The 72,089-nt window shown below is 42.4% G+C and overlaps 1 protein-coding gene across 16 annotated transcripts; it reads left to right on the top strand.

The window, feature by feature from the left end:
* Positions 1-26,154: 26,154 nt before the first annotated feature.
* Positions 26,155-63,846, top strand: cdc14b (cell division cycle 14B). Of its 16 annotated transcripts, none has more exons than XM_060931840.1 (17): positions 26,479-26,549; positions 26,625-27,567; positions 27,789-27,879; positions 28,045-28,120; positions 28,310-28,402; positions 28,878-28,954; positions 29,038-29,104; positions 29,186-29,248; positions 29,347-29,434; positions 29,521-29,751; positions 36,065-36,203; positions 36,443-36,605; positions 38,585-38,685; positions 61,427-61,543; positions 61,651-61,799; positions 62,908-62,973; positions 63,101-63,846. In XM_060931840.1, exons 2-17 carry the CDS (start codon positions 27,519-27,521, stop codon positions 63,313-63,315), a joined length of 1,785 nt encoding a protein of 594 aa, XP_060787823.1. In that variant the 5' UTR covers positions 26,479-26,549; positions 26,625-27,518; the 3' UTR covers positions 63,316-63,846. The 16 variants fall into 16 exon arrangements, with proteins under 16 accessions (XP_060787822.1, XP_060787821.1, XP_060787824.1 ...); XM_060931850.1 differs by having other exon boundaries at positions 26,480-26,549; positions 27,748-27,879; XM_060931848.1 differs by having other exon boundaries at positions 26,480-26,549; positions 27,671-27,879.
* The last annotated feature ends 8,243 nt before the right edge of the window (positions 63,847-72,089 follow it).

The following is a 72,089-nucleotide window of genomic DNA, read 5'->3' as shown; positions in this document are numbered from 1 at the left end:
GAACTGTATGGGCTACTGGGTATTAAGCTGATCCGCACCAGTGTTTATCACCCACAGACGGACGGTTTAGTTGAACGGTTCAACCGCACCCTCAAGAATATTATCAAAAAATTCGTAAGTGAGGACGCACGTAACTGGGATAAGTGGCTCGAACCCTTGTTGTTTGCAGTGCGAGAGGTCCCCCAAGCCTCCACAGGGTTCTCCCCGTTTGAATTATTATATGGGCGTAAGCCGCGCAGCATCTTAGATGTACTGCGGGAAAATTGGGAGGAGGGACCTTCACCGAGCAAAAACGAAATTCAGTACGTTATGGATCTGCGCGCAAAACTCCACACGCTCACCCACCTAACTCAGGAGAATTTGCGGCAGGCCCAGGAACGGCAAGCCCGCCTGTACAACAAGGGCACACGCCTTAGAGAGTTCACTCCGGGAGATAAGGTACTCATCCTGTTGCCCACGTCGAGCTCCAAATTAATCGCCAAGTGGCAAGGACCCTTTGAGGTCACACGGCGAGTCGGGGACGTCGACTATGAGGTTAGGCGAACGGACAGGGAGGGGGCGCTACAGATCTACCACCTCAATCTGCTGAAACTCTGGAACGAGGAGGTCCCCGTGGCGTTGGTGTCGGTAGTTCCGGAGAAGGCGGAGCTGGGGCCGGAGGTCCAAAAAGGGTCATTGGCATCACGTACCTCTCCGGTCCCCTGTGGAGACCACCTCTCCCCGACCCAACTCACGGAGGTCGCCCAGTTGCAGGCCGAGTTCTCGGATGTGTTCTCGCCCCTGCCCGGTCGCACTAACCTCATAGAACACCACATAGAGATGCCCCCGGGGGTGGTAGTGCGGAGCCGTCCTTATAGATTACCCAAACACAAAAAAAAGGTGGTTCGGGAAGAACTTCAGGCCATGCTCGAAATGGGCATCGTTGAGGAGTCCCACAGTGACTGGAGCAGCCCGGTGGTCTTGGTTCCCAAGGCCGACGGCTCGGTCCGGTTCTGTGTGGACTATAGGAAAGTCAATGCGGTGTCTAAATTTGACGCGTACCCAATGCCTCATATTGATGAGCTGCTCGATCGACTAGGCACGGCTCGCTTTTACTCGACGCTGGATTTGACGAAGGGATATTGACAGATCCCCTTGACTCCATTATCCCGGGAAAAAACGGCCTTTTCCACACCGTTCGGCTTACACCAGTTCATCACACTTCCTTTTGGGCTGTTTGGGGTGCCCGCTATGTTTCAGCGGCTGATGGACCGGGTCCTCCGGCCCCACGCCACCTATGCGGCCGCTTACCTAGATGATATCATAATTTATAGTAATGATTGGCAGCGGCACCTACAACACCTGAGGGCCATCCTTAGGTCGCTGAGGCGGGCGGGACTCACTGCCAACCCGAAGAAGTGTGCGATTGGGCGGGTGGAAGTACGGTATCTGGGCTTCCACTTGGGCAACGGGCAGGTGCGTCCCCAAATTAATAAGACAGCAGCGATTGCGGCCTGCCCGAGGCCAAAGACCAAAAAGGGGGTGAGGCAGTTCCTGGGGCTGGCTGGCTACTATCGTAGGTTTATACCTAATTATTCGGACGTCACCAGCCCGCTGACTGACCTCACTAAAAAGGGGGCGCCAGATCCGGTCCAGTGGACGGAGCAGTGCCAGCGGGCTTTCTCTGAGGTAAAGGCTGCACTGTGTGGGGGGCCACTTTTACACTCCCCTGACTTCTCTCTCCCTTTTGTGTTGCAGACCGATGCGTCGGACAGAGGGCTGGGGTCCGTTTTGTCCCAGCAGGTGGAGGGGGAGGACCACCCGGTCCTGTACATCAGCCGGAAGCTGTCAGTGCGTGAGGGGCGCTACAGCACAATTGAAAAAGAGTGCCTGGCGATTAAGTGGGCGGTCCTCGCCCTCCGTTACTACCTGCTGGGGCGCTCTTTCACTCTCTGTTCGGACCACGCGCCCCTCCAGTGGCTCCACCGCATGAAGGATGCCAACGCGCGGATCACCCGTTGGTATCTGGCACTCCAACCCTTCAACTTCAAGGTGGTCCACAGGCCGGGGGCGCAGATGGTCGTGGCGGATTTCCTCTCCCGTCAAGGGGGGGGGGAGTCAGCTGCGGGCCGGACGAGCGCCCGGCCTGAGTCGGGCGGTGGGGGTATGTGGCAGCGGGGGCGTGGTCAAGCGCCGGTCTGTGACAGGAGGGTGGAGCCGGGGAAGGTGAGTGGCAGAATCGCGACACCTGAGGATAATTAACCTGTTTGTGTGTGTGTTTTCCCAGTAACCGATCCCTATTTAAGGAGGCTGAGAGAGAGCAGAAAGAGCGCAACCCGGAATCGGATGCAGAGTGTGTTTATGTGTGTGTGTTTTGGCTTACGCTGTTGAGACTGAAAAGTTTGGGAAAATAAATAAGCCGTCTCTGCATCTAAACGTTGTCCTGCCGTCCTCTGTGCTCCACCCACACATTATCCGCACTACATAAACATTTAATGCTTAGCCGATGCTGAGCAACAATCAACTTAGCCGCTAGCTGCTTGTACATTTGAGACTAATTTAATGCCTTTTACCTCTTCTGCTTTCCAGTGCAACCAGAAACATTCTACATTGATCCCATTGATTCTACATTGATCGTGGTATTTTATTCACCACGGTGGTGAATAAAATATTTAGAAAGTAATTACTGATGATTCACTTCATGAATTGAAGAGATCTCATCCATTTGTATGGGTGTAAAGCAGACCGGAATTCAGACATTTATTCTCAGATATTATTATACTTGTCATCCCACTGACATCAGATGTTTATCAGTCTGCTTGTCTGACATAGAAATGTTCAAAGAAATTTCATCACTGACATTGACTGAACAGACAGGGGTGAAAGCTATACTGTCAGTCAGTGGAGTCTGCAGAATGCAGTGGCAGTGCAGTCAATCAGAGCCAAAGACAATGCGATAATACTGTATAAGAATGACCGATTAAAAGCTTCTGTGCTGCCGTAAAATACCATGGAACCAGTAACTAGACAAATAAAGACAGACAGACAGACAATCTAATAACATCACATTTCGGCTTACGTCCAATATTTGAACATAGAAAATAGTTTTATAGCCAGTATTTGGTTTTGTACTGTTATCAGCAACGTGAGCCGAGCCACCGGAAGTTCACAGCGCACAATGCATGCTGGGATTTGGTAAAGGGGCAAATATCAAAAATATGTTTTAAAAGTAGGAACTTTCAAAATGATTTTATTAGTCACTGAAAATGATATTGTCAGAGTTGCAGGCATATGCATAGAACGTAATTATAACTGATGGATGGTCATATTTATGAAAGTTGCATTGTCAGTGCATTACCACATGACACTACAGTGTAGTACAATCACCACAAAAAAACTTACATCAATAAATTATTACTATTTTAGCAACTGCAATCTGAGCTGCTGCTCAAGACATTCAATGTACTTGTGGTGCTTGAAAGTTCAAAGTGGTGCTTGAAAGTTTGTGAACCCTTTAGAATTTTTTATATTTCTGCATAAATATGACAAAACACATCATCAGATTTTCACACAAGTCCTAAAAGTAGATAAAGAGTACTCAGTTAAACAAATGAGACAAAAATATTATACTTGGTCATTTATTTATTGAGGAAAATGATCCAATATTACATTTCTGTGAGTGGCAAAAGTATGTGAACCTTTGCTTTCAGTATCTGGTGTGACCCCCTTGTGCAGCAATTACCGCAACTAAACGTTTCCGGTAACTGTTGATCAGTCCTGCACAAAGGCTTGAAGGAATTTTAGCCCATTCCTCCGTACAGAACAGCTTCAACTCTGGGATGTTGGTGGGTTTCCTCACATGAACTGCTCACTTCAGGTCCTTCCACAACATTTCGATTGGATTAAGGTCAGGACCTTGACTCGGCCATTTCAAAACATTAACTTTATTCTTCTTTAACCATTTTTTGGTAGAACAACTTGTGTGCTTAGGGTCGTTGTCTTGCTGCATGACCCACCTTCTCTTGAGATTCAGTTCATGGACAGATGTCCTGATATTTTCCTTTAAAATTCGCTGGTATAATTCAGAATTCATTGTTTCATCAATGATGACAAGCCGTCCTGGCCCAGATGTAGCAAAACAGGCCCAAACCATGATACTACTACCACCACCATGTTTCACAGATACTGGAATGCAGCGTTTTCCTTTCTCCAACCATAATGCTTCTCATTTAAACCAAAAAGTTCTATTTTGGTCTCATCCGTCCACAAAACATTTTTCCAATAGCCTTATGGCTTGTCCACGTAATCTTTAGCAAACTGCAGATGAGCAGCAATGCTCTTTTTGGAGAGTAGTGAAAGTTGCTGCTCCTTACAACCCTGCCATGCACACCACTGTTGTTCAGTGTTCTCCTGATGGTGGACTCATGAACATTAACATTAGCCAATGTGAGAGAGGCCTTCAGTCGCTTAGAAGTTACCCTGGGGTCCTTTGTGACCTCGCCGACTATTACACGCCTTGCTCTTGAAGTGATTTTTTTTTTGTAGTATGTTTATTGAGCATCAACAATACAGATCTACAGATTGAAAACAGGGGGAAAAATTCCTACATGAAACACAGAATGCTCATATTTTCAGTTTTGCATTTTTCAGAATCCCCCCAAAACAAGAAGAAAAAGAATCAAATCAAATCAAGTTTATTTGTATAGCGCTTTCAACAATAAACATTGTCGCAAAGCAGCTTTACAGAATTTGAACGACTTAAAACATGAGCTAATTTTATCCCTAATCTATCCCCAATGAGCAAGCCTGTGGCGACGGTGGCAAGGAAAAACTCCCTCAGACTACATGAGGAAGAAACCTCGAGAGGAACCAGACTCAAAAGGGAACCCATCCTCATTTGGGCAACAACAGACAGCCTGACTATAATATTAACAGTTTTAACAGGTATAACCCTCAACTGTCCTCATGGGGCCGTCCTTCACAGGAGCGGTGCGATAAAACTCCGACCAGACACAGGGCACCAGGATGGATCAAGCAGGTCCGAGGGGCAGAAGAGGCCAGCATCTCAATCCCAGGATCAACATGTAAAGAAAAAAGAAACAAACAAAAAAAACCCCACAGGACAAGAACACACAAACAGGGGAAATAAAAAAAAAGGTGCAATGCTCAAGGACTCAGATATCTGGCACCTCAGGTGTAATATTTAGTGAGTCTATAATGGACAGCAAGGGGTTCCAAGTTCTATCAAAGTTCCTCAGAGAGCCTCTGAGAGAAAAACCTCTCTAACTTTAAGCTGAACAGGACTTCCATAACCCACCGGCGATGGGATGGGGGTAAGGTGTGTTTCCAGTTAAGCAAAATTAAACACCTGGCCAGTAGAGTACAGAAAGCCATACTGTGTTGTGCTTCAGCTGATAAAGTATTGGTGTGTGGAATACCAAAAAGGGCAGGGAGGGGATGGGGGTCGGCCGCAACATTGTAGGCCATGTGAAGGGTATCAAATATTTTAGACCAAAAGTCTATCAGTTTTGGACATGACCAAAACATGTGCATGAGATCGGCAGGGGACTGGTTGCATCTATTACAAGTGTCTGCAACATTGGGATAGATTTTTGACAATCTATGATTCATGTAGTAGATCCTATGTATGAGTTTGCATTGGATTAGCCCATGTCGGGCACAGATAGAGGAATTGTGCACTAACTCAAGAATGTTATCCCATTGGTCTAGTCAGGCCCGTTTCAAGCTATTTGGGGGCCCTAGGCAAAGGGGGATCTGGGGCCCATAATTATTTTGTTTACACTGAGTCCCGATGATTTACCTGTGCAATATCAATTAGAGCTATGCCTCGTACGCCTTGTAATGTCTGTCATTCATTTGTTATACCAGACAGTTGACGTGGATTATTCAGGCTTATTCGCTGACGTTATGGTAAATCGTGAAATCATTACACAAACGTGGTTGACATGAAGATTTACAAACATGATCATAAGCATTTAAAATCCATGTCGCGGGTGTGGTTGCTTGCTGTCACCTTTCCTTGGCTCAGTTGAATATTCGAAAGGGCTCTGCATCTATGCATTACGTTCACGTTCCAGTTCAGTCATGATGCATGGAATTCTTGCAGAGGTTACTAGAATCAGAGAAAATGGCAAGGGCTGTCCTTCCTTCCCATGGAAGCAAAAACAATACAGAGACACAAGCGAAGCACACTTGCCATGTCGTAGCCATTAGCCGTGCTGATCGCAGCAGGGCTTCCTTGCAGAAAGTTCGGGTTTCTTAGCTGAATTACTGCATTAATATCCGACCAAGGTCACAAATGTAGCCTATTTACGTAAAAAAGAGCTTTCTTGTGAGCCATCCCCTGTACTACTCCATTCATGCTCACGACACACTAGCTACTTCTGATGAAAGCCATGCAGCTCGCTGAAACTAACTCTGACTATGACATTTTGATAAACACAATAAGTTAATCTGGGAGAAGTTGACAGTCTTTCACCTATTTGTGTGGCACATATTAGAATTTTTAGCCAGTCCTTGCAAGTTTGTAAGCCTGTTGTGCATGACGTTTACATCACTGTTATAAACACTGTCTACAAGATAACTACCATTAACGTAAGCTAGCTACCAAATTTGCTTGTCGACCCGCTTGGTATTAATGAGTGTGTACATTCTCACTTACCAGTGTCTTGTTTTTTTCTGTCTTCCTCTTCCCTTTTCTTCTTTCTCTTCTGGCTCCCTGAGGGGTAATTTCGCTTCATATTTGATTTTGTTTTTTGTTTTTTTGCCGCGGAGCTCTGCAACCACTTGACTGGACAGAGATGGGCATTGAGGGGTTGACAACAGACTGTCATTGCACTTTTCGGCCAAAGCATGTAGGGAGGCGCTGTTGTGCATTAGGGGGCCCCCCTTGGAACTAGGGTATTTCAACAAGTGTCATTAGGCGCTGCGCTGCCGCGCTCAAAAAGTTGTCATTGCTATTGAATACATAACCAGTCGTTCGGCAGCGGGGGCCCTTCGAGGGCTGGGGCCCTAGGCAATTGCCAAGTCTGCCTACCTTGTTGCAACAGGTCTGGTCAACACTTGTCAAATAGAACTTTGTGTAATTTTTATGACCTATTTAATATTAATACATTTTATTTGCAAAATTTACATCAATAATTCTGGTATTACAGATACAATGTATATTAAAAAATATTTAATATACATTGTATCTGTAATACCAGAATTATTGATGTAAAGTTTATAGTTCAGTCATTCTCTTCAGTAGATAATTATTTACTTGACTGTACATATAGTCCTTTTAAATTCAGTTGTTTTCTCTGGGATCTAAAATTTCTTTTTATTCAGTACATGCTTATTTGATCCCTTTAACTTGATGCAGTGTGATAAATATGCCTATTACAATAGGAGTGTATAATGTGGAATAAAACAAGCAGTGCTTTGGATTATATATTGGAATTTTTTCTTTGTATAAGGGCTCATGCGTGGATGTAAGGGAAAAGTACAGATTTTGTAAGGGCATGGGTAACTTAAGGTTGACATGTATGCAATTACTATACTATTACAGACTGCAGCTCGTCTGTTTCTATGCACTCCCCCCCCAGCCGTTTCCGTTTCCCATCAGTCTGATGCAGATTTTTTTTCACGGGGGGGCGCCCCCCCCATCCAAAAAAAAAAAAATAAATAAATAAAAATAAAAAATTAGTATTGCAGAAACTGAGATATGCTCGCCGTTTTATTTAATTAATAAGGTTTAAAAAAATAAACAAAATAAATCGTTATGTGGGATTGATCTGAAAAGGTTATGGTATAAATTTATATTTAATAGTAGGTTCCTAACTTAGGTTTTTTCACTCCTGACACGAATACAGTGAAAAGCAAGCTGTGCGAGTCCTATTGGATTTTAACAGGGCACGGGGACTTTGTGCATCGACATAAACTGTATCCCCGGACTGCACTGTAGACTACATGCAGCGGTCTCAAAAGTAGCCGGTCACCGGCGGCAAATCGCCGGCTATGGCTTGTTATGCCGCCGGCTATTGTCAGTCGAGTCACAAAATGTAATATTAAATATTTCTGACAGCAAAAAAAGTTGTGAACGTAAATTACATCCACTATGTCATGTATGTCCGTTGCCGCGTCAACTGTGTTTACATCCTCGACACGAATGCAGCCATTACTGCCCCTGTGTTGCCAGATTGTGTTTACATCCTCGACACGAGTGCAGCCATTACTGCCGCCTGTGTTGCCAGATTGTGTTTATATCCTCGACACGTGTGCAGCCATTACTGCCCCCGTGTTGCCAGATTGCGCGTTTTCCCGCCCAATTTGGGCGGTTTTAAGTGCATTTTGGCGGGTTTTGAACATATTTTGGGCTGTAAAACGTCAGCAGTATCTGGCAACATATTTTTTTTTACTTAATACAAGAAATTAATGGATGCCAACGTTTTTGCCAAAATGGTATTTTATTTTCCATTGTTTAGGCAGCTTCAGGATCATACTGTGAGATTCTGTTCAAATTGTTTTTTTTCTTCTATGAAGCCTGAGCCATTTATTTTATTAGTTTATAATTATTGTTTAATTTAGTCTTCAGGAGAGACTGCCTGCACACAGCACTAGTATTAATAGTTTTTTTTCTTACATGAAAGCTGAGGCATTTGTATTATAGTTTAAGGTAACTTCATGTTGTGCTGTGAGGTTCTATGCACTTTAACTTTTGAACCAACAGGAGCATTTGGATAAGTAAAGCCTATTTTTCTGCATTTTTGTAGTCCTGGTAATCTTTTATATTGGTAAAGTTGTTTATAGGACCATTTCTCAGTGTCTGTTTTTTTAATCAATAGTTTTTCAGTAATAACTTAATATTTAACATATCACTCAATTTTAAACATCCTCGTGCTGGCAGACATTTTACCATTTTGCACCCTGCTGTAAATTATTTGTACCCTGCTATTCTCCCAAACTTTGAAGCCCCTGTACATGTAAAGGGTATGCACCATCCTCTTATGTTTATGGTATCGTAAACACGCATGTTCACAAACCAAAATGATAAGATGCTGCAGCAGACTTACTGCGTACGTGTGTCAGCTGTCTGGCTACTGCTTGTATTCATTACTATACCTTGTGTATGTACATGGTACACGTGCTGTTTTGGGGCTGAGCCTCACTTTGATTTTTCCGACAGCGGCTGGATAGGTCTGTGAGAGATGTTGATTTTTGCAATGGCTCTGAAGAAAATCTGCTTGAAATCTCCTGAGTTTTGGGAACTAAGACTTATTATATGATTTGTTCACATTTAACTCACAAATCATTGTATCATTATCTCAGTCTGTTATGGCCCTTTTCCACTACCCTTTTTCAGCTCACTTCAGCTCGCTTCAGCTCACTTCAGCCCGACACGGCTCGCGTTTCGACTACCAAAAACCAGCACGACTCAGCTCGCTTCAGCCCTGCTTAGCCCCTAAAACTCGCACCGTTTTGGAGTGGGGCTGAAGCGAGCCAAACCGTGCCGAGTGAGGTTGGGGGCGTGAGCAGACACTCCCCTGTGCACTGATTGGTGAGGAGGAGTGTCCTCACATGCCCACACACGCCCCGCGAGCATGCTGGGATCTGTAAACACCGTAAACCCGGAAGAAGAAGAATTACGAATTACGAGAATTTCTGAAGCCTTATGTGCCTCGCCTCATCTATACGCTCTTGCCAGTATCTGTTGGCGTTGTCGGTGACAACAAGCCACAGCACCAAGACCAGCAACACTAACGACTCCATGTCCTCCATGTTTATTGTTTACTATTCGGGTCGTGAGACTACCGCTGAAAAGATCACTGAATCAGTGACATACAGAGCACCGTGGACGAGTTCGCGGAGCGCAAGGCTCGTCGTATGCCCTTCAAATAATGCGCGCAGTAGGTTATTGATGTTTTATTATGAGCCATGTACAGTATGTCGCCTAATGTTTTTTTTGTTTCTGAGTTACATGTTCGTTTGAAGGACTTAATGTACAAAATAACATAGTTGCACCCCGTAGTGTTGAAATTGGTAAACACAGTGCATTCAGTGAGGTTTGCACTTTTATTTCTGACTCTTCCTGTCACCGTTGCAACCTCTGAGCGCTCATTCGTATGCCCCTCAAATAATGTGCGCAGTATAGGCTATTGATGTTTTATTATGAGCCATGTACAGTATCCTAATGTTTTTTGTTTCTGAGTTACATGTTCGTTTGAAGGACTTGATGTACTAAATAACATAGTTGCACCCGGTAGTGTTGAAATTGGTAAACACCGCAGTTGCGGACATTTTGTAGCCTAAAATGATGTTATGATAAGCTTTAATAAAGGGCCCGGTCATTTGCCCCGCCCCCGGCCCGGCTCTGACTTGTTCTGCCACTGTCACTGATGTCACTGTTTGCGCTGCTTAACGACATCACATGACGTCCACCCACTTTCGCTAACTCCACCCAATGTGTCCACCCACTTCCAGCCAGCACGGTTCAGCGCGGTTGTAGTCGAAATGCAACTCCAACAGCCCCACTCAGCCCCACTCAGCTCGACTCAGCACGGCACGGCTCAGCCGCGTTTGTAGTGGAAAAGTGGCATTAGACTCAGGAGCTCAGGCTGCAGTCACTAACTTTGTATTATAGACATGTAACTCTTGCAGTCTTTGTTTATAGTTATCTCGGTATTAAGCTCTGTCTTAAGTGGCCACTTACATTATCTCAGTTTACCTGGGTATATTCACTGTCTTATACAGTGGTGCTTGAAAGTTTGTGAACCCTTTAGAATTTTCTATATTTCTGCATAAATATGACAAAACACATTTCACACAAGTCCTAAATGTAGATAAAGAGAACCCAGTAAAACAAATGAGACAAAAATATTATACTTGGTCATTTATTTATTGAGGAAAATGATCCAATATTACATATCTGTGAGTGGCAAAAGTATGTGAACCTCTAGGATTAGCAGTTAATTTGAAGGTGAAATTAGAGTCAGATGTTTTCAATCAATGGGATGACAATCAGGTGTGAGTGGGCACCCTGTTTTATTTAAAGAACAGGGATCTATCAAAGTCTGAACTTCACAACACATGTTTGTGGAAGTGTATCATGGCACGAACAAAGGAGATTTCTGAGAAGCTCAGAAAAAGCGTTGTTGATGCTCATCAGGCTTGAAAAGGTTACAAAACCATCTCAAAAGAGTTTGGACTCCACCAATCCACAGTCAGACAGATTGTGTACAAATGGAGGAAATTCAAGACCATTGTTACCCTCCCCAGGAGTGGTCGACCAACAAAGATCACTTCAAGAGGACTTCCGGTTGGTGAGCGGAATGGAGTAGTGGTGTTTTTCTAGGCTTCTGCCACACACTTTCTATTTTGACCACTATTCACTCAAAAATTATCGCAACTACTGACTGCAACATTCTAAATAGTGTCTTAAAGAGTTTTGCCAGCCAGCATGACTGGATGACTTTGCAAGCCAGGTAAACTGGATAAGAAAAGACAAGAACAAGCTGCTGCCGCTAACCCCACTATCAATAATGCTACCTTGGCTAGCATGCTAGCCGACCTAAGAGCGGACCTATTGACTAAACCTGACTCTCTTTCTGTCAGATTTGAAAATAAGCTTGCTGCCATTGATACAAAGTTAGACGCAATACAGTCTACGGTGAACAACCATGAGCAACGTATTTGTGATGTGCCAATTGCAGCTACTAGAAACACAGGTAACCTCAATGGCTGAAGATAATGCAAAGCTGAGAGCTAGGCTCACAGACCTAGAGGGGAGAAGTAGACAGTGCAATGTGCGTCTCATAGCAATAGAGGGTGCAGGGCCAACAATGTTTTTTTCTAAACTCTTGGTTGATGTACTGGGAAAAGACGTGCTACCTTCTCCTCCGGAACTCGAGAGAGCCCATCGTGCACTCAAACCCAAACCAGCTGAGGGAGAAAGGCCCAGAGCAGGGATCATCTGTTTTCATAAGTTTCAAACTAAGGACACTGTAATTCGTGCTGCCCGTCGGAAACGAGGCGAGTTAAAGTATGATGGATCGACATATACAAAGATTACTGCCCCGAAGTGCTGGACCAGCGTGCTGAGTACAAAGAGGTAATGCACCGGCTCTACACTCTCCAACTCAAGCCCTCACTGCTATACCCGGCACGGTTGTTTATCAAATCTGATGACGGGGGTAGACAGCGACTGTCATCAGTGAAAGCAGCTCAGCAGTTTTTGGCCACGTACCAGAAACCTACCTCACCGATAGATGACTGACTCAAGTTAAGACCGGCTGTCACAGGTTCATCTTTTCTTGCATGTTACTATTTTTTTCTTTTTATTTGATATTAATATGGACAAAAATGAATGCAGGGTAACAAACGGAATTAAAGCCGCAAGCGGCCTCGACGGGCCCTCGCGCCAGCGGCCAAGGGAGGCGGGGGCATGCGTCCCCGCGAAAGACCTTCCACAGCTTCCTCGGCAAGAGACATTACTCCCACAATGGCGACAAAGCACAGAATTGGACACATGGCAACAATAGGGTCTCGCACTGTACGGTGCTCGGGGCCTAATAATAAAAATAATAATAATAATCCTTCAAAAACAATAGGGTCTTGCACTGGACGGTGCTCAGGCCCTAATAATAATAATAATAACTAGAAACTATATGCCAAGCAGGCACCTTAATGCGAGAGGCAAAAATCACAACACGTTAGGGGGCGCTATAGAGGCCCTGAGGCCCGCCTGGATCTGGGCTTCTGGTTCTCAGTAGCGGTGGCAGTCTAAGAAAAAGGAGCCAAATCTCGTGCGTTGTCGACTATGGCAAGCGCCCCAATAAGGGTCTTGTAAAGAGTTTGCTTGCCAAGTTTGACAAATCAGAAGCTGCAATATCATTTTTGCCATAACCAGCACCCCCAGGGGCGAAAGTGCACAAAATTTGGCGTATATGTCAGGTGAGTTATGCAGAGTTTGCGTATGAAGTTTGATGACAAGTGAGTAAATAGAAGATGAGATATAGATTTTTCAAGAATAAATATTTTGGTTTTTCCCATGTCAGTAGGTGGCGCTATGCTGTACATGAGTGATTATGAGTTGGAAAAATAAGTGTCTACAACAGCAACGTACTATCACAAGGTAGTGGTGTGAAGGAAAAGAGGAAAGATTGGATTTTTTGCCCAAAAATAGCGCCCCCAGTGGCGAAATATCACAGAAATTGGGTAACATGTCAGAAGCCCAATGAGGGATTTGCGTGTGAAGTATGAGCAGTTTTGAGCAATCAGAAGATTTGTTATGAATTGTTAAGCATGTAAAATTTTGCATTGAAAATTGATTGACGTATAACTTCTGAACGGTTTATGCCACGTGAAACGTATTAAGTACCTTTTGGCAGCCATGTCTGTAGATGATGTGTATCAATTTTGGTGACATTCCTATGAACGGTCTAGGAGGAGTTGCGCCGTCTTCGTGGCCATGCATTTCGCACAAAAGTGAAATTACCTCACTTCCTGTTGGGCGTGGCTAATGCATTGGCATTACATTTTTGTCTGGCTTATTGAGATACATATGCGTACCAAATGGCATGCCACTACTACAAACTACATGGCAACCAGGCACCTTAATGCGGGAGGCCAAAATCACAACGAGTTAGGGGGCGCTATAGAGGCCCTGAGGCCCGCCTGGATCTGGGCTTCTGGTTCTCAGTAGCGGTGGCAGTCTAAGAAAAAGGAGCCAAATTTCGTGCGTTGTCGACCATGGCAAGCGCCCCAATAAGGGTCTTGTAAAGAGTTTGCTTGCCAAGTTTGACAAATCAGAAGCTGCAATATCATTTCTGCCATAACCAGCACCCCCAGGGGCGAAAGTGCACAAAATTTGGCGTACATGTCAGGTGAGCTATGAAGAGTTTGCGTATGAAGTTTGATGACAATTGAGTAAATAGAAGATGAGATATAGATTTTTGAAGAATAAATTTTTTGGTTTTTCCCATGTCAGAAGGTGGCGCTATGCTGTACATGAGCGATTATGAGTTGGAAAAATAAGCGTCTACAACAGCAACGTACTATCACAAGGTAGTGGTGTGAAGGAAAAGCATTATGGAATTATTTACCAAAAACCCGTTTTGGAGCAATTGCATCGGCCAAAAACAGCGCCCCCCATGGACGAAAATTCCCAAAATGTGGTATACATGACATGGGAGGTAGTAAGAGGGTGGCCGTGAAGTTTGACCAAATTTGAGGAAAGATTGGATTTTTTGCCCAAAAATAGCGCCCCCAGTGGCGAAATATCACAGATATTGGGTAACATGTCAGAAGCCCAATGAGTGATTTGCGTGTGAAGTATGAGCAGTTTTGAGCAATCAGAAGATTTGTTATGAATTTTTAAGCATGTAAAATTTTGCATCGAAAATTGATTGACGTATAACTTCTGAACGGTTTATCCTACGTGAAACGTATTTAGTAACTTTTGTCAGCCATGTCTGTAGATGATGTTTATCAATTTTGGTGACATTCCTTTGAACAGTCTAGGAGGAGTTGCGCCGTCTTCGTGGCCATGCATTTCGCACAAAAGTGAAATTACCTCACTTCCTGTTGGGCGTGGCTAATGCATTGGCATTACATTTTTGTCCGGTTTAGTGAGATACATATGCGTACCAAATGGCATGCCACTACTACTAACTACATGGCAACCAGGCACCTTAATGCGGGAGACCAAAATCACAACGAGTTAGGGGGCGCTATAGAGGCCCTGAGCCCCGGCCAAGTTTGGGCTTTTGGGTCTGAGTAGCGGTGGCAATTCTCGGAATTGGTGCCAAATTTCGTGCGTTTTCGCCCATGGCAAGCGCCCCGAAAATGGCCCAACAGCGGAGAAAAATAAAGAAGACGGAAGAATAATAATAGTGAACTCTTACAAGAACAATAGGGCCTTCGCCCATAGGGCTCGGGCCCTAATTATTGCTAATCTTGCCTATGGCCTGGAAGGACTGTGAGCTGTCGCCTACATCGGTATATTACGGTATATTACGTTGTGTGTTATTATCTTTTTCTTTTTGCTTTACTTTACTCACATGCCATTGAGTGGCGCAGCTGCTAAAAATGAGGCTGTTTTGTTAACTGAGCTTGTTAATTGTTCATTGGTGCTATAGGATACTTAAAGTTAGCCTCTGTGGCGTGGAAAGCTGGGCTCACTGATGTTTTTTTCTTCTCTTTCTTTCTGTGAGACTGCTCTGTTCAGTTTAGCTGTCATTTTAAGTTTTGCCTGTTGAGCCCCTCTAGGTTCGTCACGCATAGAATGATGGGTATTACTGTTCAGCAGTGTATTGATACAGATTGTGGTTGTTTTATTAATACTTAGACAGCGTGTGGCGGGGCAGAAGACGAGAGGATAGGAGCCCTGGGAGAATTTTGTTAAAGGAATATGGCACATTTGTGCAAGGGTTGTGGGTGCAGGGCTGGCAGGGGATGGTGGGACCATGTGGGGAGGGATGGGGATATGTTCTTACCTGTGGTTTTCTTTTGTGTGTGTGTGTGTGTGTGTGTGTGTGTGTGTGTGTGTGTGTGTGTGTGTGTGTGTTTGTTGTTGTTGTTTTTTGTTTTGGTTTTTTTCCTTCATTTTTCAATTCTCAGATATTGTGCTATATCATACTATGGCATCATACTTGCATACTATGCATACTTGTATCATACTTACATACTCATACATCATACTATGCATATTATACTACATAGATAATCCATCACTTGTATGGAAAGTAAAAAAACAGTGAATAATATCCGTTTCATATCATGGAATGCAAAGGGGGCAAACCAAGCTACTAAAATAAATAAGATTATATTTCACATTCAGGGGCTGAGAGGAGACGTGGTGTTTATGCAGGAGACACACCTGCGTAGTGATGAGATTTTGCGCATTAAAAGGGGCAGGTTTAGTCATTTGTATCATTCGAAGTTCAGTGCTAGAGCTAGGGGAGCTGCAATTTTGATTCAAAGCCACATTCCATTTGAGCCAGAAAAAGTTGTAGCTGACTCATCTGGTAGGTTTCTTATAGTGTCAGGGAGGCTGTGCAATACCCCAGTTAGCTAGCGTTTATGCACCAAATTGGGATGATGAACAGTTCATATCCAGGTTTTTCACCTCCATTCCCAATATTGAAACATACCACATAATTATAGGGGGGGGATTTCAATTTTGTTCAAGATGATGATTTAGACAGATCCTCTTGTAGACCGTATTCCCTTACAAACTCGGCCAAACTATTAACTTCCCCTGCAACAGAGCTGGGTTTGTTAGACCCATGGAGGTCTAAATTCCCAGATAAAAAACCCTTTTCTTTTTTTTCACATGTCCATCATTCCTGCTCTAGAATAGACTTTTTTCTTTAAGAGAACAGATTACTCTCTAATATACACACATGCGATTACCATAGCATTGTAATTTCAGACCATGCTCCCACATCATTAGACATACATTTTCCTACTTACAGACGTCCTCTAAAACCATGGAGATTCAACTCGCATCTACTAGCTAATGACCCCTTTGTTGATTCCTTAAGATCCATCATACAGTTATTTTTTGAAATTAATGACACCCCAGACGTGTCCAGAGGCACTTTATGGGAAACTTTCAAGGCATATCTAAGGGGTCACAATTTCCTACACAGCTCATCTTAGAAAATTTACTATGTCCAGACAGTTAGAACTAACATAACAGCTCCTGGAAGTTGATGACAATTACTCTAATAACCCAGACCCCACACTCTACAAAAGGCGCCTGCAGCTTCAATCGGAGTTAAATCTTTTAACTATAAATGAAGTAGAACTGCAATTGCTCAAATCTAGACAACGGATTTTTGAATCAGGGGACAAGGCTGGCAAACTCCTTGCCCAGAAAGCTAGAGCTACAGCTGCCTCTAGGCTTATTCCAAGTGTTAAGTCACCATCAGGCATCACTCTGACAGACCCAAAACAATGAAACATAAATGAAACATTTGCCAAATTTTATTCTGATCTATATGCATCAGATCATTCTCAGATTAATACGGTCAATATGCTCAACACTATTGAATTTCCCAGAATAGATGAGGAGTTAGTAGAAAATTTAGCCAGCCCAATTTCACCAATGGAGGTTACGAGCGCTATTAGGGCTTTACAAAGTGGCAAATCACCGGTGTCCTGATGGATTCACGGTAGAATTTTATAAGAAATTTGCCCCACTTCTCTCCATGGTCCTAAGTGATGTATATAATGAGGCACTGTCTGTTGGCCGACTCCCCCCAACCTTGACTAATGCTACTATTTCTCTTCTAAAAAAAGATAAAGATCCTTTATTATGCAGTTTTAGACCCATATCACTGTTAAATGTTGATTACAAAATTCTTGCCAAAATTTTATCCCTCTGTCTTCAGCAAGTCCTACCAGGGATCATTTCATCAGATCAAACAGGCTTCATGTTGGGAAGACACTCATTTCACAACACCAAAAGACTTTTCAATATACTTAATATGCCCAGCTCCAGCACCCCAGAGGCTGTGGTGTCGCTGGATGCTGAGAAAGCTTTTGACAGGGTGGAATGGGACTTTCTCTTTGAAGTAATGGACAGATTTGGGTTAGGCTCAGGTTTTATTTCATGGGTGAAATTGCTATATTCATCTCCAGTAGCATCTGTACAAACAAACTATATAGTCTCACCCCCCTTTCAACTCCACTGTGGCACAAGACAGAGGTGTCCACTATCCCCTTTATTGTTTGCCATAGCTATTGAACCTCTAGCCATTTGGCTAAGATCTGAACCAAGATTTCAGGGTATCTTTCGCCAAGGAACTGTACACAAGCTATCACTGTATGTGGATGATTTACTCCTTTACGTATCAAATCCTTCCACATCACTCCCAGTAGTCTTAGACATTCTAAAACAATATGACCAATTGTCTGGCTATAAACTCAATTTTGGAAAAAGTGAGTTATTTGCAATAAACAACTTAGTTGGGGACCTTCCAGATAATATAGCTCCTTTTAAAAGAGCGGATAAAGGTTTTAAATACTTGGGCATATTTATCAACAGGACTCTAGCTGACACTTTCAACAAAAATTTTGTTCCCTTACTTGGTAAAGTTGAGGAGGACTTTGCCAGATGGTCAATTTTACCCCTGTCTTTAGCTGGCAGGGTGAACCTCATCAAAATGATTGTTCTGCCAAAGTTCCTTTACCTTTTTCAACATATTCCTGTACTCACCTCAAAAAAGTTCTTTGCTAAGTTGGACAAATTAGTATCAAAATTTATTTGGGCTAGTAAACTTGTGCGCATGCAAAAAAAGATATTGCAGCTCCCTAAACGGGTAGGGGGTCCTGCTCTCCCCAATTTTTTGCACTACTACTGGGCAGCTAACATTCATAAATTGCTATACTGGACTGACAAAGTCATTACTGATCAGCCGGCCTGGGTCCAAATTTAAATTTCTTCATCTCGGACCTCATTGAGGGCGTGGCTGTGCTCTTCACTCTGTCAACCGCTGATGTAAGCATTAATCCAGTAGTCAACCAGTCGCTCAAAATCTGGTTGCAATTCAGGAAGCATTTTGGCCTGCGAGACTGCTCTATTTATGCTCCAGTGTTGCACAACCACAATTTTAAACCATCAACTATGGATTCTGCCAATTTTGGTCTGAGAGTGGCATAACTTCTATTAATGATCTTTATGACAATGGTACTTTCATGTCCTTTACTGACCTGGTGACCAGATTTAAGCTCCCCCCTCCCACCTTTTCCGTTTTTTTCAAATTAGACACTTTATCCAGAAAAATTATCCTGACTTCCCAAATCTCCCCACACAGACTTTGTTAGATACTCTTCTTATGATAAACCCCAATCAGAGAGGGAATATTTCATATATTTTTAGTGCCTTGGACTCCATTACTTCAGTCTTCCCACAACAAACAAAAATACTTTGGGAACAAGACCTAGGGCTAAATCTTGAACCAGACCCAGACCCGTTGCAACAAGGTAGGCAGACTTGGCAATTGCCTAGGGCCCCAGCCCTCGAAGGGCCCCCGCTGCCGAACGACTGGTTATGTATTCAATAGCAATGACAACTTTTTGAGCGCGGCAGCGCAGCGCCTAATGACACTTGTTGAAATACCCTTGTTCCAAGGGGGGCCCCCTAATGCACAACAGCGCCTCCCTACATGCTTTGGCCGAAAAGTGCAATGACAGTCTGTTGTCAACCCCTCAATGCCCATCTCTGTCCAGTCAAGTGGTTGCAGAGCTCCGCGGCAAAAAAAAAAAATCAAATATGAAACGAAATTACCCCTCAGGGAGCCAGAAGAGAAAGAAGAAAAGGGAAGAGGAAGACAGAAAAAAACAAGACACTGGTAAGTGAGAATGTACACACTCATTAATACCAAGCGGGTCGACAAGCAAATTTGGTAGCTAGCTTACGTTAATGGTAGTTATCTTGTAGACAGTGTTTATAACAGTGATGTAAATGTTGTCATGCACAACAGGCTTACAAACTTGCAAGGACTGGCTAAAAATTCTAATATGTGCCACACAAATAGATGAAAGACTGTCAACTTCTCCCAGATTAACTTATTGTGTTTATCAAAATGTCATAGTCAGAGTTAGTTTCAGCGAGCTGCATGGCTTTCATCAGAAGTAGCTAGTGTGTCGTGAGCATGAATGGAGTAGGACAGGGGATGGCTCACAAGAAAGCTCTTTTTTACATAAATAGGCTACGTTTGTGACCTTGGTCGGATATTAATGCAGTAATTCAGCTAAGAAACCCGAACTTTCTGCAAGGAAGCCCTGCTGCGATCAGCACGGCTAATGGCTACGACATGGCAAGTTTGCTTCGCTTGTGTCTCTGTATTGTTTTTGCTTCCATGGGAAGGAAGGACAGCCCTTGCCATTTTCTCTGATTCTAGTAACCTCTGCAAGAATTCCATGCATCATGACTGAACTGGAACGTGAACGTAATGCATAGATGCAGAGCCCTTTCGAATATTCAACTGAGCCAAGGAAAGGTGACAGCAAGCAACCACACCCGCGACATGGATTTTAAATGCTTATGATCATGTTTGTAAATCTTCATGTCAACCACGTTTGTGTAATGATTTCACGATTTACCATAACGTCAGCGAATAAGCCTGAATAATCCACGTCAACTGTCTGGTATAACAAATGAATGACAGACATTACAAGGCGTACGAGGCACAGCTCTAACTGATATTGCACAGGTAAATCATCGGGACTCAGTGTAAACAAAATAATTATGGGCCCCAGATCCCCCTTTGCCTAGGGCCCCCAAATAGCTTGAAACGGGCCTGGTGTTGACATCACCTACAATATTACATTCCACCAAAGAAAATTACTTGAAATATAACAGCAGTACTAAGTAGGTATGTTAATTAAAATAGTAGGTTACATGTAATAAATTATATATAATCATGTCAAACAGTAAATGAAGGTTAGTAAAAGTTCCATTTGAGAAAAAAGTGTTGACACCACAAGCAGTGTTAGATCCAACTAAAGATGACTGAACCACATCAACCACATCATATTATGTAAACAAGGATAAGTGAAAATATTAATAAATTATGAAGTTAAATTGAAAATCTTCCCAGTAATTTATAACAAGAATTTAAATCTTATTCCTTTTTGGAGTGTTCTTTGTTGTACAAAGATGTTGCAGATTTGGCACTATAGCTATAATATCACTGCTTGGCTAGCACTTGTAGCACTCCTCATCACAGTTCATTTTAATTTGCAGATATGCAGTTCACGTGTCTGCAGCCATATTTTTTCTGTACTCAGGATGAATTTTCCTAACCAATGAAAAAGCCCTCTCACTATCTGCATTGATATGTGGGAGGCACAGCAAAGCAATAAAAAGTTGTTTCAGCATTGGAAACCTGGCAACACCCAGAGCAGTTTTTACATCGAAGACCTTTCCCCAATATACATCTATTATTTTCCTGGTCAATAAAAGAAAATCAGAGCACGGCAAACATGTAGATGGTGTTAAATTGCTTCCATTCCCTACTACACATTTTAGGCCCTGTCCACACAGCAACGGATTCAGGTGACTCCGATACAATTGCTTATCGTTTAGGCCTGGCGTCCACACGGCACCGGCGTTTTGAGTGCCCAAAACGCAATCTTTTTGAGAACGGGTTCCAGAGTGGAAAGATCTGGCAACGTTGCCGTTGTGAAGTCGTCTGGATGAGTAGAACGGATTTGTTTACGATGACGTCACAACCACATGACTGTGAGTGCTTGCCGGGTAGAAGTGTAACGAATATCACCAGGAAAAAGCCTTACAGAGCACTAGTGAGAGTGAAACACTAGCTTGGATATTATTATTATTATGTTCAGTGTTCGTTCACAGTAGTAATGCAAGAAGCAGAATAGTGACAGTGAAATAAAAACATGCAATTGTACAAACACTGCAGCTCTACAGCAAAATATTCATTTATGAAATGGTCTGATTCTTAACACCAGTAGTGCCAATGATCTTCTCATTGCGATGCGAGTTGTCAACAAATCCTATAACTTGGTTCATGAAACGCGCTTACAAAATATTTTCACTGTGAATATTTGTGTAATGGTGCAATCCCGCCAGCAAAAATAGGGGAAAAAAGGAGCGATCTCACCTCTTCAGATGTTGATTTAAGTCCGACAATACATTCCTCAAAAAGGGCGTAGAGGAGCAAATTAATCCAATTTATTCCGGACCATTAAAGACGCTGCCTTCCGCGTAGACTCATATGTCATCCTCGCCGCCATATTGGAGAGGTCAAAGCGGAGAATAAAGATTAGCTGCGTTTAACTGTACCAACAGGTTTACCGTCCAAACGAGATCATATGGGATTACCTTTCACAGGTGAGAAACAGCAAATTAATCCATCAACGTGTATCATTCAATTTATTCCGGACCATTAAAGACGCCGCCTTCCGCGTAGAATCATGTGTCATCCTCGCCGCCATTTTGGAGAGGTCAAAGCGGAGAATAAAGATTAGCTGCGTTTAACTTTACCAACAGGTTTGCTGTCCAAACGAGATCACATGGGATTACCTTTCACAGGTGAGACTGGAAAAATACTTTTCATTGTATTTGGTCATTATAATGTAATTTTACAAACAGATTTTCCTGACTTTGTGGCTAATATGAAGTCTCGCGCATAATAGTTTATGCGCATGCGTCCTTACTTCTTCTATTGTTCTGGTGTCTCCGAAGGGACCATCTTACAGCGCCCCTAGAGGTGTGGCATGTGTATTGCATCGTTTTCAGCAAGCGTTGCGTTGCCATATGGACCTGATAGTTTACTGATTGTTGCCCATTTGGACGCGATATATTTTTAAATAACATCTCGTTGCCGTTGTCGTGTGGATGTAGCCTTAGAGACAGGTTACCAACGGTCGTTACCACCATTACTCTTCATTCAATACTTTTCCAGTTTACTGACGACTGATGGTAGTAACGAGTGTTGGTCACATGTGTCTACATATAATGTCTATCAGCAATTCAAATGTTTAGGGAAGTGAAACCAGAAATCGCCGGGTAACTACAGTTGCTGTTGTATGAACGGCGACTCCCAGTATTGCCTCCCTAAATTATCATGATAATGGAGGAAGCACGGGCGGTACGGTGGTGTAGTGGTTAGCGCTCTCGCCTCACAGCAAGAAGGTCCGGGTTTGAGCCCCGTGGCCGGCAAGGGCCTTTCTGTGCGGAGTTTGCATGTTCTCCCCGTGTCCGCGTGGGTTTCCTCCGGGTGCTCCGGTTTCCCCCACAGTCCAAAGACATGCAGGTTAGGTTAACTGGTGACTCTAAATTGACCGTAGGTGTGAATGTGAGTGTGAATGGTTGTCTGTGTCATCCCTGTGATGACCTGGCGACTTGTCCAGGGTGTACCCTGCCTTTCGCCCGTAGTCAGCTGGGATAGGCTCCAGCTTGCCTGCGACCCTATAGAACAGGATAAAGCGGCTAGAGATAATGAGATGAATGAATGAAGCTTTCCTACATGCAAATAGTAAAAACTTTAAAAAAGAAAAAAAAAACACAAATGCTTACCTGCGCAGTCTTTGAATCGGGAAACTTTTTTTTTTTTCACTAGTTGCGAAAAATGGTCTGCCACAGTTGGAGGGATGTTGTGTTCCACGAGAAATTGGCAGAACATAACTTCTGCAGCTGTCACAGAAGTCTGGGCAGTTCGAGCTGATGTACTTAAATGACCGAGAAAACCACATGCAACTATAAAACCACATAAATCGAAAACAGTTCCATTTCATTGGGCATGCGTGTTTGAAAAAATAAATGGTGCATACTAAGAAAATTTTCTCGGAGTAACGGAAAAAATCTGACACAAAATGTGATTTTCCCATATAAAAATCAGTGTACGCCGTATTAGCCAAAAAATTGCATTTTCCCGTACAAAATATGGGGAAACGTATGTAATTGTGCACCGTGTAGTATAAAACACAGTAAGAAAGTAGCCATAGTATGTGCCACACTCCTCATGCCTTGGCGAGAAGCTTTGAAGATGTCACACAACATTTTTGCTGCTTGTCGTAGGGTTGCACTCCATCCGACCACACTGTAAGGGCCCGGTCCCACAACACTGATAACTATAAATAAATCTGTCTCCTACAGTTTATGTGGTTGGTGGTCATACCAGACCGATAACTATACGTATAGCCCAGGCCTGGGTTTATCGGTATCGATAAGCAGTGGGTTTCCCAAAAGCCTCTTAACTAGAAGAGAGAGAGACTGTTCATTGTGTTGCTCACTCTACCATTTTTAACAATGATCTTTGTGCTGCGATGCTTTTGGGAAACTCAGGCAAGATTGCTTCTGGTCCGATTTTCCAGACCTAAACCTGATCCAATAAAACATCTGACCAATCAGATAATTGTTTACATGTGCCGTTGCATGAGCACGTGCTATTTTTCCTGGCCATCTTTGTTGTTGCATTAATGGAGGAGAACCTGATTACAGAAGTGTCAAAGAATCCCATGCTTTTATAGCAAAAAGCATAAGCCAAAAAGGAAGATGGATGGAAGATAATCGGCAATCGAGTGGGTATGACTGGTAAGTGTGTGTACTGTGTGTGGCTGTGCACTCTAAAATCTCTGTAGAAAATCTCATCTCATCTCATTATCTCTAGCCGCTTTATCCTGTTCTACAGGGTCGCAGGCAAGCTGGAGCCTATCCCAGCTGACTACGGGTGAAAGGCGGGGTACACCCTGGACCAGGGGCGTAGCTTGGGTATCGTGACAGGGGGGGCGGTAGATGTTTCAGAGGCCCCCCTACCCATATCTTAGGCTATAGCCTAATAAAATACCGGCGATAAAGGCATTTTTACAATTTCGAAAATGCGACCATAATCTTCAGCAACAGACTCACGCATGACAATAAGTGCAAACTAACAGGCTTTAATTTTATTTCACATCAATTATAAATCATACAGCTCGCTCTGGGTGATTATATCATTCGAACTCTGCAGCACTGCGTAGCGCACTGGAACTGCGCATTGCAAACAAGTACAAACCAGTGGCAAAATATCATTTTCCACAGTGCTAGTACTAGCACATCCGCCTGTCTCGTTCACCTCAGGTGTAGCATCAACCGTAGCCTGGCGAAAATATCTCGTCAGTGGAGCACAGCTAGAAGTCACAGCATCTCTCCTCTGTTGCTCCTCTAATCTTTCTCTCCTTTTACGTGCGCCGGATTTAAACCGCCTCATACTTGTTTTAACACTGCTAAGAAAACCGTACCATCACCACACCACAACTCAGCTAGCAGATTAATTCTTTGTTTGAGTAACCATAGCATTAGAATCCTGAGCAGCATGGACCACTGCGCAGGGGCAACTTCAGAATCTGGAGGGTACGCATAAACAAGCCATAAGCCTATGTCAGTGCCAGTAGGCCTAGTGTGTCTTACCTTGATATAAGCTGTCTCGTCACAGAAAATAGAATAATTATATAACCATATTCCACGTTATGTGTAGACGCCACCGGCGCAGGCACATAGTGTAAATAAAGTTTGACCAGCACGTCCGGTGATTGGCAGGGGCCCCCCCTAGTGGTGAGGCCCTGGGTTTTTGGCGCCGATGCCCCCCCCCAAACTACGCTACAGCCCTGGACAAGTCGCCAGGTCATCACAGGGCTGACACATAGACAGAGACAACCATTCACACCTACGGTCAATTTAGAGTCACCAGTTAACCTAACCTGCATGTCTTTGGACTGTGGGGGAAACCGGAGCACCCGGAGGAAACCCACGCGGACATGGGGAGAACATGCAAACTCCACACAGAAAGGCCCTCGCCAGCCACGGGGCTCGAACCCAGGACCTTCTTGCTGTGAGGCGAGAGCGCTAACCACCGTGCCACCCTGCTGTAGAACATGTAAAAAAAAATTTAAAAGATTTTACAGGGAGAAATGTCACGTCGCACTGCGAGTTGAGCCATTTTAAACTGAGGTTTTTGAGCTCGCAGCTGTACACACCACACACACTTTGCCACAAATACTATCTGTGGATCATGTAAAAAAAGATTTTGCAGCGCGAGGTCTCATGTCTGATATACTTTCCTATGTGCCCACTGCCAAATCTATTATATACATTTTTAATTACCTAAATTAGATGAAACAGAAAACTTGTCACCTTACTCACGCCGGAGTCGGAGCGCTGAGTGCCCACTTACCCATTCACAAAAGAATATTCACAGGGCGACGGCGTGTACTTTCACTCTTTCGGTTTGGACTGGTTTCTCTTTCGCGGTGGGAACGCCCACCGTAAACAGGACTAGATTCGTCCGAGTCTGAGATCAGCAGACATCTATGTGCTGCAGGATTTCATGCACCCATATTCTCATGGATCTCCTTTTCTTCTTCCGGCTTTGCCTTCTGTGTAGAATGAGCATCAAAAGTAGCTCTTTCTCGCTGTCACTGTCAGCCATGGTCTGCTGCTGAGTGTACTGGATGTGCACACAGACCGCATGTATGTTGTATACAACCGCTATATTTTCCCCCGAAAACCAACAACCGGGATTATAGTTGTGGTGTGACTGCTCCAGACTGGAACTAAATTCAGGTATAGGTCATAGTTATATTATATATATATATATATATATATATATATATATATATATATATATATTTTTTTTTTTTCGGTGTTGTGGGACCGGGGCATTAGGTTGATGAAGTTTTTGTTACTCAATTGTTCAGCGTTTGCGTGGTATCTCATGCGGTGACGCGGCGGAGCTGATGGCGCAATGACGTCATACGGATAGGACTCGGACACTTGCCCTAGACACATCGGCGGTGGGAGACAGAAAAGCCCTTTGATACAACGACTGAAGTATGATTTAGTGTTTCTGTCGACGCTATTTTGAGCGCGAGGAATAACCCCAGCGGGACAAAACGAACTCTGCAAATCCAGTTTTAAGATGTGAGCGATGAGCGCGTGAGTAAACGAACCATGAAACGTAAGCGCCAGCGACGAGCTGAAGCAAGGAAAAGGCTATGCGCTGCGAAGAGGGAGGAGGAGAGGCCCAAAGCTGACATTTACCTCAGGATAACAGGTAAATAAGCCTTTTAGTTGGTATTTTTCTGCTGTTTTACTAAGAAAGCGCCATCTGAAGGCCTTCTGTTTCTAGTGATCGAGCGGAGAGAATTCAACAGGACAGCAGCCAACACAATGGCAAATCCTACCAGGAGGCTATGTGAAGTTAGCCTTAAACTTTAGGCATGATAATACATCGCCTGTCTGACTGTTGGAAATGGAATTGAGAAACAACGGGTGCATGCAGTAGCCACATATTAAAATCCAGGCTGTTTGAGAAACTAATTGTCGCCACATTGAATTGTTTGGTGCCAGAGCTGCTGTTGTGTGTAGAAATATCACGATGTACAGAACGCCTGAATGACTTCTGCTTCGAAGATAAAACGTGTAGTGATATTATTCTAGTCGTAGGTGTGTTCGTTGCGGTTATAATAACAGCCCTCTGCTCCACCATTCTAGTAAATCACAGGATTACAGACGCGACGAGTTTGAGAATTGGGGAGCAAAGCTTTGAGTTAAAGGCGGTTCTATTGGCTGGCGGAAGCTTTTCTCCTTAGCAACGATCCAATTAGAATAGCGTCTGTCCTGCCCCCTGTGACACTTTGGTGGGCAGGGCCTAAGATGATTGACGCGTCAGTTGTACTTCTCAGCCAATAGAATTTAGAGGTAAAAAATGTGGCAGGGTGGAGTGAAGGCGCGGGCAAGATTTAAAATCCCGTTGTTCTAGGCGGATCTCATGAACTGATAGAAGTGTAGCCGAGTTCTTTGGTGGTAATATTTAAAATATACGGCATGTATAGATTTTATGTTGAGGTATTAAGTTAAGGACGAGCGTCAGGTTTACTTTTTGTGTACACTGTACTGTGCTCTTCGATGTATTAGTGGCGGTTTTGGCTAACTCGACGTGGTTGCATACTTTTTTGTGAGATCGAGATAGTAAAAAAATTAAACTAAGCTTTTCAGATTTCACTTTGTCTAGTGACTCAGCATGTCTAAAGAAAACAGCGACCCTATTAACAGCATTGAATTCATAAAAGGTGAGTTTTATTGTCGTGTAGATTATACACGTGCGTTCATAATCCTAGATGAATTAAGGAGTGTTTTCTGTGTCCGAATGGCACTCGGATTGAATTCCAGCAGCTACTTCCGGGATGTAAATTCAAATCTGCAACAGGCACGTGCTGTTTTTACTTTTCCTCATGTGTGCTTTCACACAGCAGTTTACTCTCCAATTTGGCACGGTGTTTCTGAATTGCAGATCAGCTATATTTCGCTATCCTGAACCAGAAGCTCAGGAGCACCACTGAAAGACACTGTTTCTGCATAGATGAGGAATTCTCCTATGAGAAGTAAGTATTGCGTTATGATTAGAGTTAAATGGGTAACACTGTATATCTGGATGTATAGGTTATGAGGTTGTAACAGCATTAGCAATAAAGTCATCCTTTTTTGTTTGTATGTTGGTCGGTTAGTAAGTTCATATTTTTACAAGCTACTCTTCTGTATGTAAACAGCTTTTATGCGGACTTTGGTCCCCTCAACCTGGCTATGTTTTATCGCTTCTGTTGCAAACTCACCAAGAAGCTCAAGGTAATGAGTTTATATCATTTTTGGATAAAGTTATTAACGCAGACCTCTTACTGTTTGACAGTCTCAACTTTGCTTACTGTATCTTGAATTGTCAAGATCATTGTCGTTATATTTTATTATATGCTACTCCTGGAGTTAAATGAGGTGATGATATAAACTTTTTTTTTTTTTTAATTTTCCCCACTGCAGTCTTTGGCGTATGCCAGAAAGAAGATTGTGTTCTATACTTGTGGGGACAAAAAGAAACAAGCAAATGCTGCCTATTTGATTGGCTCGTATGCTGTGAGTATTTAATTGAAGTGTGTGTCTGCTGGTTTATAAGTAGATGTAGTTTGTGTAGTTTGGAGAAACTGATGCAGTGATGTACATGTAATTGGTTTAATTACCTGGAATTGGTTTGTTCACTACTTTTGTCATTTGCTGAGCAATTGGATGTTCGTAATGTTGTGTTAAACACACGGTTGTGTTTAGTACTCTCTTTCAGACATAGGAAAGAGTTTGTGACTGAAAGAACTGGGCAGCATTGGAGGAAATTATGATATTCTTTACTGTCCTTTGCTCTTTTGGAGTAATGGTGCAACACTTACTCCCCCGGAGTGTGATAAAATGGCAAAGGTTGCAAATGGCTTAGATTTTGAGAACATTTTTGCTTGAAGTATGTGTAAAATTGTTTCAAAAGTCTAAAGCACTTTGTACAAAACATGACTTTTTAGAATATAGAAGGACATTTTGCTTGTCTTTTTTTTCCGCCCTGAAGGTGATGCATCTCCAGAAAACACCAGAGGAAGCTTATGGCCTACTAGTCTCCAGAAATGCCACTTATCTTCCTTTCCGGTAAATGCTCTTTTAGTTAACTTTCATTTGTCAATAACAAATTGTGTCTATGGTAAATACAGAAGTTTCTTTTTCTATTACAGAGATGCGTCATTTGGAACGTGCATGTACAATCTGAATATCCTTGATTGTTTATGTGCAGTGCACAAGGTAAACTAGAACCCTGTTGTAACGAATTGCCGAATAATTTATTCACATTACAATACATGGGTCTCATTTGTTTTCTGTTAGGCTCTGGAGTTTGGCTGGTTGGATTTCTCCAATTTCAATGTGGAGGAATATGAGCATTATGAGGTGCAGTTACTCTCTGATGTTCTTTTCTGATTATTTTTCACATACTTTCAAGACACCTTTTTAAGTGTATATTATTTAAATTCAGCTTCCTTCCACAGAGAGCTGAAAATGGAGATTTCAACTGGATTATTCCAGGAAAATTTTTGGCTTTTAGTGGTCCGCATCCAAAAAGCAAAATTGAGAATGGTAATTTCGAGTCTCACTATAGTGGATAATAATGGGTAGTTATGTATTAACTACACTTTATAAAAGTTTGGTTTACTGATTTACAGGTTATCCTCTCCATGCTCCTGAGGCCTACTTCCCGTATTTCAGGAAGCACAACATCACCACTGTCATACGCCTGAACAAAAAAATGTACGATGCCAAACGGTTCACAGATATGGGTTTTGACCACCACGACCTGTTCTTTGTTGATGGGAGTACACCTAACGATGCCATAGTCACCAAGTTCATGAACATCTGTGAAAGTGTAGATGGTGCCATAGCTGTTCACTGTAAAGGTAAAATGCACACATTTTGACCAATTGTTAGTTTAAGGTGTCAAATAATATGAAGTATAATTGAATAATTTTAATAAATTATGCAGAGCTCCCCGCACACAAAGCGACGCCCCAATACTTAAGAGTATATGGTAATGCATCAACCTGATTTTTGATAGCTTAACTGTATGACGTCTGTACATACAAACAACGAATGTGTACCACCACAGGGAACCCAGTTCTAAGTGCAAGGCAACATATCTCACAAACACTTGACCACTGGACAGTGAAATTTGTATCTTTATTTACATAAGAGAGGTGGATTTTTATCCAGTGCTTATTTTTAATTTTTTTTTCAAAAAATAACATGGGATTATTCACGAACACATTTTATGGAAAATATTCATGAAAGTTTCATATAAAACTACTAACAGTTGTTAGTCCACTAGCTTGTGGACAACTGATGGTTTCTGTCATGTAAGGGTGGTAGATGGATGTAAGTGCAGGAAGAGTTTTATTGAAAGCACGCAAGCAAACAGATTCAAAACGGAGACAAAGGCAGAGTCGAAAAACGGGCAGTGGTGGAGTGAGGCACAGACAGGATATCAGAGGTAATACAGTCCTCACAGCCCAAAAACGCAAATGGGGTCAAAACCAGAAAAGTGATACAAAATACAAGGCTTGGTAACGTTAGATGCAGAGTACAGCAGGTATACTTCACAAAGTCTGTGTGTTACTGGGAGTCCTGATATGTATGTGCTGTGATTGCACTTTAATCAGAAACAGGTGCATGGTAATTGGTCCTAGTGGCTTTGTGCAAGCGCTAATGCGCATGCATGTGACTGCTGTAACCAGACAACTGTCTGACATTAAGTTTGATATTCAATTGTAACTATATAGTAATGATGTAAGGTGAAAGCACTGGTTCATTGCTCTCCACCAGGCACTCAGCAGAGTTACACTATAATATATGTCGTGGTGTTATTTCTGGCACATGGCATGCAGTGTCAAAGAAAGGAATAAATATGTATTCATAACTGTGATGCATATCTCATTATTGGTATCACTGTCTCAAGACAATGCAGCAATTCATTGATGCAAAATACAATATACTACACAATTTGATGGTTCATATGCTATAATATTATTCTATTCAGGTTGATTTTTGTGTCCTTGCAAATATTTTGTTCATACAGTCCTCAGGAGTTCCATTTTTAGGCTCTGCCTAAATATCTATATTAGCTCCTATTGATCAGGGGTCATCAACTGGTAGACCATGATCTGGATTCAGCTATACCAAAGTACAGTAGTGCTTGAAAGTTTGTGAACCCTTTAGAATTTTCTATATTTCTGCATAAATATGACCTAAAACATCATCAGATTTTCACACAAGTCCTAAAACTAGATACAGAGAACCCAGGTAAACAAATCAGACAAAAATATTATACTTGGTCATTTATTTATTGAGGAAAATGATCCAATATTACATATCTGTGAGTGGCAAAAAGTATGTGAACCTCTAGGATTAGCAGTTCATTTGAAGGTGAAATTAGAGTCAGGTGTTTTCAATCAATGGGATGACAATCAGGTGGGAGTGGCAGCGGTCTCAAAAGTAGCCGGTCACCGGCGGCAAATCGCCGGCTATGGCTTGTTATGCCGCCGGCTATTGTCAGTCGAGTCACAAAATTTAATATTAAATATTTTTGACAGCAAAAAAAGTTGTGAACGTAAATTACATCCACTATGTCATGTATGTCCGTTGCCGCGTCAACTGTGTTTACATCCTCGACACGAGTGCAGCCATTACTGCCGCCTGTGTTGCCAGATTGCGTGTTTTCCCACCCAATTTGGGCGGTTTTAAGTGCATTTTGGCGGGTTTTGAACATATTTTGGGCTGTAAAACGTCAGCAGTATCTGGCAACATATTTTTTTACTTAATACAAGAAATTAATGGATGCCAACATTTTTGTCAAAATGGTATTTTATTTTCCATTGTTTAGGCAGCTTCAGCATCATACTGTGAGATTCTGTTCAAATTGTTTGTTTTTTTCTTCTATGAAGCCTGAGCCATTTATTTTATTAGTTTATAATTATTGTTTAATTTAGTCTTCAGGAGAGACTGCCTGCACACAGCACTAGTATTAATAGTTTTTTTTTCTTACATGAAAGCTGAGGCATTTATATTATATTTTAAGGTAACTTCTTGTTGTGCTGTGAGGTTCTATGCACTGTAACTTTTGAACCAACAGGTGCATTTGGATAAGTAAAGCCTATTTTTCTGCATTTTTTTTAGTCCTGGTAATCTTTTATATTGGTAAAGTTGTTTATAGGAGCATTTCTCAGTGTCTGTTTTTTTAATCAATAGTTTTTCAGTAATAACTTAATATTTAACATATCACTCAATTTTAAACAACCCCCGGGCCTCCCCCATAGTCTCCAAAATTTCTGTGGGAAACACTGGCGTGCGTAACAACGCTAATCAAGCTTAAGCTAGACGACCCGCCTCAAATACCCGTCCCGGGTAAATGTTATCCCAATTTTAGATGGCCTGTTCCAAACCATCCCGCCCCATGAAAAATTCGTACTTGCATATCTCTCTCTATTGAGGTATTTCACCCATGTGACCAAGTCACGTGATGCAGCCATTTTGGACGGCATGCTTAAGTCCTTCAGTGCAAGGCAGTATGAGATGGTGGAGACCTTTGCACATTTTAACAAGAAAGTAAGCTGTGATTCGTGTTAAATTGGATCTGTCTTTTATCACAAACACTGTACCCAGCCTTGGTATGGAGCCAAGGTTGTCGACAGAAGTCAACAGTTTGATGAAGGATGACCCCAGCAGTTTGAAACGGTACAAGGTAGGCTATGTTCACAATACTGTCTTGTTACTCGGGGGATCCAAGATCCCCTGAAACAGAAATGAGATCCTTTGAAAACATGATTTGGGAAATGTTGGGGGGTCTCTAAAATATTGGCAAAATGATGTTTATTGACATAGCAATCGTGTGTAACGGGAAGCATTTGCATATCCGAAGTGTTGTGTTTACATGACAACGACTGCTGCTGCCAGGTTGGTTGTTGAGTAGCCTGACTGTTTTTTGTTTTTTGTTTTTTTCTCTTGCGTGTGGTATCATTGTTGACACGAGGTTGTTTTTTGAACATGCCAACGCGGACACGATTTCCCCTGATGAGTTATGACTTCAGACGCGATGCGTGTGTGGAGTCCGCGTGATATGTGCGTAAGAGAGGCTTCTCATGTGTTTGGAGATCCGCGCTCTTTTTTTTTTTTTTCTCTTTCTTCCTTTTTACTTAATTTCCCTGTTTATTTCTGTGTCCCGTTTCTTTCTAGCCTCTGTTATTGCGTTTTATGTCTGATGTCTGCTACATGCAACCCTAGACAAATTAACACTGCCTTGTTTCACTGCTCAGATGGGTTAACAAACACTGACCCATTTACTTTTTGCTATATATTTTATTAAAATTGCGTTAACTGATAAACTAACCTGAAATGAAATGATCACTGCAAAGTCTGGAGTATTCTGTTGGCTCCCAATCCTGTTTTTTCACAGCTGTAATCCCTCTTGTCTGGGTCAGTAGTAAACCGGTAGTGATGTGTCGGTCGCGAACGATCCGGTTCAAAGAGCCGGCTCTTTGAAGTGAACGACGGGAGCCGGCTCTTCGGTGGGAGCCGAGTTGGGGAGCCGAATTATTTTTTTGTCCTTAGGTGCCTCAGAGAGAGAGAGAGAGAGAGAGAGACTTTCACAAAAAAAGTTGCTGTCTGATTGCGTCTTTGTGTTGTCTATTACCATTCAAAGGAAAAAAAGTAGCATGGTGTACGCCTACTTTTTTTGGTTGATGTCATTCACAGCTGCGAAAATACGAAAATTGGTGTAATGCTTAAAGCTGTGGAGCGCAGGGGAGAGGAGTCTGTGAGGCACCTGAGGAGGGGAAAATCAGCTGTGTATTTTATATTGGTAATATAACACAGTTTTGCATTATGTTTGTGAGAAAATAATTTATTAATTGGTAAGTTTTATTTCTATAGCATTGTTACACTGCTATACTTTACAAAGCTTTACAATGGCTACAAAAACTAAAAAATAAAATGGAAAACATCCTATTGATAAAATATAAATAATGTAATTAATTAACTAGTTAATTGCAGCAATTAAATCAAAAATAAAATCTCAGGAGCCGTTTGGGAGCCGAAAGAGCCGACTCCTTATAGTAAGAAGAGCCAAAAGAGCCGAAATTCCCATCACTAGAAACCGGTAAAAGGAGCGTCCTGCACGCTGTCCCTGTCTGTTGTGGCAGCCCACAGCACAACAAGCAAACACCATGGTTATTTATAGAGTGCTTACTGACAAATTAATCTATTCTAGTTGTCTGTAACACGTTTTTTTTTTTTTTCAAGCCGGTTCTCCCTCTCTGTCTGCAGCGTTAGTATGTAGCTTGACGTTCAAAATGGCGGACACCGGGGCGTCACGTGACCCTGTGACGTCAGGTGAAATACCTCAATATCTCTCTCTCTCTCTCTCTCTCTCTCTCTATATATATATATATATATATATATATATATATATATATATATATATATATATCCCTGCATGCTTTGCGTGCATTATGTCTGCCGCTGGCAGACATTTTACCATTTTGCACCCTGCTGTAAATTATTTGTACCCTGCTATTCTCCCAAACTTTGAAGCCCCTGGAGTGGGGACCCTGTTTTATTTAAAGAACAGGGATCTATCAAAGTCTGATTTTTCACAACACATGTTTGTGGAAGTGTATCATGGCACAAACAAAGGAGATTTCTGAGGACTTCAGAAAAAGTGTTGTTGAGGCTCATCAGGCTGGACAAGGTTAAAAAACCATCTCTAAAGAGTTTGGACTCCACCAATCCACAGTCAGACAGATTGTGTACAAATGGAGGAAATTTGTAAAAGATCACTCCAAGAGCATGGCGTGTAATAGTTAACTTCTAAGCAACTGAAGGCCTCTCTCACATTGGCTAATGTTCATGAGTCCACCATCAGGAGAACACTGAACAACAATGATGTGTATGGCAGGGTTGCAAGGAGAAAGCCACTGCTCTCCAAAAAGAACATTGCTGCTCATCTGCAGTTTGCTAAAGATCACGTGGACAAGCCGAAGGCTATTGGAAAAATGTTTTGTGGAAGGATGAGACCAAAATAGAACTTTTTGGTTTAAATGAGAAACATTATGTTTGGAGAAAGGAAAACGCTGCATTCCAGCATAAGAACCTTATCCCATCTGTGAAACATGGTGGTGGTACGTAGTATCATGGTTTGGGCCTGTTTTGCTGCATCTGGGCCAGGACGGCTTGCCATCATTGATGGAACAATGAATTCTGAATTATACCAGCAAATTCTAAAGGAAAATGTAAGGACATCTGTCCATGAACTGAATCTCAAGAGAAGGTGGGTCATGCAGCAAGACAACGACCCTAAGCACACAAGTCGTTCTACCAAAGAATGGTTAAAGAAGAATAAATTTAATGTTTTGGAATGGCCAAGTCAAAGTCCTGACCTTAATCCAATCGAAATGTTGTGGAAGGACCTGAAGCGAGCAGTTCATGTGAGGAAACCCAACAGAGGAAGCCCAACGGAGGAATGGGCTAAATTTCCTCCAAGCCAGTGTGCAGGACTGATCAACAGTTACCGGTAACGTTTAGTTGCAGTTATTGCTGCACGAGGGGGTCACACCAGATACTGAAAGCAAATACTTTTGCCACTCACAGATATGTAATATTGGATCATTTTCCTCAATAAATAAATGACCAAGTATAATATTTTTGTCTGATTTGTTTAACTGGGTTCTCTTTATCTACTTTTAGGACTTGTGTGAAAATCTGATGATGTTTTAGGTCATATTTATGAAGAAACATAGAAAGTTCTAAAGGGTTCACAAACTTTCAAGCACCACTGTATTTCAGCAGGCTGAACCTCATCCTCAGTATTCTGTAACAAAACCTGTAGATTTAAGAGAAAAACTGGCTTGTGTGAAACAGAACAACTTCAAATTGAGAGATGATCTGTAGCCACGAGCTAAACACTGCTATTTAAGCATTAAAAGATCACTTTTTTTGCCAATCAGTTCAGGCATTATATTTGCTGATCTGAACTTTTGTAACCTAGAAATTTTGTTGAACCATCACACTTTTTATCTACAGCAGAGATATTCAACTTGATCATACTTCAAAGCTAGTGTATTGTTTTGTTAAATTTAACACTTATAAGATTTTTTTTAATTAGCTAATCATTTTGATGAACATAAAAGTAGTTTTACAGATATCTGTGTTTGTGGGTTTCAGCTGGCCTGGGTCGCACTGGAACACTGATAGGCTGCTACCTGATGAAGCACTTTAGATTGACTGCAGCCGAGGCCATCGCCTGGATCAGAATCTGCCGGCCCGGTTCAGTGATCGGACCTCAACAGAACTTTATTGAGGAGTAAGACTGTGGTCAGAGGCAGTGAAAAATAGACTATTTCAGCCTATCTATACACAACATTCCACGAGATGCCCATTGTAAAAATCACTATTCTTCAAATCAACCTGTCTGACAGATTGCCGTAATTTGACAAGATTTCATGTATCGTTTCCCTAGTTATTTCCTCAAACTTTACTATGTGCTGCTTACTGTGCTATGGATGAGGTAAATTTTTAATCTTCTGTGGCATCATCCAACAGTAAACAGTCCAGTCTGTGGGTGGAGGGAGATCTGTATCGGCAGAAGCAATGTGAACAGGAAAATGGCATCAACAAAGCAGCAATCACAGGAATATTGTCAGGAGTAGACGACATTTCTATCAATGGGATAAATAAGAAAAGTGCACCAAGAAAAAATGAAATGGTGAGTAGCAGTTAAAATGTTTACATGACAGAATCACATGGGAGTTTACTGGAGCTGTAACTGTCAAACTGTGAAAATCCATGTCAATACAGTGCAGCACTGTAATGATACGGATCGCCATTACACGAAAACCATTGTAACACAGTCAGCTCCTGGCTCCCAAAATTTAAATTTACAAAACGTGCTTCATTTCGTCTGACTACAGGCCCACATGAGATTTCAACAAACACAAGTTACAGATTTTTTTCAGTAAAACCAAGAACTAAAATGTTCTGGGTTATGCGCTATGCCTGAACTGGGCTTGCTGCACGATAATCATTGAACGCTTCTTGTTTACTTATTACATGCAGTTAATTATTACACAATTGTCCATATTCTTCTCACTGCTATTGTAATTTTATAATGACTTGTAATAAACTCAACGGTGCTACTACGCGATACAGAATTATGCTTTTGTTCAGAACAGGCCAAAACTTGTTAATACCTTGTAATGCAAACATAGGGTGTTGCTATAGAAAAACAAAAAGTTTTGTCAAGAATAAACTTATTTTATGTATGCATATACATGGAAATTAAAGCTTATTTAAATAACATAAATAAGAATCCATTGCGGCGGCATGGTGGTGTAGTGGTTAGCGCTGTCGCCTCACAGCAAGAAGGTCCTGGGTTCGAGCCCCGGGGCCGGCGAGGGCCTTTCTGTGTGGAGTTTGCATGTTCTCCCCGTGTCCGCGTGGGTTTCCTCCGGGTGCTCCGGTTTCCCCCACAGTCCAAAGACATGCAGGTTAGGTTAACTGGTGACTCTAAATTGACCGTAGGTGTGAATGTGAGTGTGAATGGTTGTCTGTGTCTATGTGTCAGCCCTGTGATGACCCTGGCGACTTGTCCAGGGTGTACCCCGCCTTTCGCCCGTAGTCAGCTGGGATAGGCTCCAGCTTGCCTGCGACCCTGTAGAAGGATAAAGCGGCTAGAGAGATGAGATGAGATGAAGAATCCATTGCTCTAATCCAGGACAGGTGCGTATAATCAGTCTTCGAGGTGCACACTGTTCAGAGCGCGAGTGAGAGTTCAAAGTGCACAGGCACAATTGCGCATGAATATGACAGCCAGCAAAATGTTTTATTACATATTTATTAGATTGACAGTCAACAATTAAAAAAATGTTATCAGCATGGTAAAAAAAATCCTAGTTCTTGCAATTTTTTTTGTTGAATGTCTTCAGGGAATTGGTTTATCTAAAACATAAAGCTTATAGAATGTTTTCTACTCGAGCCATGCCAGATTTTCCATATCGTTAACACAGATGCACTCATAACAGTCAGAGTCTTTGGATCCCAACTACCGTGTTATAACGGCACTCCACTATATATCCACTCACTGTAAGATGTGAGATTCAGACTGTAAATTTGAGACAAATTTACACATGCTCTGTTAGAGCATGTGTGAGAGTGTCTTTACCTGTCATTATTTTACTAGGATAAATACAGATGATCTCATTATCAAAATCGCTATCGCTTTCAGACATTTTACACAACCTCTCACGACCAAAGTCCGTACACGTGTGCTCGGTTCACAAGTAAACACAGAACTGCTCCCAGTCTGTTTGCCTTGAATGATGTCACGACGACTGTCCCCTGGCGGTAAACGTGCGCATAAGTGAGATGTAAACAAACCTTCAGAAATTGGGCAAAACAGTATATTTTAACCGTTTTATTCAATTTTAGGGTGCAAATTGGACACTAGGAAGATTGAATTAGCTTTTTGGGTCGTTCTTCTAGACAATAAAGTTGATATTCTATGTTTCACCTCCGACCCTTACCTATGACCTTTAAGTCATTCCACAGGTTTTCGACATGCTCTGATTGGGCCATTCCAAAATGTTGATCATCTTCCGAAGCTATTCCTTTGATGACTTGCTCATTATAGTTTTCAACTATAATGTGGCATTTGAAGAGTAAAAGGGTTGTTTAACTTTTCTTCAGTATAATGACGGAGAGGAGGAGCACAACAGCCTCACTCAGGGTGATGAACTGAGGGCACTGAAGAGCAAGCGGCAGTCCAGGGCCTCCACAGGTTCTTTATCGTAAGTATTTCCACTTGATCTCTGATTGAATAACATTTTATTTCATACTTGGTCACTTACTTCTATGATAATGTACTTTCAAGATGGAGAGAAACAGTTTGGCACACTTGCCCCAGCTGCATATTTGGATTTGGGATGGTGTGTTTGGGTATCTCTCCCCCCCCCCCCCCCCCCTTTTTTTTTTCTTCTTTTTTTTTTTTTTTTTGAGAATTTGCATGGCACCAATAACAATACAGAGTTCTGGTTCAGATCAGTGTCAAAGAATGAGAGAAAAATTTGTAAGGCCAGTGTTGAAAAGTAGAGTGTCGAGGGGTCTAGGAGTAGTGGCACACGAATCCAGCAGGAGACAGAAATCCAGTTTTTTTCCATTTTTATTTTTTGCAGCACCGCAGTGAAAATCCAGTGAGCCAGTGACAAAAGAAAATTTAAAAAAACTAAATCTAAATTAAATATAGAAAAATATATACATCTGCATATTTACACTATTTACACAAGAAAATAAATGGGCTATGGGAAGCCAACATAACAAACAAAGAAATAGCCAAAGGCTCACAATGTCAATTCAAGACACGACTTACTCACACAAGCTGAGTAATTGGAGCACAGACGCACGTCTGATCATCAAGGAGCTCTCCCCATCTACTGACAATTCTCCCCATTATCAGGGCTACCTGGCGCACCCCGCAGGAAGACTATACCATTACACCAAGAAGCTACAGGGGTGTTTACAACCAGGATGACATAATTATTGAATATAATGAGTTAAAATGGTACCATAACAAAATGAATTATATTAGGCCTTCTACGTAAACATATTACACATGCATCTTTATCATTACAGTCATTTCATGCTTCAAACACAAAGTTACTACCGCGAGGGTGCAACCATGTGCACTCGCGAATCTACCGCGGAAATATAATGTTCTGGAATACTCATGCGCATCTTTTAGGACTACGTGGTAATGGTGAAACCCAGGTAAGAACTACTCATTTAAAATGCTAAGCAAACACTTGTAGATGCACTTGGACATCTCAAAACTAAGCGGTTGCAATACCACATGTTGGAACATCGTTTCTAAAGCATTCATGCATAAAATGACACAGGTGGAGTACCCGCTGTTTGTGTAATGTTGTGTAGTGTTTAAGGTGTGTGTGCGTGAGTAATGTGTTTGCATATGAATGTCGCGTTTGTGTCACTAACTAATGTGTGCACCCATACGTTAGAACACCAGGCATAAAACACAATGCAAACATGATGTACTGTTTCATGCAGTAGTTATTGAAGTCCATAGATAAACTATGTCAGGGGCAATGAAAGTTTGCATGGGGGAATAGCGTTTCAAACGTTCAATGGCGGGCCGCTTAGGACGCCGTGATGACGCGCTCAGCATCCGCGGCATCACAGCCAGAACTAAACTAAAGCTTTATTAAACTGATACTTTTAGGAATCCACCTGAATGATATTCTACATAGGCCTACTAATTTTCTAGATTTGTACATGAATAGTTCTAAGTATAAAGTCAAAGTATATTATTTGAGGCACAGCTTATGATCTATCTATCTATCTATCTATCTATCTATCTATCTATCTATCTATCTATCTATCTATCTATCTATCTATCTATCTATCTATCTATCTATCTATCTATCTATCTATCTATCTTTGTAAAACCTAAGAGCCTGTTATGTTTATGGTGCCTTACTGATGCTTTTCAGTGGGAAATATTGTCGTAAACATGCTACCACTGCAGGTTAATAGAGAACCCTTTTAGCCTGTCCTGAGCTTCTGTGTACAGAATGTACAGGCGGGTAACAAATTAAAGCTAAAAGTGTGTTATGCTATTGTGGTTTGATCAGTATAAAGGTATAATTTTGATATAAATCGTATGCTATAGCCTATATCTCCAGAACTATACAGTGGATATAAAATGTCTACACACCCCTGTTAAAACTGCAGGTTTTTGTAATCTAAAAAAATGAAACCAAGATAAACCATGTCAGGTCTTTTCCCACTTTTAATGTGATATAGCAACCAACAAAATTCAAGTGAAAAACAAATAGGAATATTTTAGGGGAAACGCTTACAATAACCTTCTTCCACAAATGTGTACGCCTCTTAAGTAATACTTTGTTAAAGTACATTTTCTTTGGAATGCAGCATATAGTCTTTTTGGTAAGAGCCTACCAAATTCTGAGAATTTTATTCCACTGTTCCTTGCAAAAATGCTCCAATTCTATCAAATTGTGAGAGGATCTTCTATGCACAGCCCTTAAAGATCATAGGCAACGGTTTTCAATTTATGCACATTTGAAACTTTATGTTAAACCGTCTGTAATTTTTTTCTGGTCCCAAGAAGTATTGTTAATAAGTAATAATTAAAATAGTTAGTGGGGATCGCGGCAATTTTCTGTTCGGCGATTTTCATGACCACTCGGTGCGTGACGTCATTCAAGACAAACAAACCACTTGAACTGAGTCCTCTTCCGTTGAGTTGCATTGCCATTCAGCTTGAGTGCAGACGTGCGTACGTGAATTTCCAAAGAAAAACCATGCCGTATTGTTGTGCAGTGAACTGTAACAACGGGACTGGTTCAGGAAGAAGTTTTTACCTTTTCCTGAGAGAGGAGAAGAGGCGGAGAGAGTGGATTGGCTTTTTCTGGAAGAGGAGAATAGGCGGAGCAAGAGGATTGGCTTTTTCCGAAAGAGGAGAAGAGGCGGAGCGAGGGGGTTGGCTTTTTCCAGAAAAGGAGAAGAGGTGGAGCGAGTGGGTTGGCTTTTTCTGAAAGAGGAGAAGAGGTGGAGAGAGTGGATTGTGCACGTGAAGCCAGAGGGTTGGCTTTTTCCAGAAGAGGAGACAAGGTGGAGAGAGTGGATTGTGCGCGTGAAATAAAATCAAGCAGTCAAAGAAGAAACGGACCAGCAATGCTCAAGCAAAAAGGAGAGGATTGGAGGTGAACATTTTTACCTTTGCTTGCAATTGACAAGTCAAGAATCCTGAGGGATCCTGCACAATCATTGTGGAAATGAGACAAAGGGATATTTCCTCGCTTAGAGTAGGCTATAAATAGTATAATGGCGCGGATGGCAGGCTAATGTGGCCTACCGGCGCACTGTCAAGTAATCGTTACCTATATCCACTAGGGAGGGCGGTTTAATTATTCTTCAAAAGGGCTCTTGTTTCACGGATGTGAAATCTCCGCGTTTCCGCGGAAATCCGCGTTTTTCAAATTGCCTTTCCGCGTAAAAAATCGTTTTCCGCGTTTTCTAAAATTAAAAAAAATAAATAAAAAAATATTCGGTAAAGTCTGGCGCGAAACTTTTCCGGATTTTACTAAGCGGAAGTGACGAAAGCTCCTTACAGCGATCTGATCATTATCGCTGTGTGGAGAGGAGTCGCTATTGTACATGCACTGCTACGGCCGAATCCCATTTCACCCCTTGGCCCTTCCCCTCCATTTTGCGCGTTCACGTGAAGGGGTAGGGGTATCCCAATCCCAGTTAACGCGGAGGGGTAGGGGAAGGGGTAGGGCTTCTGTACCCCTCCAAACAGAGATTTTCCTGGAGCTGACTCCGAACAAAGGGGTTTGAGTGATTTCCCACAATGCCATGCGGATTTCAGCGAGATTTCATGCGGATTTCAGAAAGATGGCGGTTCCCGCGGCGAAAGATTGTCATAAATGTATTTTCTCCATTATTTACGTGTTTTAAGTTGTTATCCAGAGGAAACACGCCGCTTGATTCGCTTTCGAGCTGAGAATGAGCAGTGATTTCTGAAATCCAAGCTGCTGCTAAAAAGCTTTGGGAGTGAGTATTGTTTTCGGTTGCTTGACTGCGTACGTTTTGTTCTGTTATTCTCGCTTTTATTGTTTACATGAGTGTTCTGACACCTCATTCTGTCGGATGTGGTGCACGAAGCGCCAAAGATATCCCGTTCAGTGGTGTTAGTTAACAAATCACACCCTGCCAGCAGAGATTTCTGGTTCTGCCTCTGGCTCTGACTGTAGCGGCTGGTCGCAGCCAATGACGCATTTGGTCGCGTTTTGCTAACGTAAACGCTGACGGAGGTACGCGATGACGTATGCGATCGTTCAAGGGCTATCCCAATACGTAGGGGTTGAATTTCAAGCCCTATCCCTTGTAGCTCAGTTTCAAGGGGAAGGGCCAAGGGGAAGGGGGAGGGGAAGGGGTAGAAATTAGAATTGGGATTGGGCCTAAGTACATGTACTATGAACTGGTGGCAGGGTTTAAATTTTATTGCTAGTTATGTAAGGCCACATAAAATTATATTCTTGTTCCTCATAATCATTACAGCCCGAACCAAAAAAAATTGTCCCACCATAAACTTTTTTTTTTTTACACTGGTAATTTAGCGTCATGCCTCTGAAACCAGAGTCTGCTCCAACCATTCCAATTTTTCGTGTTTTATCCCCCACATAGCAGAAAAATAAAACAAAATAAAATAAGCCTGTCCTACCCATTTTGAGGAAAAATAGTGATGAGAAACAAGAAATTATTTTCATATGGCCTAACATGACATTTGTAGTGGTGGTAGTTTGGTATCAATGGTAACATTTTTCAGACTTAAGGCCAGACACGGCACCCCAAACCTGAAACATGACACTTTTTTCTCATTTTCAAAATTTTTTTGTTAAGTTCTGAAACATGTATCACTAAAGCACCATGAAATTTGACCAAAACATTTTTTAAACTGAAATGTGCTAATTTAGAAATTTTACATTTTATGTGCTTAAAATGTCACCATTTTAAGTCCTTTTTACAAAAATTTTCGTGGGGGAGACCCCCCAGACCCCCACCAATGGGAGGGCGCACCCTCCCATACCCTCCCCACGACAACTTCGGGGTCGTCTGTTGAGCCTAAAAATTTTCCTCTTTTTTTTTTAAATTTGTCACTCACATCCCTGTTGTTTAGTATTATGACGAAAGTAGGAATTTATCATAACTACCAGGATAAATCGTTTGGGCGCGAGTCTTGTTGAGGTCCGGGGCCACCGCGATCAGAGTCGGCCAAGTTGCTGTCTGATTCCGAGGTTGCACGGTCAAACCAGTGAGCCACATTCACCGATTGCTTCGCAACGGCCACAGGTTCATATATGGTTTCACCTCTCGATATTCAATTTGGAGAGTTCCTGCTTCAAAATCGCTATCGCTTTCAGACATTTTACACAACCTCTCACGACCAAAGTCCATACACACGTGTGCTCGGTTCACAAGTAAACACAGAACTGCTCCCAGTCTGTTTGCCTTGAATGATGTCACGACGACTGTCCCCTGGCGGTAAACGTGCGCGTAAGTGAGATGTAAACAAACCTTCAGAAATTGGGCAAAACAGTATATTTTAACTGTTTTATTCAATTTTAGGGTGCAAATTAGACACTAGGAAGATTGAATTCGCTTTTTGGGTCGTTCTTCTAGACAATAAAGTTGATATTCTACGTTTCACCTCCGACCCTTACTTATGACCTTTTAAGTCATTCCACAGGTTTTCAACATGCTCTGGTTGGGCCATTCCAAAATATTGATCATCTTCCGAAGCTATTCCTTTGATGACTTGGGTTTGTGTTTTGGGTTGTTATCATACTGCTTTCTCTGTCTAAGAGGGACCTGCAGACTTTGCTAAAATCGATTGATATTTGGAGTACCAAAATACCAATAACTGCTGTCCATAACTGCCATGTTTAATTACACCTATTCTAAGGATTTAACACACTTTTTTTTTTTTCTTTTATTTGAGTGATAAACAGCATGACAGCAGTCAGTGTAAAATTGAAGAAAACTGCGAGATATTTAGAAATTATTTGAAGGTGTACAGTTAACTGGCTACACTTTTTTTTAAAAAATACTTTGTTTCTCAACTTTAGTTTGGTATGGAGAGGGATGCTGTGTGTTTTTAAAAGTAGTTATATTGAACAAGACTGGGTACCCAGTCATGAAAGGTGAGACAGCTGGGTTGTCTTGTTTAGGCCTGCTTCTACCTCAGAGCCCAGAAATATCTTTAGCTTCTCCTCTAGCATATTATCTAGCATTTTTCACTCTACGTGGAACCTATTATAGAGTTGCATGATACCTTGGGACCATTGAGATGCCGTGGCTATGCTCAGTATACGTTTTCCTTTTGCATGATGGATGGTACTTAATACTACGAATGCATGGCCTTCAGATATCTAATGCTGCATCAGACATCCGTCTTTTTCCCCAGTACACTGCAGGCTGGATCAACTCAAGTCAGCCTTCTACAATCTTAAAGGTAGACTGCCTTTCAAATTTTTCAAGTGTAGGTCAAAGAATTTTCCCTGACACCCAATTATTTTTGTTTAGTGGACTGAAAGCTACTGAATTGGAATCACAGACTTCCAATTTTATTAGTTTTTTTGATGGAACAATTAATGGATTTAGGGCCATGTGGCCCTAAATTCTCTGCTATTTTTGCCTGCTTCAGCATGACCCAATTCAAGATACTACGTCATTCATCATGTGGTGGCCTTTCCCCGTTCACACAAGGCATTGTGGGATACAAATTTGAAACAGGAGAGAAAAATGGAGGACATGAGTGTGCGAATGAAATGTGAAAGACCGACTACAGTAACGGAAAGCAAGAAGAAAAGACATTATCTTGTGAAGGAAAGGAAATGCAGGACCAAACTAATAAAATATCGGTGGTCAGCAAGCAGCTCGGTGTGATCAGCTGTCATTTAACGACGGAATGATGTAGCTGTCGGTGCACGGTCAAAGGTAAACCTGCACATGCGCACACGGACTTCCTCTGTCTGCTTGACTGCGCGAAGTGAGCAATTTCATGCACGTTATTTGCAAGGGAATCCCCTCAAATTAAATAACTTTCCAGCCACAGAATGTCCTGATATTTTGTGAGATATTACAGAAATAAACATATCACTAAATTTCACAGATTTTATGAAATCAAAAGGTAGTCTTGCTTTAAAGTATTTGAAGTGCTAGAGTGCCTTATGAAAGTATACACCTGCTTGGTGCTTTTCTGCTTTGTTGCATTACAACCGAGAGTTGAAGTTTTTTGAGGGACTTTATATTGTTTGATTTACAAAACATGCCTACCATTTTTGTATCGTTTGATTTACAAAACATGCCTACCATCTTTATTGTGACATAAGCATGAAGACAAAAAATAATAATAATAATAATGGAGCCACCTTTTGCTGCAGTTGCATGTTTCTTGGTGTATGTCTAATGGCTTAATACATCTAGCCACTGGGATTTTGCCCATTCATTAAAGCATACACGCAGAGCCATGGCCTCACTTTCACTTATAAATGCCTTGAGACTTCAGGAATGGCACAGGAATAGTTTTAAGCGTTAACAATAAATCTAATATAGTAATTTTTACGATTAAAATTATTTTTATAGGTAGTGGGCTGAGTGAATGACCTTGACATCCGTAACGTCACAGCAGGAAGTCTATCGGTCTCATCGCCATTTCCGCAATACTAAAACACAGAGCTGACTGCAACTCTGATCCTCCATTTTGAGCTAATTTATCGCCATGCCACATAGATGCACTCGCCAGCAACACGACAGAAGGTGGATTTATGTTGTATTCATGGTCCAAGAATGCTCAAACTGCAAAGATTTGGACATGTTTTATGAGAAGTTCACGGGCACATTGGGCGCCTATGAAGTGGTCTCTCCTCTGCTCTGCACATTTTACTGAAGACTCGTCCGAGACCTCTGATCTGTTGAGGAGCGTTGGCTATAAGCCTGAATTGAAAGAGGGTGCAGTCTCGTCTCGTCTTCTTCCGCTTATCCGGGGCCGGGTCGTGGAGGCAGCAGTCTGAGCATGGAAGCCCAAACTTCCCTTTCCCCAGACACCTCGGCCAGCTCCTCGGGAAGAACACCGAGGCGTTCCCAGGCCAGCCGAGAGACATACAGTGGGGCAAAAAAGTATTTAGTCAGTCACCAATTGTGCAAGTTCTCCCACTTAAAAAGATGAGAGGCCTGTAATTTTCATCATAGGTATACCTCAACTATGAGAGACAAAATGAGGAAAAAAAATCCAGAAAATCACACTGTCTGATTTTTAAAGAATTTACTTGTAAATTATGGTGGAAAATAAGTATTTGGTCAATAACAAAAGTTCATCTCAATACTTTGTTATATACCCTTTGTTGGCAATGACAGAGGTCAAACATTTTCTGTAAGTCTTCACAAGGTTTTCACACACTGTTGCTGGTATTTTGGCCCATTCCTCCATGCAGATCTCCTCTAGAGCAGTGATGTTTTGGGGCTGTCGCTGGGCAACACGGACTTTCAACTCCCTCCAAAGATTTTCTATGGGGTTGAGATCTGGAGACTGGCTAGGCCACTCCAGGACCTTGAAATGCTTCTTACGAAGCCACTCCTTCATTGCCCAGGCGGTGTGTTTGGGATCATTGTCATGCTGAAAGACCCAGCCATGTTTCATCTTCAATGCCCTTGCTGATGGAAGGAGGTTTTCACTCAAAATCTCACGATACATGGCCCCATTCATTCTTTCCTTTACACGAATCAGTCGTCCTGGTCCCTTTGCAGAAAAACAGCCCCAAAGCATGATGTTTCCACCCCCATGCTTCACAGTAGGTATGGTGTTCTTTGGATGCAACTCAGCATTCTTTCTCCTCCAAACACAAGTTGAGTTTTTACCAAAAAGTTCTATTTTGGTTTCATCTGACCATATGACATTCTCCCAATCCTCTTCTGGATCATCCAAATGCTCTCTAGCAAACTTCAGACTGGCCTGGACATGTACTGGCTTAAGCAGGGGGACACGTCTGGCACTGCAGGATTTGAGTCCCTGGCGGCGTAGTGTGTTACTGATGGTAGCCTTTGTTACTTTGGTCCCAGCTCTCTGCAGGTCATTCACTAGGTCTCCCCGTGTGGTTCTGGGATTTTTGCTCACCATTCTTGTGATCATTTTGACCCCATGGGGTGAGATCTTGCATGGAGCCCCAGATCGAGGGAGATTATCAGTGGTCTTGTATGTCTTCCATTTTCTAATAATTGCTCCCACAGTTGATTTCTTCACACCAAGCTGCTTACCTATTGCAGATTCAGTCTTCCCAGCCTGGTGCAGGTCTACAATTTTGTTTCTGGTGTCCTTTGACAGCTCTTTGGTCTTGGCCATAGTGGAGTTTGGAGTGTGACTGTTTGAGGTTGTGGACAGGTGTCTTTTATACTGATAACGAGTTCAAACAGGTGCCATTAATACAGGTAACGAGTGGAGGACAGAGGAGCCTCTTAAAGAAGTTGTTACAGGTCTGTGAGAGCCAGAAATCTTGCTTGTTTGTAGGTGACCAAATACTTATTTTACCGAGGAATTTACCAATTAACTCATTAAAAATCCTACAATGTGATTTCCTGGATTCTTTCCCCCATTCTGTCTCTCATAGTTGAAGTGTACCTATGATGAAAATTACAGGCCTCTCTCATCTTTTTAAGTGGGAGAACTTGCACAATTGGTGGCTGACTAAATACTTTTTTGCCCCACTGTAGTCCCTTCAGCATGTCCTTTGTCTTCCCCGGGGCCTCCTCCCGGGGGGGACATGCCTGGAACACCTCCCCAGGGAGGCGTCCAGGAGGCATCCGAAAGAGATGCCCGAGCCACCTCAGCTGATTCCTCTCGATGTGGAGGAGCAGCGGCTCTACTCCGAGCTCCTCCCAAGTGACTGTGCTTCTCACCCTATCTCTAAGAGAGCGCCCAGCCACCCTGCGAAGGAAACTCATTTCAGCCGCTTGTATCCACGATCTTGTTCTTTCGGTCATTACCCAAAGCTCATGACCATAGGTGAGAGTCAGAACGTAGATCAACCGGTGAATCGAGAGCCTCACCTTTTGGCTCAGCTCCTTCACCACAGCGGACCGGTAAAGCGACCGCATTACTGTGGAGGCTGCGCCGATCCGCCTGTCGATCTCACGCTCTATCCTTCCCTCACTCGTGAACAAGATCCCGAGATACTTAAACTCCTCCACTTGAGGCAGGACTTCTCCACCAACCTGGAGAGGGCAAGCCACCCTTTTCCGGTTGAGAACCATGGCCTTGGACTTGGAGGTGCTGATTCTCATCCCAGCCGCTTCACACTCGACTGCAAACCGCCCCAGTGCATGCTGAAGGTCCTGGTTTGAAGAAGCCAACAGGACAACAACATCTGCAAAAAGCAGAGATGAAATCCTGTGGTTCCCAAACAGGATTCCTTCCAGCCCCTGGCTGCGCCTAGAAATTCTGTCCATAAAAATTATGAACACAACCGGTGACAAAGGGCAACCCTGCCAAAGTCCAACATGCACTGGGAACAGGTCTGACTTTCTGCCGGCAATGCGAACCAGACTCCTGCTCCGTTCGTATAGGGACTGGACAGCCCTTAGCAAAGAGCCCTGAACCCCATACTCCTGAAGCACCCCCCACAGAATACCATGAGGGACATGGTCGAATGCCTTCTTCAGATCCACAAAGCACATGTGGACTGGTTGGGCAAACTCCCATGAACCCTCGAGCACCCTATGAAGGGTATAGAGCTGGTCCAGTGTTCCGCGACCATGACGAAAACCACATTGTTCCTCCTGGATCCGAGGTTCAACTAGTAGCCGAATTTTCCTCTCCAGTACCCTGGAGTAAGCCTTCCTGGGGAGGCTGAGAAGTGTGATTCCCCTATAATTTGAGCACACTCTCCGGTCCCCTTTCTTAAAAAGAGGGACCACCACCCCAGTCTGCCACTCCAGAGGCACTGTCCCCGACCGCCACGCGATGTTGCAGAGGCGTGTCAGCTAAGACAGCCCCACAACATCCAGAGACTTGAGATACTCAGGGCGGCTCTCATCCACTCCCGGTGCCTTGCCACGGAGGAGCTTGCAAACCACTTCAGTGAGTTCGGCTTGGGTAATGGACGAGTCCACCTCTGAGTCATCAGCCTCCGCTTCCTCAATGGAAGACGTGACGGTGGGATTGAGGAGATCCTCAAAGTATTCCTTCCACCGCCCGACAATGTCCCCAGTCGAAGTCAACAGCTCCCCACCCGCACTGTAAACAGTGTTGGCAGAGTACTGCTTCCCCCTCCTCAGGTGCCGGACGGTTTGCCAGAATTTCTTTGAGGCCAACCGATCGTCCTCCTCCATGGCCTCACCGAACTCCTCCCAGTTCCGAGTTTTTGCCTCCCCAACTGCCCGAGCTGCGGCACGCCTGGCCTGCCGATACCCATCAGCTGCCTCAGGAGTCCTGGAGGCCAACATGGCCCGATAGGACTCCTCCTTCAGCTTGACGGCATCCCTTACTCCCGGTGTCCACCACCGGGTTCGGGGATTGCCGCCACGAGACCTTGCGGCCACAGCTCCGAACAGCCGCGTCTACAATGGAGGTAGAGAACATGGTCCACTCAGACTCAATGTCCCCCGTCTCCCCCGGAAGCTGGGAGAAGCTCTCCTGGAGGTGGGAGTTAAAGACCTCCCCGACAGAGTGCTCGGCTAGACGTTCCCAGCAGACCCTCACCATGCGTTTGGGCCTGCCAGGTCTGTCCGGCTTCCTCCTCCACCAGCGGATCCAACTCACCACCAGGTGGTGATCAGTTGACAGCTCAGCCCCTCTTTTCACCTGAGTGTCCAAGACATAAGGCCGGAGATCAGATGAAACGACAACAAAGTCGATCATCGACCTCCGACCTAAGGTGTCCTGCTGCCACGTGCACTTATGGACACCCCTATGCTTGAACATGGTGTTCGTTATGGACAAACCGTGACTAGCACAGAAGTCCAATAACAAAACACCACTCGGGTTCAGATCGGGGAGGCTGTTCCTCCCAATCACGCCCCTCCAGGTGTCACTGTTGTCGCCCACGTGAGCGTTGAAGTCCCCCAGTAGAACAATGGAGTCCCCAGTCTGAGCACCTCTCAGTATCTCTCCCAGGGACTCCAAGAAGGCCGGATACTCTGTACTGCTATTCGGCCCGTAGGCACAAACAACAGCAAGAGCCCTCTCCCCGATCCGAAGGCGCAGAGAGGCGACCCTCTTGTTCACTGGGGTAAACTCCAACACATGGTGGCTGAGCTGAGGAGCTATAAGCAAGCCCACACCAGCCTGCCACTGCTCACCATGGGCAACTCCAGAGAAGTGGAGAGTTCAGCCCCTCTCGAGGAGCTGGGTTCCTGAGCCCAAGCTGTGCGTGGAGGTGAGCCCGACTATCTCTAGCCGGTACCCCTCAACCTCCCGCACAAGTTCAGGCTCTTTCCCCCCCAGCAAAGTGACATTCCATGTCCCAACAGCTAGCTGCTGTGTTTGGGGATCAGGTTGTCGAGGCCCCTGCCTTCAACTGCCGCCCAATCCACACTGCACCGGCCCCCTACGGCTACCTCTGTGGGTGGTGAAGCCACAGGAGGTCAGGCTCACATCACCGCTTTGGGCTGAGCCCGAAAAAAAAAAAAAAAAACATGAAGATGCCCTGACCCTTCTCCACAACTTTGTCTCTGAGCTGTTTGGAGAGCTCCGTAGTAGAGCCCTGCACTCCCGCGGGACCCGCAGGACCCGACGCAAAGCAGTGCGGCACAGGACAAATTTTGAAAGCTCATTGTGGGCGCGGGCGGGAGGGGGAGTGCACAATGCGGGCGCGGGCGGGAGAGGTGATAAGCTACAGTCCCGCGAACTAAAAACGTGTTTAAAATAAAATTTATAAATTATTAATTTATGTCTATCGTATATAATTTGTGCTGGATATTTTATTTGGCGGGCGGCACGGTGGTGTAGTGGTTAGCGCTGTCGCCTCACAGCAAGAAGGTCCGTGTTCGAGCCCCGTGGCCGGCGAGGGCCTTTCTGTGTGGAGTTTGCATGTTCTCCCCGTGTCAGCGTGGGTTTCCTCCAGGTGCTCCGGTTTCCCCCACAGTCCAAAGACATGCGGGTTAGGTTAACTGGTGACTCTAAATTGACCGTAGGTGTGAATGTGAGTGTGAATGGTTGTGTGTCTATGTGTCAGCCCTGTGATGACCTGGCGACTTGTCCAGGGTGTACCCCGCCTTTTGCCCGTAGTCAGCTGGGATAGGCTCCAGCTTGCCTGCGACCCTGTAGAAGGATAAAGCGGCTAGAGATGAGATGAGATGAGACACGTTGTTTACCTGCATTTAGATTAATACATGTAACTTGTATTGTGTGTTTAAGTTACCGGTATAAGATTATTTAATTTGCTTCAGAATGTGATTGTCTCAGTTCATCTGATTTATTTAATTACGCCTTTCGCCCGTAGTCAGCTGGGATAGGCTCCAGCTTGCCTGCGACCCTGTAGAAAAGGATAAAGCAGCTAGAGATAATGAGATGAGATGAGATTTTATTTGGCATTAATAAAAACATTTTAAGATGCCTAAATTTGCGGATGTGGTCTAATCTCGCGTACGTTTCCGATTCCTTTCCGCTCTTCCGTGTTTGAGATCTCCGATCATGGCAGAAGAGCAGAGCTCCTCTAGTGAAGCTCACAGTGCTTCAGGAGTAAGTGCTGCTTTAAAAAGAGGTACATTTACCGTTAAAAAGTCAAGAGTATTAGTCCTAAGTATTAAAAAGTATTTTAAAAAAGTATTAAAAAGTATTAACTAGCAGGGCCGGTTCTGCCCGAATCTGGACCTGGGTGCAACATCGCGCACCCCCCCCCCCCCCCCCCCCAAAAAAAAAAAAAAAAAACACACACACACACATCAGTCTAAATCAGGACAACCATCACATAACTATAAACATTTTACATCAACTATTTTAACTAAATGGGCTATAATAAATAAGCCTGCAGCCACGGCGGGCTGCCTTAAAAAGTAACCATTCAATGACACAACTGACAGCTTGCGCAGCCACGGCAGGCTGCCTTAAAAAGTAACCATCCCTGTGTCCTCGATTTCTTCTGTTCGTCTACTAAGCCAAGAAGTATATACTCGTTTTGCATTTTCTGCCTCCTTTTTTGTATTTTCGACCCTGCGTTTATTTTCTTTCCTTTTCTGAAAACCCGATTTTTGTCCAGACATTTTGTTTTGCTACCAACGAACTAACTCGTCAGGTCTCGTCTCTCGAGCCCGCAATGATTCCTGTGGGAAGGGCAACAATTGATACATTTTTACAAACAACCAATAAACAGCCAATAGGGAGGTTGCAACGTTCAGGCTCTCCTTTGCTCAGAGACACTCAGTAATGCACTTATTCAGGAACAGAGAGAACTCTTTATTTTTTATTTTATCTTATTTTTTGGGGCCCCTCTCCACACCAGTCCTGGGTGCAAATGCTACCGTTGCTACCCCTCCAGAACCGGCCCTGTTAACTAGCATTAAAAAGGACTGTGTATCGCACAGATTGTTCAATTTAAAGCTAGAAATAGACTGAGGAGCTGGTTGTGGTTGCGCAGCACTTCATATGAGAGGAGAATGAAATCGCGGTTGGAATCATAACGCCACAGACTCGGAAGTGGGAGTGCGAGTGCGCAAAGCAAGAGCTGTCAATCAAAGTGAGAGCTGTCAATCATGAGCGCATGCAGCGCTCAACTTGGAATGTGTCAGCAGAATGTTAGAGTCTAAACAATAAACTTACAATAAATGAAGGATCGGTCAGTGGAGAGCTCAGCTAAGCTCAGCATCTTTAATTCCCCAAGCCAATGACAAGAACTTTCGTGAGAAATAACGCGAACGTCTGCATCATGCGGGATTTGTGGGTGGGAGCGGGACAAAATATGGCAGGCGGGAGCGGGATTGAAAATCATAATTCTTTGCAGGAGCGGGACTGCACAATGCGGGAGCGGGACTGAAAATTCTGTCCCGCGCAGACCTCTACTCCATAGTCTCCATGTTGCTTGCTTAGTGATGTTACAGACCTAGGCGCCTTTCAGAACAGGTGGACTTATACTGATCTCACGTGATACTTTGTACACAGGTGGACCTTAATCTACTAATTATGTGACCTTCTGAAGTAGTGACACTGAAGTCACACAGAATCCAAACAAAAATCAATTTTAATTCCAAGTTGTAATGGAACAAAATGGGAAAAATGCCAAAGGGGTGTGCGAATACTTTTACAAGGCACTGCTTTTTAAAAATTTGATCCCAGTGTGGTACTTATTTCAAACTAGGGTCCTGTTCAATAAAACATTACAGCCATATAGTGGGGTGGGGCAGTATATCATTATCAATGGTAAAGCTTGGGCTTGATATAATGTGCAGTGGAGGAAAGGGTACCAAAGCCGTTTGTCTTTAAAGGTGGGGTATGAGATTTTTTTTCAGGAGTATTTTTTACCATATTGCTTGAAAAGCTCCTCACACCCATGTTGCAAGCAGTACAATAGAAGGTTTGACCCAAAAACGAAATATTTTAATCCAGTCTACAGTGTAAAATAAAGGAAAAACGCCATCCAATCATATCGAGGTACCACCTCAAAATGATTGGATACTGACACGTCAGTCAGACTGAAGCCCGCGAGCAGCCCGTCCCTTCTGTGTGTGTGTGAGAGAGCGAGCAGAGTGTCACACAGAGCGCAGGATTTTCTCAGTGCACTCCCTCCAAACAACGGGGATTTACACGAAAACGGAAGGAGATATTCACAAAATTCTTTCAGTGAGTGCCACAAGGATCTCCTGAACACACTGACATAATTTTTTTTTGTCTGTAGTGTAAAAAATGAGGTCACTAGAGCGAGTTAAAAACAAGTGACTTTTCTGCCAAGTTTATAATGGCAGTCTATGGGGCTGCGTGCCTGTCCTCGCTTCACTTTCAGGCTTCTCATTCAAAAACTGCAAGTCCTATCGTGTAGGTAGACACATTGTGTGAATCAGGACAAGTGTGGCTACTGCTTTTGAGAAAATTGTGTGTGGAGTGAAAATTGGGGCTGAAAACACAGTTTAAATGAGAAAGTTTGGGCTATTTTTCCAAGCTCTCTACACTCTGCTCCACTGGTGTGTAACGCAATAGACACCTATTATAAAGGCTGATTTTCTCAGGCTTTATAAGGGGGAGGAGGGGTGGAGACGCGGGGGGGTGGGAGCGTTTCTTTTCAAAATATGGCTTGCAGGAACCGTTATTCCAAAATCTCATACCCCACCTTTAAGTGTATTTGTCTCTCCTTTCTTCTTATTTTGTTGTATTTAAACTGTCCCTCCCTCGTGTCTAGATGGCTGGTAGCTATGCTGGTTTCTTCACTTTGTAGCCTTGTCCTGTGGTGGCTGTTATTTGGCTTCCCCGCTTCCGTCTTCCATTACTGTCTAGGCAGGTCGGGATTGTAAGTGAACTGTCGTGCCTGTACCACTTACACCTCTCTGGACTTGGAATGCTGTAAGTGTGTTCATGTCTCTCCCGTCTCCATGATTCCACCTTTTCCAATTTCCCCATGGTTTCTTAGTCAGCAATCCCACAGGGTTTAGGAGTCATGTTTATGCATAGCTTGTTTTATCCTTGAAGATTATCATGTTAATGATAAAATTAAAAAGCTCTCTTAACATATTGCTCATTAAGGGAATTTACAGTCTGAGTTTGGAAATCTGGTGGCTTGGACCAGTTTTCTTGGTTTTGTGTAAAAATGTTGCCCAGATATCTTTCAGTTGATTATCTGTTTGTCATCTGTAGTCCTTTTCTTTTCCAATACACATGCTGTAGTTCTCCATGTCTGTGGACAAACCTGGTTTCCCCTCTAAAACCCCTAATCACCAAGGTGTGTGTTGACATATAAGGGTTGGTGGTTAGATGTGGAAAACCTATTTTGACAGTCTTTTTATGGCTCTTCAGGGCCATCACAAGACCTTAGCATGATTCCCACAAATTATTTTGTCCCATTTGGCTTTTGTGTACTGCGACTCTATAACAATTTTTGCTGCAGATTAGAAGAGAATAAAATTCACACCAGCGCCAGTAGGTTGACTCTTAGGGTGTTTTCACACTTGGTCCCTTTCAGCCATCTAACCGAACTCAGATTGATGACTCAGCATTTTTTGCGCATATGTGAACACTCCAACTGTACCCAGACCCCTTTAAAGCGAACCGAACTGAGACCACCTCAGGAGGTGGTCTCAGTACGGTTCGCTACAAATCAACGGTACGGTTCGCCTAATCTGCGCATTGTGAACAAAAAGCGCACCGGGTTCACTTCGCCTTTTTCACTGTAGTTTAACCTTCGTTTGCCATAGTTGGTCACGTGACTGTAGCAGGGAAACTCAACTTCCTTTTGGAACTTACCAGCCGTGTTTTGTGCTCATAGATAGCTGGAATAAATGTATTTTCCTTAATCCGCACTATTTTGATCAAAGAATACAGCAGGGCAAGCATGGCAGCAGACATTTTGATTCAAGAGAAAATTACCCAGAATTCCGTGCACTGGGGGGCTGAGGGCTCTAGAGGACCTGGTGTGAACAGAAAGAGGACTGAGGCCCCATCAAAGCTTAACTGGACCAGAAAGAGAACCCAGTCCTCTTTGTAGTAAATTCAGTGTGAACACAAAAAGAACTGAGTTCTTTTTCTGTTGGTCCACTTTTTGGTCCACTTAAAGAGGACTGAGTCTGGTTCCTTTAAAGGGGACCAGGTGTGAAAACACCCTTAAAGTGAATGTAATGCCCCTAAACCCCACTGTTTTCCTTGTACAAAGCAACAAACATGATGTCGATTGACCATGTATTTTCGAACCATAGCTCATCCAAAATCAATGGAAATCAATGGAAAATCAATAAAATCAGCTGATTTTCACAGAATCTGCTGAGACTGAACTGGAAAATCCCGAAGGGGTACGTGAGCTCACATGTGGAACAATTCCAGTATCAATTTTGTTCCCGTTCGCAGCAGTAGTTAGACCAGTCTTGATATGGAATCACGTTTTGGAGAGAATTCTGATAGTGATTGGGATTCTTATGTCAGCTGAAGGGGCAGATGATTATCAAGGATATTCCAGAGTAAATGGTTATCTTTTCGAGCCCCCAAGACGAGAAACTGCCAGTTCACTTAGTTCACAAGAGTCTTCCTCTGTAGCATGTGCAAGATGAAGAGAGAGATATGTGCAGAACGCAGTGGTTACCTTTCATCATGTTTTCCTGAACAAAACTAAAAACAAATTGAGTCTTGCAATATTGCAATCTGAGAGCACTTAACACATTTCAGTTAATAATTAATGATGATGATTTGTGCACGCACATTTTTCTTCCTGTTCAAGTGCATCAGATATGATAAAATCGGATGTCACAAGCGTGTAAATGTTGCTTATAGTACTGTGTGTGTGTGAGAGAGAGAGAGAGAGAGAGAGAGATAACGGGGGAATCGACGAACTGTCCAAATATCAGATCAAATGTCATTTATTAAATAAATGGGTTTCTTTCTGCTCCAGTAATTCCCATGTGGTCATTCTGGTGGTGGTGAGCACTTGATGAATCAGATTTACTATTAGTAGGTAACACGAAATCTGCCCACTTCGTTTGCACAAATCTCACCCACTGTTGCTTTAGATTAGTGTAATTTCTCAGAAACTCATGAACTGAATGTCCTGTTGTATATGGATTTGAACATCCAAACACAGTGCAGTGCTGTCACATCGTTATTTTTGTAAGATTCCAACAACAATATCCAATTTCAGCAAGTAAACAAGCACGGAGTCAGATGAACTGAAATGACCCAGATAACCAGGGTTCCACGCGTGACGTCATGCAAGGTTTGCCCTGGGGCAAGGCTGCCTTTTTCCGGGATCTGGATGCCGTGATTTACTGATAGTTCTGTGCTTGATAATAAAATAACAAATAATTAATATTATTTTCCCCTTTATTCATTCATTTTGGTTGTTACTAATGATATATATTTATTTTAAAGCATTACAATAAGGCATTACATACACTTTAAACTTGACTCTTAAAAATATTCCTGAAAAAAAAATACTAGAAGTAAAAATGTTTCTAAAGCTCTCTGGGCAACTTGAAGTAGGAGCTAATCACAGAAGAAATTTAAGCATTAAGCATCTTATTTGAATCACTACAAATCGATCGGCAACCCCATATTCCTGTAATGTGAGTCAAAATATAATAAATGTCTAAGAAGTAGGCAAAGGACAAACATATTAGTGCTGAATTTTTGATTATTTTTCGACAATTACAATGATGATGATATTCAAGTAAACTAGATGTGGTTCAATAGAATAACATTGGTGTAAAATATAAAAAAGTATAAATGAGGATAAGACATTTAGTAAGCTACAGTTCATGTGTTTATGTTCAATGATAATGGATTTAATGCCACTAAGGACTTCTTTGACAACTGCCCAATCACTGATGTGTCTAATTGGTCTCTGTTCAAAGCAAGCTCCACTGAACCCAAATACAATCCCTGGAGCTCAGCTGGCAGAAAGAACATTTGGGTTTAGTCTGATCTGAGTTTGTCTTAAGCAAGTGAAATCTTGGGGGTAATCCAGAGGACTCCAAAGTCAGTAAGACCAAATCATGAACAATTCTAACGGCTGTGATTGTTGGCAAATTCATGGTCAAGTACAGTTATTTCAGTTACAGTTGTGATAAACACAGTACTCCCTACTTGGCCACATTAAAATTGCAGTTTTGCAAATATCATTCTGTCTGCTGTCAACAATTTAGATGATTGTTTTTCATATATGAAATCAGCAACACTTTCATTTTCTTTTCTTTTTTTTCTTTGTATGTTCTTTACTGGGATTTTTGTTCATGAGTTTACAATGCAGTCTGCTAGCACATCAGCCAATCCTGTTATTCATTCATTCATGGAACATGCTGACATCTGTAGCAGCGCTATCAACCCTGCCCCTTCTTATTAGTTTAGGAATTCATTAGTAAAGGTTCTTGTCATCAATTTTGCAAATAGTTTTAAGCTTTTAATGCCACTTAAGAGACTTCTTAGTGGTAGGATGAGTTTATTTGTGAATACACCCTCTGATTTCTAATGGTACATTCAGACCAAATGCTGAGAGAGCATCAAAGCAACTGGAAGTCATTCATTTTCTCTGAGAGCCAGTGTCTCTCAGCAGCAAGCAGCAGCATGACTGTTGGTGGCACGTCTTGAGCGGTGGGGGCATCAGAATAAAGTTGAAATCCAGGCAACTTTATGATAATGAGCTATGGCATGGTTCAGCAGCAACCAATCAGAATTTAGAAGTGCTCTGCTCTAGATTATACTAGAGAGCACAGTTGTGTAAATATTGGGTACAAATGGAGGAGAAATAAATAATTGTGGTGGCAGGTTTCCCCATTATGTATGATGTGTCCCTGTTTGCAACACTATTTATAGGCAACATTTTCACTTGATATTTGGAATGTGACCGTTGTAGCCCTTTTCCTCAAGACACCTGTGCATGGTGGTTCTTGATGCACTGACACCAGCCTCAGTCTGCTCCTTGTGAAGCTTGCTTTGAAGCAAGAATACAATTCACTGGCTCAAAACAACAACGATTTGACCAGTTAGTTATTAGCCACTAAATGTCAACCAGGACCAGGACTTAAATGTAAGCTACACACAAAGTAACATTAATGTTAAAGACCAAGGCTATTAAACGTGTCTTATAAACTGCATGTTGACTTCATCAACACAAAAGTAACACCACACATACAGTGGTGCTTGAAAGTTTCTGAACTCTTTAGAATTTTCTATATTTCTGCATAAATATGACCTAAAACATCATCAGATTTTCACACAAGTCCTAAAAGTAGATAAAGAGAACCCAGTTAAACAAATGAGACAAAAATATTATACTTGGTCATTTATTTATTGAGGAAAATGATCCAATATTACATATCTGTGAGTGGCAAAAGTATGTGAACCTCTAGGATTAGCAGTTAATTTGAAGGTGAAATTAGAGTCAGGTGTTTTCAATCAATGGGATGACAATCAGGTGTGAGTAGGCACCCTGTTTAATTTAATGAACAGGGATCTATCAAAGTCTGATCTTCACAACACATGTTTGTGGAAGTGTATCATGGCACGAACAAAGGAGATTTCTGAGGACCTCAGAAAAAGCATTGTTGATGCTCATCAGGCTTGAAAAGGTTACAAAACCATCTCTAAAGATTTTGGACTCCACCAATCCACAGTCAGACAGATTGTGTACAAATGGAGGAAATTCAAGACCATTGTTACCCTCCCCAGGAGTGGTCGACCAACAGAGATCACTCCAAGAACAAAGCGTGTAATAGTCAGCGAGGTCACAAAGGACTCCAGGATAACTTCTAAGCAACTGAAGGCCTCTCTCACATTGGCTAATGTTAATGTTCATGAGTCCACCATCAGGAGAACACTGAACAATGGTGTGCATGGCAGGGTTGCAAGGAGAAAGCCACTGCTCTCCAAAAAGAACATTGCTGCTCGTCTGCAGTTTGCTAAAGATCACATGGACAAGCCAGAAGGCTATTGGAAAAATGTTTTGTGGACGGATGAGACCAAAATAGAACTTTTTGGTTTAAATGAGAAGTATTATGTTTAGAGAAAGGAAAACACTGCATTCCAGCATAAGAACCTTATCCCATCTGTGAAACATGATGGTGGTCTTATCACGGTTTGGGCCTGTTTTGCTGCAACTGGGCCAGGACGGCTTGCCATCATTGATGGAACAATGAATTCTGAATTATACCAGCGAATTCTAAAGGAAAATGTCAGGACATTTGTCCATGAACTGAATCTCAAGAGAAGGTGGGTCATGCAGCAAGACAACGACCTTAAGCACACAAGTCATTCTACCAAAGAATGGTTAAAGAAGAATAAATTTAATGTTTTGGAATGGCCAAGTCAAAGTCCTGACCTTAGTCCAATCGAAATGTTGTGGAAGGACCTAAAGCGAGCAGTTCATGTGAGGAAACCCACCAACATCCCAGAGTTGAAGCTGTTCTGTACGGAAGAATGGGCTAAAATTCCTCCAAGCCGGTGTGCAGGACTGATCAACAGTTAAGTTACCGGAAACATTTAGTTGCAGTTATTGCTGCACAAGGGGGTCACACCAGATACTGAAAGCAAAGGTTCACATACTTTTGCCACTCACAGATATGTAATATTGGATCATTTTCCTCTGTAAATAAATGACCAAGTATAATATTTTGTCTCATTTGTTTAACTGGGTTATCTTTATCTACTTTTAGGACTTGTGTGAAAATCTGATGATGTTTTAGGTCATATTTATGGAGAAATATAGAAAATTCTAAAGGGTTCACAAACTTTCAAGCACCACTGTATGGCTTTTAATTAGTTTATGCTGTTAGTTTATTTTCTTACCAAACATGTAATAGTAATTGTTCATTATTTCCTTCATCAATGAATTTTCTTACTTTCAATTTTTAAAGACTCCATGAAGTTAAGTGTTCAGTCAACACACAAATACTGATTGAGATGTGTTTTCTTTGCAACCCCTTTAAATAAAGTTTGCAAGACCAAAGCATTCTGAGCAAACTTGTAGCCCGTCTTTCATCTACATCACTGAGCTTCCACAAACTTGGTGTTGTTGGTAGAGTGAATTTTGACATACTTGCTGCTTTTGATCTGAATATACCATAAGGTGGTGGTTGTTGGGTTGTTGTTGTTGTTTTTTTTTTTGTCTCTCCCCCCCCTCCCCCCCACCAGTTTTAAAATCAAATATTTTTTGCACCGAGTGGCTTTACAAATACCAGCCTAAGTCAGCTTTTCACTCATTAGGGTAATTTGTGAAAAGGTCTGAGTTTAGAAGAGCCCAGGTCTGTTCTGGATTCTGTCTAATCTGTTGGGTGTGGGTTTTTTTGTTTTGTTTTGTTTGTCTGTTTATACAGGGTCATTCTGCAATCAAGCAGACAGAGTTGTAAATCTGTAAAATCTCAAAGTCTCTCGGATAAGGAAGATGTTAGAAAACGATCCAGAACCTCACTAAGCTCAAAAAGAGAGAGCAGGTGAGTGTTTGCATGATGGCCCAAGTATTTACCTGTTCTGTAGCATATAATTACATTAACGTGCTCAAACAAGTAAAGTCAACAGTCTGATCTTTTCCCTTCCACAGCTTGTTATTACATTCCAGACTTGCACGATCTTTAGGCAATTTGCCTGTACTGGCCAATGAAAAGAACCATGAGTTGTGTGAAGTTAACTCAATGGCTACAGATAGAATGAGCAAGAAATCAAACATAAAGCACCTAATCCCAATCAACAGTGAGCCACTCAGTCCTTCAGTTCCTTCAACCGAGTCATTTGTTCATAGCCTCAGTATCAATGTAGTAAGTCACTAGCAGCTGAGTATCACAAGCTACCATTGCAGACATGCTCATTTTTCTATGCTTGACTTCCTGTGTGACTTCAGCAGGCTATCAGTCCTATCAGCAATCAGCTTGCACCTGTTCTTTCAGACCTGCTTAATCTAATTTACATTTTCCAAATGATTCCCTCTATTGACTCTTGCAATTAGCAGGTATAAACTGTACCTCTGATTTTACACCTGGCACAACAGGTCTGCATAAGCTGCCTTCCATCCAGTCCACATCACTTGCATTCTGCAAGTGCTGCTGGTGGGAGGAGATAAAAGCATGATTTGTCATCATAAAAAAGGCCACATGTCCCACAGTGTTTAATGGAGCCTTGGAAAATAAGGATAGTTAAAGTTGGACCAACTGTAAATATATAACAGGGTTACAGTATGATAGTGAATAAATAGTATGCTTATTGAGGGTATGGAACATAATCAGTCATTTTACTCTGCAACTACAGACTGCAAGGTCATAATTTTCTTGTAGATCATGACTATGTGTGAGATTTGAATGGATTACTATATAAGAGAGATAGACATTGCAATTAAAGAAAAAAGATGGATGCATGTATAGTCTCTCACAGAGTTGGTGATATTAGACATTGGTTATAATGGAAGTGTATCTGGTCCAGGAGACTCACTAAAATGCTTTACTGAATTGGCCTTTAGAATACCTTTTTGCTAAGATGTTTATCTAATCATTTACTTTTATTGAGGGTAATTATAAGCCAGACCAAGCATATAGCTGTACAGTTGTGGGATTTTTGTCCCAGAGACAAAGGAGTCCAAGGTTGGCTCTCTGGTAGTTCTGGGATTTGATCCATCTGGTCTCTCACACAGAAGCCTAAGGGCTCAGCAAATTACTGTCCCACTGTTTGATTTATGGAATTAATCTTTTCTTTGTTATCATGCTCTCTCGATCTCAATGCTCTGCACAGCAAAATTGATTACTTTTAATATCATAGTTAACAAAAATTTATGTCTCTGTTTTTTGCTTGTACAACCTACTTATAACAGAAGAACTGTGTCCAGAGGAAGGAAAAACCTGCACTCTTTGCAATCATTGCGCTTTACAAGACTATGGTATTTCATCTCTTTCAGTCTCTCTCCCAGTTCTTGGCTTTCTGCTGCATCTTCAGCCTTTAATCTTTTGCTTATCTGGGCAAAATGCATCTTTCACTCTGTTAATGTGATTTCTCTGTCTTCACAGTCCTGCAGTCCCTAAGGCTAGAACACCTCTACTGCGTTAAATGGATGGTTTTGGAAAACAGAAGTGCAAGTAACTTCATAAAGCCTGGAGATATATATATATATATATATATATATATATATATATATATATATATATATATATATATATATATATATGCGCGCAAAGTATCAACAGTCTACTTTGACAAAGATTATATTGACAAGCTTGAATAATTTTATCGACAAAAGACATTTTGTTTGTACAGAAATGTTGGGGGGTTTGTAATGCTAATGTTATATGAAATAAGATTTTTTTTTCTTTATTTTTCTATTTTACCATTAGAATCATGAGTCAAGGTCTAAAAATTTAGCCTTATCGTTAGTTACATGTTTAAAATGTTTAATGGTTTATAACGGTTGATTTCTCTCAAATTTTGAGCATGTTTTTGTGTGCACAAACTATGCCCAAATGAATCGGAATACTTTGTCACGTTCTCATCACATGGGGTACCAACTTCAGGCAGGTGGTTCACTCTGTGCCCTGCTAAAATCTGAAGGCTATTGTGAGACTTTTTCATTTAACAATTTGTTCTGCATTTGAATTTTGTGTGTGATATATATATAAAATTTGATACATCTGGAGAACCTGTTGTAAATTTATACCTGTAAATACTGTAAACTTTTGGTTTATTCATGTCCAATTATACTTCCTATTTCCTGAGTACATTTACCTTTCATGTACTATAAAGCTTGGTTTGTAAAGGATCTGGGTCATTTATTTCATTCATTCAATCATTCATCTTCAGTAACCACTTTTTCCTGGTCCGATAACACAGGCCGTGAGGTGGAAATACAACCTGAATGAGATTCCAGGCACCATGTACACACCTCATTCACACCTTGGGGCATTTTAGCAATGCCACTCTACCAATGGGGATGAGTGTGAGAGATGAGAGAAATCCAAGGACCTCAAGGAAATCCACATGGAGGAAGGTAGAACATGTATAACTTGGCACAGACAGTAACTCATGCTGATGACTGAATAACAGACCCTGAAGCTGTGAGGTGGTAACTCTGAACTATCTTGTGCTTTTTGAATCCTGCATATGCTATTGAGGTTGCAGTGCTACCTAAAAGAGCCACTGGACTTTCATTGTGCTGATCCTGATACATACAGAACTTACCTGGTCTCTTTATCGTTAAATATTTCAGCAGTTTTCTTTTTATGAACATAACCTCATCTCATCTCATCTCATTATCTCTAGCCGCTTTATCCTGTTCTACAGGGTCGCAGGCAAGCTGGAGCCTATCCCAGCTGACTACGGGCGAAAGGTGGGGTACACCCTGGACAAGCCGCCAGGTCATCACAGGGCCGAACATAACCACATAAATTAAAAAAAAGATCCAAATGACATTATTCCATGAAATTGTATGAAATCACACAAGCATTTAAAAATTTTATGTACAACACATCTTTGATACGGGCAAAGATGTGTTGTACATAAAATTGTGGTGGTGTAGTGGTTAGCACTGTCGCCTCACAGCAAGAAGATCCGGGTTCGAGCCCCGTGGCCAGCAAGGGCCTTTCTGTGCGGAGTTTGCATGTTCTCCCCGTGTCCGTGTGGGTTTCCTCCGGGTGCTCCGGTTTCCCCCACAGTCCAAAGACATGCAGGTTAGGTTAACTGGTGACTCTAAATTGACCGTAGGTGTGAATGTGAGTGTGAATGGTTGTCTGTGTCTGTGTCAGCCCTGTGATGACCTGGCGACTTGTCCAGGGTGTACCCCGCCTTTCGCCCGTAGTCAGCCGGGATAGGCTCCAGCTTGCCTGCGACCCTGTAGAACAGGATAAAGCGGCTAGAGATAATGAGATGAGATGAGACATCTTTGATACATTTCAAAACCATACAGTATCATATAGGGTGAATTAAGATGTTCTATGGACACCTGACCATAACACCTATATATGGGCCCTCCCTAACCTTTCGCCACAAAATTGGAAGAACACAATTGTATACGATATCTTTGTATGCTGTAGCATGACAATTTCCCTTCACTAGGATGCCCAAATATGTTCCAGTGTGACCGTGACCCTGGGCACAAAGCAAGGTCCATGAAGACATGGTTTGCCAAGGTTGGAGTGGAAGAAATTGAGTGGTCTTGAGTCTTGAGCTCAACCCCACTGAACACTTTTAGGATGAATTGGAATGCTGATTGTGCCTCAGGCTTCCTCACCAAACATCAGTGGCTGGCCTCACTAATGCTCTTCTGGCTGAATAAGCACACTGCCATGTTCCAAAACCTTCCCAGAAGAGTGTTTTATTATAACAGCAAAGAGAGGGTTCAAACTGGAATGACATGTTCAACAAGCACATTTGGATATGATGGTCAAGTGTCCACAAACTTTTGGCCATATGGTGTATATTTGGATAGTTTTTGAATTTTCAGCTTATCTATCTCTTATTAACAAAAAAAAACCTTAACATTTTATACATATCTATAAAATATTTGGTATTGTAATATTGAAATGATTTAAATTATCCAGTCCCTTCTGAATGTATTGAAATAGCAAGGCCAGTTCTTAGTTTTTTGCTATACATTGAAAACATTTGGGTTTGAGTTCAAAAGATGAATGAGATGAGACATCAGAATTTCAGTTTTCGTTTCCTGATACAGTATTTACACTTCGATATGTTAAACAACTTAGAACATGGCACCTTTTGTTTTCACTGACCCATTTTTAAGTGATCAAAAATGTTGGAACATGTGACTGACAGATGTTTCTTCTTGTCGATGTGTGCCGTTAGACTGAATGTTTAAACAATTAATAGCTCTGAAAAGCTACTTTTTTTTTTTTTAGCCCTGGGTTTCACAAGTGCATACTGTTTATGATGTTAAAAAGGACAAACCAACATTAAGACCAGAGAGCTGTCGATTTGAGAAATGCAAGCCATTTTGAAGCTGAGAAAAAGAGAGAAACCCAATCAGAGCCTTTGCACAACCATAGGGCATAGTGAATACAACAATTTGGAATGTCCTGAAGAAGAAAGAAACCACTGATGTACTAACAACCAGACAACAGTCAACCAAGGAAAACAGCAGCAGCTGATGTCAAAGTATGAGTTGTGAAGTCCAAAAACAGTGTGTGTGTGTGTGTGTTTGTTTTTTTCCATGACCAGGCTTATTTTTACACCCAAACACTTGAAACAGGTGAGTTAAACAGGTAAATACAGGTGAGTGCCTTTAGCAACTCACTCCTTTTTTTTCTCCTCTGTGTTGTTTTCTCTGACCTATGTAAAGTGACCTTGAGTTTGAGAAAGGCGCTATATAAATGTAACTTTATTATTATTAAACTCTGGCATCTTTAGGGTTGTTTATAACAATTTAGAAGCAATGTGTCCATAAGATCTCAGCATTGGTAAGTCTCGTGGTGACTCAGTGACATCACAATCTCGGATTCTCTCATGTAATTTATACTCCGAGCACAATATTTGAATCTCGGAGAGTAACATGTCAGAGCCCAGGGACATTTTATTTTCAAAGAAAAACAATCTGTACTCAGTATACAACTACAAATATGAACAAGTGAACACTTGAACATGTGGATATATTATCTGTCAGTATAAAGTTTACGTATTGGGTTTTGTTTGCCCTATCTATCTGTTCCAATACTTTTGCTCATTTAAAGGTTGTGTGGTCTGCTATCAAAGGTGCCATGTTCTAAGCTGCTTCACACATGTAGATGTAAATATAAGAAAATGAAAGTTGAAATTCTGATCTGTCATCTCATATTCAACTTTTCAGTGTATAGGGGGAAAAAGAATGCTGTTCCAGTACTTTCAGAGGAGATTGTGTATATCTGAATTGATCTAAACAAATTTTATTCTTATTTAAAGTAGTATATCATGTGTGTATATATGCATTTTAAATATATGAAATACATTAGTCATGACAATTTATAACATGAAGTAAACTAGACAAAGATTGTCATTTTTCAGAAATCAAAATGAACGCTGATCCCAGCCGTACAGCCCAGCAGTACAGTGATGCAGTGGTTTGCACTGTCACCTCACAGCAAGAAGATTCTGGGTTCAAGCCCAATGGCTGTCTGAGGCCTTTCTGTGTGGAGTTTGCATGTTGTCCTTGTGCCTGTATGGGTTTCAGTGGCGGCTGCTGGTTTTTAAAACAGGGGAAGCCCATTTTACGCATTCATCGTAAAACCTGTAGGCCAGATATCAAAGCATAGAAAGGTGTGCCCCATTAGCATAGTGAACTAGACAACCCTACCTAGTGGCAGAAAGTATTTTTGCTTGTACATTTCATGTTATAGTCTGGCTTGCCAGGCTAGTGCCTCATATCCTTAATCAAAAATATCAAACATCCAAAAATCACTGGCTATTCAACGAAGAGCCTTGAACATCATACCCTGATATGCAACACAGAGTCTTTAACACAACACCCAGCTGTGCAACACATCCTTGAACATCTTCTGCAACACAGTCTGGAAATTCATAACCAGGTAGGCTATGCAACACACAGAACCTTGAATATTATACCCAGGTATAACCTATAACACAGAGCCCACCATTCTCTTAACATTACTGAACAATATACACACTTCAGATTCATGAACATGAACACTATTTATACACAAATTCTGCCCTCCGCTCCTTTTCCAGAAAATGGTCTGTGACCCTGTCATACCAGCTGGTTGTGCTTTCCAGAGACTTTACCAATTTCTGTTAGCAGCTAGCACTGCAGATCTCAATAAGGCTCAAGCTAGCCTACAACCAGATTGAACTACAAATGAAATAAACGAGTGAATTCACGAATGATCAAACTGATAGAATGGATGAAAGTTAACGGAGCACAACGAGTAACATTTACATTTATTTACAGAGTAATGTACAGAGACATCAATGAGAAGAAACTTTTATATGAAAAGAAATTCGGACAGCACTTTGGCACACGACTACACTTTCTCGACATCCGCTAGGGACTGATCATGCTTCCGTGTTCCTCGCCGAAGTACCGCCCTCCTCATGTCTTTCAAACACTACCTCCAATAATCCTTTATCAGCCCGGCTTCTTGTCCCTCCCACTGTCTCGTTTAGTCCCAGAGAAGCCCGGCTTCCCTGGAAGTGACAATTTTGTTGATTTTAACCAATAACAACTAGCCGAAATTGGCTGTTCAGAGCTGTCTCGTAGACTGCAGTGGATACCTGGCTGCCAGTCAGTGTTGCCAGATACTACTGACGTTTTCCATCCCAAAATATGTTCAAAACCCGCCAAAATGCACTTAAAACCGCCCAATCTGGCAACACTGCTGCCAGTCCATAGAGCCCATTGAAATAAGAAAGGTTACAGCCTGGCAGCAAAGGTGATTCTCGTAGCGAACTGCAAGTTCGTCAGACATCACTCAAATAAGTTACAGGATAGTTATGAACATAAATACAATCTTGGGCATATATTATGTTATGCAAGTTATTGTTTTAATGAGAATTCAACGTTGTAGACGCCGCAGTTTGGGGAGAGAATTTTAGGGGAAGCTCAGCTTCCCTTGTTGTCTCTGAGAAATCGCCCCTGATGGGTTTCCTCCCCCAGTCCAAAGACACGCAGTTTAGTTCAACTGGCTACTCTAAATTACCCAGAGGTATCTACGTGTACCTGCCACCAGATGAGGGTTTTGGGTCCTTCTGGTGTACTATAATCATCCAAGAGAATTCAGGGAAGCTAGTTCATGGCTTCCTGGCTCGTCGACCCTCAACTATGAGGATGGCAGACAGACACCCCCTTATTTGATATCACATGAATTAAGTCGTATTATTTCTATCAAGCACTACCAATGCAACAACAACAAAGTAACAACAAAGTCTTTGCAGAATTTAACCCATCAGGCCAGAAAAGAAATACTGATAAGTTTATCTGTCACAATTTAACTGATGTCCCAGTATACCTAAATTGACTAATTCAAAGAATAAATATTAATAAATAAATAAATAAATAATGAAAAATAAGTTTTGATAAGGCGGCACGGTGGTGTAGTGGTTAGCGCTGTCGCCTCACAGCAAGAAGGTCCAGGTTCGAGCCCCGTGGCCGGCGAGGGCCTTTCTGTGCGGAGTTTGCATGTTCTCCCCGTGTCCGCGTGGGTTTCCTCCGGGTGCTCCGGTTTCCCCCACAGTCCAAAGACATGCAGATTAGGTTAACTGGTGACTCTAAATTGACCGTAGGTGTGAGTGTGAATGGTTGTCTGTGTCTATGTGTCAGCCCTGTGATGACCTGGCGACTTGTCCAGGGTGTACCCCGCCTTTCGCCCGTAGTCAGCTGGGATAGGCTCCAGCTTGCCTGCGACCCTGTAGAAGGATAAAGCGGCTTGAGATAATGAGATGAGATGAGAAGTTTTGATAAGGCGGTACGGTGGTGTAGTGGTTAGCGCTGTCGCCTCACAGCAAGAAGGTCCGGGTTCGAGCCCCGTGGCCGGCGAGGGCCTTTCTGTGCGGAGTTTGCATGTTCTCCCCGTGTCCGCGTGGGTTTCCTCCGGGTGCTCCGGTTTCCCCCACAGTCCAAAGACATGCAGATTAGGTTAACTGGTGACTCTAAATTGACCGTAGGTGTGAATGTGAGTGTGAATGGTTGTCTGTGTCTATGTGTCAGCCCTGTGATGACCTGGCGACTTGTCCAGGGTGTACCCCGCCTTTCGCCCGTAGTCAGCTGGGATAGGCTCCAGCTTGCCTGCGACCCTGTAGAACAGGATAAAGCGGCTAGAGATAATGAGATGAGATGAGAAGTTTTGATAAATAATTGAAGATTAAGTGTGAATCTCTTAAGATTTTAAAAATACCTTGAATAGCTTGCACAAGCAGACTGTAGTAATTTCACTGCAGAGGAAGCCTAACTCATCCAAAGTTGTGGTGCATTACACAGCAGATCATATGCAACATTCACAGTCTGATAAACAGACCAATGTGGCAGCGGGGGCGTGGTCAAGCGTCGGTCTGTGAATGGAGGGCGGAGTCAGGGAAGGTAAGTGGCAGAATCACTGCACCTGATGGGAATTAGCTTGTGTTTGTGTATCTTCCCCAGTGACTGCGCCCTATAAGAGGAGAGGGAGAGCATGAGGAAGGGAACTCTCCACAACTTGGACAGTTGTGTGGGTGGGCGAGCAAGCGAAATAAGACGTTGAAAAGCACAATAAAAGTTTTTGTGAGAACTCAGTTCTGGTCTGCCGTGCTTCTGTGCTCCACCCACCTTCAACTATTTCTACAACCAGTTTTGTGTACACTATAAGCCAGTCAGAAATCCGGTGCTTAAGAACAGCTTTTAAAGCTGTCATTTATGTATTTCATGTCACCTTTGTTTTCCGCAATCATTGTGATAAAATGATTCTCACAAACAATTACAAAAGTCTTTTCATTATTAACATGGCATTTCTGCTGATGTTTTATAAACTATTCAGGATAAAAGTAACTAGACTGCATTTCCACAGAAAAAATGCAAAGTGTGCTTGCTGAGCTGTAGCAGAACAGCTATCATGCTAGCATGCTAAAAGCTAGCATGCTAACAGTTAGCATACTAACATGCTAACAGCATATTAACATGCTAAAAGCTAGCAGGTTAACATGTTAATGCTCATCACATCTCATTATCTCAAGCCGCTTTATCCTGTTCTACAGGGTCGCAGGCAAGCTGGAGCCTATCCCAGCTGACTACGGGCAAAAGGCGGGGTACACCCTGGACAAGTCGCCAGGTCATCACAGGGGGTGTTAATGCTAACATGCTAATAGATAACATGCTAACAGCTAGCATTCTAACATGCTAATGATTAACATGCTATTTGTTAAAATTCTAACACTTTAAAGCTAATATGCTGACAGTTATCAGGTTAACAGCTAACAGGCTAGCATGCTAATGGATAGTATGTTAACTTTTAGCATGCTAATATGCTGAGGGTGACATGCTAACAGCTAGCATGCTAACACGCTCAGGCGAACTCGCTAACAGCAAACATGCGAACTCAGCATACTACCATGCTAATCCTAACATGTTAACAGCTCTCATGATAACATGCTAATGGTGAACATGCTAACAACTCGCGAGCATGATATCGTAATGGGTAACACGCTAACCGCTAGCATGGTAACACATGGATGCTTGTATGCTAATTGCTATCGTGTGTGCTTGTAAGTATTCCTAATAAAGCGGCCATTGAGTTGAAGTTGATTTGCTGTCAAAGTCTCAAATGAGCAGATCCTTGCCAAATGCATCATCACCTATGGGGGAAGGGAGGAATGACTCAGTCAAGCTTCCACTGATTAGGGGCAAAATGGAGAAAAAATGGACGGATGAAAGGCAAGACAAAGACGAGTGTGGGTCAGAACCAATGTGTGTGATGGGTGATTTGGCCTGAGGTGCCATATGAAGTTTGGTGGATGTGTGGTGAAGTGTTACTGAGCAAAACTCCATTCATTTGAATGGGGCCAAAAATCAATGGAAGCCTATGGAGGTAAAAAGAGATGCGTGAAAACCAAGGAAAAGACGAGTGCAGGTCTCAGATGAGGGGGTGGATCTGTGCGGGGACTTGGCCTGAGGCATCAAGTGAAGTTTCTTGAAGTTTGGTCACTTGATTAAAAAAATTGGAGAGTGAAAGTTTTTCTCCTGAAACACCATTCATTTTCAGTGGGGCCAAAAATCAATGCAAGCCTATGGAAGAAAAAGGGATGAGCAAAAAGAAAGGAAAAATATGAGTGCAGGTCCGAACCGATTGCATGTATGTGTCGGGGGAGTTGGCTTGAAGTATCACATGAGGTTTGGTGCATCTGCGATGGAGCGTGTCGGAGTAGGACGATTCGATTCATGAGCCCTATTCATTTTCTATGGGAAAAAAAACAAAGAAAAACGACAAGAACAAGAGAACGGGCGCGTTGATCCAAAAGCTGTATACAAGCACACTACACCACTTCGGGCCAGACGTCTCAGAGTTGGAACGGTGTCTCTATCTCGAACGCCCTAGG

This window comes from Neoarius graeffei, chromosome 10 (assembly GCF_027579695.1).
Source record: "Neoarius graeffei isolate fNeoGra1 chromosome 10, fNeoGra1.pri, whole genome shotgun sequence".
NCBI lineage: Eukaryota > Metazoa > Chordata > Actinopteri > Siluriformes > Ariidae > Neoarius > Neoarius graeffei.
The sequence above is the reverse complement of the archived record's forward strand: the minus strand, read 5'-3'. Positions and strand labels throughout refer to the sequence as shown.

What these genes read in the sequence shown, in the direction of transcription:
- cdc14b (XM_060931838.1), top strand. Translation starts at nt 26,447, where the DNA reads ATGAAACGTAAGCGCCAGCGACGAGCTGAAGCAAGGAAAAGGCTATGC. An exon ending in CATAGCTGTTCACTGTAAAG is followed by an intron (nt 29,752 to 36,064) that starts GTAAAATGCACA and finishes TGTGGGTTTCAG; the next exon opens with CTGGCCTGGGTCGCACTGGA. An exon ending in TTGCGCTTTACAAGACTATG is followed by an intron (nt 62,974 to 63,100) that starts GTATTTCATCTC and finishes CTGTCTTCACAG; the next exon opens with TCCTGCAGTCCCTAAGGCTA.